This window comes from Sceloporus occidentalis, unplaced genomic scaffold (genome assembly GCF_023333645.1).
Source record: "Sceloporus occidentalis isolate IW3139 unplaced genomic scaffold, rSceOcc1.0.p SCAF_9, whole genome shotgun sequence".
Lineage (NCBI taxonomy): Eukaryota > Metazoa > Chordata > Lepidosauria > Squamata > Phrynosomatidae > Sceloporus > Sceloporus occidentalis.
The window spans coordinates 6534198-6606286 of NW_028316989.1; the positions used below are offsets into that span (position 1 = coordinate 6534198).

The following is a 72089-nucleotide window of genomic DNA, read 5'->3' on the forward strand; positions in this document are numbered from 1 at the left end:
ATAAACCTAGCAAGATCTTCAGGTTGATAGCTATGGGGGGAAAATAAGATGATAAAACAGAAAGTGAAAGATGGATTGTTTGACTTCAGAGAGATCTAATGAATCAATCAGTGCTTTCAGACCTTAGCCTATAAAAGGATTGATGGCAAGAAATGGATATATAGATAGATAGAGTGATACACATGGGATGAAAGACACCTGAAAATGTAATGTTAGATGACAGGGTATTAAAAAAAATAAAATGAATGAAACTGTGATAGTAGGTGACCTCCAGTTTCTCAAATCGTTACTAGAGCAACCTCTCTTCCATGGAGGCAAGCAAGATGGATGGTATATAGCTCACAAGTGCTTCTTGAAAGACATTGTAGTCTACCTGAGGTAGTTTGTCTAACTCTAGGCTCAAATGATCAGAGAGGATAAAAAGGTGGGTGAGAAGTGAATTGGATATGGCCAAGAAAGTTATCTTGGGTATGATAAAGTGGGCATCACAACCTGCTATGCTAAATCACCATCAATAGGGAGAGCCTACAGTGAAGCTGAGATGGGCACGGGTCTATTACCACACTATTGCTCTGAAGAGCTATTTGTTTAAAAATGAAATTGACAGTGAGGGTAGCAAAGGCAGGAGAGTGCTTTAAGAGGCCTACAAAAGGACACAAGATGGAAAGCAGCTATATAACTCAAGAAGAGCAATAGAAAATAAATTTGAAACATGGCTTTGGCTGCATCTTCACTGCAGAACTAATACAGTTTGACACTGCTTTATCTCTAATGGTTCAGTGCTATGGAATACTCAAATTGGCAGTTTGTTGTGCACCAGAGCAATCTGACAAGGAAGGTTAAGTATTTCACAACGCTACACATCCTAGAATCCCATACCATTGAGCCATGGCAGTAAAAGCAGTGCCATACTGCATTATTTCTGCAGTGCAGATGTTGCCTATTTCACCCAGTGGGTTTTATGGCTGAGCTGGGAATCACATCCTGGTCCAGCTCTCAAACCATGTCACCACCATCTCTGTCAAATCAGGACAGTTTGAAGATATGATGTATTCATGTGACACCTATGTGTGTATAAAACACAGTACAGTCACCCCTCCTAACTCACGGATCTCAGATCCGCTACCTCGATTATGCACGGAGGGGTGACCTCCATTAATTCTAATGGTGCACACACCCAGCGCATGCTCCCAGAAGCGCACCCTATTCAAGCCTATGAGGCTTGAATACACATGAGACTCTGTTTTCACAAGGGATGCAGAACAGATCCCCAGCACAAATGGAGGGCCAACTGTAATATGATATTTTCTGAGCTCGCTCTCCTCATAAGGATACCAAACCCTGATAGTGTCACCTGCTGGAACTTACAACAGTCTGGGAATCATGCTACACTGTGTAGAGGTCCATTTGCATGAGAAATCTTCCATTTCCATTGTGCCCCATTATTGTAAATGAATATTGCAGCCTTCCCACACAGGGCTATAGACAGCAACTCTAACCACGTTTACTGCAGAGTCAGCTTTATGGAAGACAGTGGATGTGACTTCTGAGTAAACATGGAGAGAATTGCACTGTTAGTCGTGCGATTCTCTGCATTCAGTCAAAGCGTTCTGTTACCTGAGGTCAGACATATATTGAAGGGAGTCAATGTTGTGGAAGTAATCAAAATTAGCCATAGAAATTAATGATGCAGCTAATGAAAAAAGTCTGAACTCATCTGTTATCCTGGAGTGGTGTGTATGTGTGTGTGTGTTAATGTATGCATTATCCAAGTTGAACAGACACCAAATTAATACCCAGCTTGTCAGAGCTAAAATAATAACAAATTACTGTTTTCTGTATTGAGCCTTGCCTCTTCATGCAAACGTTGTCCTTTGCTCAGCTTTAATTGAAAAAATATATTGTTTTAAGCCTAATGAGACAGAACTCAAGGCATTTATACAGGCTAACGTATTGCCACAAGGAGAAATTTATTATACATTGGATCAGACAACTGCACTTTATAACTCAGAGGTGTCTTTCACTGACAATTAGGCAAAGGCGCCTAATTAAAAATTAAATCAGTATTCAGATATGCATAACAGCATTTAAAAAAAAACCCTATAAACCCTCTATACTAGTAAAACATAGGAACAGCTGGAATCCTGTTTGTTTTCTCTGCATTTAAAAACATGTATGAAGTGTTCAGTGAAATATGCTGGCTAGGATCCATTGCTATACCTTCACTGGTTCTGCCAGACTTTCTTCTTCCTTTTACAGCTTCCCTCTTTTTCTTTGTTTTGATGATTATGTAAAGCGCCGTGTAAGACATACACGACAATAATAATAATAATAATAATATTGTAGGGAGTGTCTATGCATGTTGTTTAGTTTACACTAGAAAAACACAATGCATCACTTATCTGATGCTGCTAGTTTAGTGATATCAGTTGGCCATTCTATCAAAGCATATGTTAAGCCAGTCTCTCCAAGCAGAAGGTTGGGCTAAAGTGGGAGAGAATAACTTTTCAAACACCACTCAATGAGTTTGTTTCTCAATCTGAAAAAATAAGGTTCAAAGAGTCTTCTTCAATTAATGTCTGCTTAATTAACCAAATGGCCCTCATTTTAGCCAGTAGGCCTTCATCTGCACCACAGAGAAACACTGCCAGAAGAAAATTTACCTGGCCATTACAGTCTTTAAAGATCTTTTTACAAGTTCAAATAAACATTTAGACTGAGTTTATTGAGGTTATCAAATCTTAATGTTCAAATGATTAAAGGACCACAATTTTTGAGCTTGAATATTTATGAGGCATTAGTCAAGTGGGATTATAATTAACTCAAAATTAAAGATGCAATAAAGGCGTAATTACAATCTTTGCCATTGATTAAAGCACCAACGTATATTTAGGCACTAAAACAAACACCCCGGCACCTGTGGCAGGTTAATAGGAAATCAATTAGCTGGAAGTAGGTTAATTATCATACCTGTCTTGTTTTATTTTAGCAAAATTCAATTTTGGGAAGATAACACTTTTTGAACAAACAATTTTCATGTATTGACAATAGTGTCAATAGACATTTGTTTCTTATGCAAATGCATAACCTGGTTGCAGGTACCATGAGTGCCAATCTGAAAATGAACTAATTACCACATTGAGTTGTTGCTCTTTCTTCAGTTGTTGGTGTTGCTGTTGCTGCTGTTCTTGTTGTGTGTTGTCCCAATATAGTTAAGTATGCTCAGTGACTGATCTGGATTCCCCAAAATGTGAGGACAAGCAGGCAGTGCTGAGGAAGAAATAAAAGATAAAAGGGGTTTTGTGTCTTGTTTGATCTGGCAGAACTCACCTTTTCATGTCAGTTTCCATAAGACACGTAGAATGGGGGATGTTTGGTGCTCTTTCTTGTAAGCACCCTCCTACCACACCTTTCTACATGGCTGCAGCTACATACCATTCACACTCCCTATGTCCAGAGCTATGTGTGCCATTGCATACTACGTCTACTCATGCTGGCACTTTAATGTTGTATCACTTTATCTGGATTGATATTTGTATCAGAGGATGTTAGGAGCATTACAGGAGAGGCATTTAGACTTCTCGGCCAGAGCAATTCAGTGTCTGACCAAACTACATCACACAAGATTCCATAGGTTGCAACAATGACAATTAAAGTGGAATAATAGCAGTACAACCAAGGATGCATCTGCACTGCAGAAATAATCCAATTTGATAACACTGCCACAGCTCAGTGTCTGGGAATTGTAGCTTTGTGAGACATTTAGTCTTCTCTGTCAGAGAGCTCTGGTACCACAACAAACTATAAATTCCAGAATCCCATAGCATTGAGCCATAACAGTTAAAGTGGTGCCAACCTGATTATTTTGGATGCAGCCTGAGTCGCATAAATGGGCTCCAGGAGTTGGCAACCTGTGGCCCAGTGGAAACTGGTGGCTCCATTATCAGTGACATAGTGAAGCCCTTCTAGGTTTAACTCCAAAGTTTGAAAGAATTATCAAAGGTGTTGAACTTATTTGGGAGATAGGTTTCAAATTTTTTTGAATAGCCCTTTGAAAATCCAGAGAGAAACCCAGAGCAGATTCACCATCCTATTGATATCAGGGCCACCAGCCTCTGCTGCTGTAGCCCACGGCCTAACTTCAGTGTGCATGTGATAAGTTTAGACCTCTGCAAAGAGATATTTATCCCCTCTCCTCTGACAGCTTGCTGGAAAGCAAAGACAAGAGACGCAATTAGGACAATAAAATAGGAAGGACAACCAGTAGGATACTGTGTCGCTCAGCAGGCATGCTATTAGGGAACAGCAAACAGAGGGATCATCAATTATCCATGTAGAGGAACTATTATAACTTTTATCAGATTTGGCAATGTCTGATAAAAATTCATTCTCACTGCTCAGCATGCATCTGCGGGAGATGTTTACAGTTATTCTTTCCATTTAAAATAAATAAATAAAACCAAATCATTTTTTTCCAGAGGATCAGGATGTTATGTAGAGTCAACAGCACGTGTATTTGTAAATACCAAAGCAAACATAGTGATTTTGGCCCATAGAGAGAAAAACCCAAAATCCACATTTAGACAACAAATGTATTAGAACCAACCAAAATATCACAAAAGTGTGCAATATGTCAAGTTTTCCAAATCTCTGATACAATCTGTGGTACAAAAATTGGAGTATGAGAAAAATATCAGAAAAGTCTAAAAATTTAGGACCAATGCAAGTTACATTCAGTCTCAAGATGGAAATCGCAGTTTGAATGAGTTATGGCTAGGTGCAAAGATATCCATTTATGCCTAGACTTGAATAGTGGAATGGAGAAACACTGGTGGATCGCCATTTCCGAATACAGAAAGCTGATTGCATTTCAGATATCTTTCTATTGCCTTGGACCAAATAAATAAATTCAAAATTCAGAAGACATTGACAGATTAGAGGGCTGGTCTAAAGATAACTAAATGAACAAGGAGGGCGACCAAAATGGTGAAAGGTCTGGAAGCCAAAATGATGAAAGGTCTGGAGCAGCTTAGGGAGCTAGGAAAGTTTAGTCTGATGAAAAGAAGGTTGGGCTGGGGGGATAGTCATGTTTAAATATTTGAAAGGATGTCATATTGAAGAGGGAAGAGGCTTGTTTTCCATGACTCCATAGACTAGGACAAGGTTGCAAGTTCAAGACCAGCAAAAGGGCCCAAGCTCAACTCAGGCTTGCATCCTTCCAAGGTCGCTAAAATGAGTACCCAGACTGTTGGGGGCAAATTAGCTTACTTGCTAATTAGCTTACTTGCTGTTCACCGCTATGATCTTTGGAATAGCGGTATATAAATAAAACATATTATTATTATTATTATTATTATTATTATTATTATTCAAACTACAGCGCGCCCACTCCTTACACAGGTGCGCCATACGAAGCTTCCGGTTTATGTGGAAGCTGCACTATAATACATTGAATGGTGTGCGTGGCCACCATGCACACACGCCATGTCACTATATGCATAAGCCCCATTCACTATAATGGGGCTTGAGCATAGGCGGAATTCGGTCCAGAATGGATCCCCCCGCTTAAGGCTAGGTTCCACTGTACAGGAAAAGAGATTCTGCCTAAATCTTGGGAGTAACCTCCTGGCAGTCAGAGCTGCTCAACAGTGGAATATGTTGCCTCGGAGTGTAGTGGAGTCTCATTCTTTGGGGGGTTTTAAGCAGAGTCTAGATGGCCATCTGTTGGGGAATGGATGTCCCCATGCCCTCCCCCAAGTCATTTCCAGTTCTGCGATCAGAAGCAGGACCTCTGTTGCAATTCCTCCTTATACTAGAGATCAGTCGTGGGTGGAGAGTGAGAATGTCAGTCTGCTGCATCCCAACTGACATGAGAATAGACCTCCTCATTTACAAAGGGTGCTGCCTGGTATGTCAAGATAGAGAGAATGTATCATGAATAGTTATGAATATGTAACACTAGATTACACATTTGTATCTGCAATTCTGAATTCCAGGCAAAAAAATTTCCACAAACAGGGAGAATTGCAAATCTGACTGACGGGATTTAGTATTTGATGCCAGAGGTCCATGGTGGTGTTGAGGATGATGGAAATGACAGCTTCCTAGGAGCATCTGTTTGGACTCTGTGGGATGCAATGCTAGGTTAGATGGACTGCTAGCAGCCCCATACTCTTCTTGTGACTGAAGCTGGTATGCCAAACAGAGGCTGGGTTATTCATATGCTTGAAAGCTGTCTTGCCATTTCTGTATTATTGTATTGTTCAGGTTTTTTATGGATACTGTTTGCAAAATTGTACATTTGTTGTACTTCTGTGTAACCCACTTTGATCAGCAAAGGAAAAGCAGGCTATACATAAACAGTTTATTATTAAATTGCTTTGCTAAGGACATGTTAAGAGTTCAGTTGGAAAAAGAATAATGGAGGAGTGCCCTTCGATTTCACAGCTGAATGGAACTTTACTGATGATCCAGATTAATTCTCCCCCTCAGCTTCTTGGTGATGAGACATTCAGGAACACAGATTGCATAGCTGGAAGTTTCCCTCCCCTAGTTTTTTCCCTCTTTAAGTCTGCCAGCAATTTAATCAATGGAGTGGCAAGAGCTGTCCTTGTCCCCCAAGTCTGACTGATGTGTAATCAAACAAATATTTGCACTTTAAAAATTGTTTGGCTGCTGCTCTCCCCAGAAAACTGCAGGAGAGTTCAGCCCTTAGAATCTTTGCCAGAACAATCTTACAGAGCTGCCAGCCCACTGAGCTCTGAATGTCAGACAAAACATAGGGGTCTTTGCCTTTGAGAATCACAGGATGTGGCCAAACTGCAGGAAATGTCTTTGTTTTCTCTAATATATTTTAGGATCCAAGACAGTTTGCAGAACTGTCAGATTCACAGTATCCTGTGCTACCACACAGATTATGTAATAGGCTTTATAAAAATAAAGATCAGGCTGCACGGTTCCCCTTAATCACCAAGATTTGGCCAAGTTCTGCTAATATCACTTGAAAGAACTTGGAAAATAGAGGCTATACATCTACATGCTGATTTGAAATAACTAAACACATACACTGCCGCAGGTCACTAGCTTTAGAGATTGGGTGCGTGCCTATGACACACATACATCCTGCTGTATTTAACCATTGTTGTTCCTGCATAGATGTGCAGGGAATTATACCAAATGGACACAACTGGTGGGTTTACAGCCAGCACAGGAGCTGCTCCAAAGTGATTTGTTCTTATACAATTTGTCCACTTAGAAATGATTCACAAGAATGCTTTCTGTGAGAAGTGTCATTGCTCTCAAAATGAGGATACAGAAATGTAACTCCTATGTGGTACAGGGCTTCTAATTTGCCTAACTTATACAAAGAAGATGTCCTTAAAAACAAACTACTGGCCGCTGGAAAGCAGTGGAGTTATTTGCTTTACTTCAGGTCACTGAGGTTTGCAATTCTTTGATTCACAACACAAAACATGACAACTCATAATGTGAATCTTCAACATGGAAGGTAAGCATTAAGGCATCCTGGATGGGTTTCAATCTGAGCCAAACAACTCTAGCTCCTTCTTGCACACCTTGCTATTGACACAGGAGAGAAGGAGGTGAAAGATCCTTTCCCTCTGGCTACCTGGAATACTGCTAAGGCAACTTTTATGCACATATAGATTAAAGCCATTAGTAAACTTTTGTTTTAAACGACAAGCTATGTGTTTGTTGTTTTTGAGTCAGTCTCAGTTCTCAGGGAAGCAAAGACCCAGAACAGACAGGCCTTTGAGGCGCCCTCATCACATGCGAAGGCTGCCTGGTGGGCAAAGTGCCCACACGCCCAGCAGCCCTCGCACATGACGAGGGCACCGCAGCTGTAGCACATCCACCGTACTGGTGACGTCGCAGCTGTGCCACCTCCAAACAGGGCGGCGCAGTTGCAACGTCATCGCGGCAGCACTGGTTCTTTAGGGCACAGAAGTGTGCCGCAAAAAAGGTGCGGCTCCTTTTTTTGCTCCGCAGTAGTGCCGTACAATTTGGTTGCTGCGGCGCTCCCGTGAAGCAAAGAGAGGCACTGGGGATGCACCCCTTTCTGGTGGTTTGTACCCCGCCATAGTTAGACAAAGGCACATTTCTGCTACTCTGCTGATTTAAAGCTGGACTCTAACAGTCTTGGCTTTGACGTTTTTGACATTTTAATATATTTGTTTCCTTACTAAAGACTGAAGCCTTAGGAAACTTAAATTACCCTACACAATATAGTAAGCCATGTATGAATTTCTGAAATGAAAAGTGATCTAGAAATGGCACTGATAAATATGCCACCATAAAATAGTGCCAGTATACCTGAGGAGTTCTGCTTGCATGAGGAAGCTTTGGTTGGGACCTATGGCCCCTCAGATGACATAACTCAAATACACAATTGTACCCTAAGGCTAGCACCTGCAGTGTACAGCATTTCCATAAAATGGATAGGCTTTGATAATACCGTAGAAGCAGGTTCAGCAGCTTGGCTAACACAGCTCCCTCAAGTATCCATTGTGCAATTTGCGTTTTAATTGCAGTGGGCAGAAGGGGCTGATAATCCAAATATTTAAGCATCGTTTTAGTTTGCAACATAAATTAAAATTAATTGGAGACTGTTTGCTATCAAGGCCCTGATGTTTGACTGGTATTTACCCAAACAGCTTCAGTAGTTAGACAAACTCTATCTAAAATACTGTTGCATCCAGTGGGGACACATAACACCTATGAAAAGAAAAGTCATGTTTCCTTTTTCCATTCTCGAGGGCCAAAGTAGGTGTTCGGCCTTGGTCCTATAGCAAATAAAATAAAATAAAGCCCAATCAAATCAAATAAGGAGCTTAAATTCCTAAGTCAAGAATTATAACAATGTGGTTTATTAATAATAAAGTGTATGAGACATTGCATAGATAGGTTGGACAACTGGCTCCCCTCCATGTGTTGTTGGACTACTACTTCTAGTATTCTTCACTTTTGGCTATACTTATTCGGCTGATGGAAGCTGCAATCCAGTAATATCTAGAGGATGACTACTCTGGTCATTGGTTGAGCCAGACTGGCACAAGTTACCAAAATCTTGATTCAAGATAATTTGTTGTAGTTCTTTATCTCAAGAGATCTTTTTAGTATCAATTCTAACCCCAGACTTTGTTTTCTGCAGTGCACAGCTGAAAATGGAGGATCATTCTTTGCATAATTGCTCATTGTAGATATGTATGTTTCAACACAAAGCAAATTAAACCCTGGCTTTTCTATTCTAGTGGAAGCATTTGGAACAAATTTGTCAGGAATCAAAAGATTTAGCCAGCAAAGAAAAAGGCAATTTTTTTGTTTATGAGACACCTGCCCAGGCTCGACATTCTTTTGTTCGATTCGTTTTGCAGTTGTTTTGCAGATCCCGGAGCAACACACGGCAGCAGTAAAGAATTATTTCCCTCCAGTTTAAACAGCAGGGATGCTGGCTTTGAACACTTTGCTTGCATAGGAAATGAACCCTTGATTTCTGTTGACATTTGCAGACGAGGTGTAGGTGGTGCTTGTAACATTTTTCAAAGCTCCCAGGTTGTGTTTGTTCAGACTCTTCACACAACTGTGAAATGCGATAATGCCAGGCAGTGGGTGCATGGACATCCCCCTGGGAAGCAGCATATTTGAGAGTTCTTTGTGTGTAAAGATGGTTTGTGTCATTATAAATCCCTACTTCCTCGCCAGAGATGCTCTTGTACACATGGTGCCTTAATTACCGAAGCGCTGAGCTGCGTGCCTGTGTATTTCCCTCCATATTTTAAACAAATCCACTAAATTGACTGCTGTGGGTTGTAATTGCTGGGAAAGTTCATAATATAATGTGAAGAACGCTCCCCCAGCTAACATAGCAGTGGGAGGCCTAGAAAAGTTTGTAAGCCGATTCTCACAATTCTAGCAGGCACTGCAGTAGGTAAAAGTGATTATCTTTTCTCAACATTAGAAAAGCCAGGAAGAAATGCTATCTAAAAAAGAACAGAGGATGGCTGAGGATGAGCCATGGCTGAAGACGATGCTTTCCTCTGATATAGTTTCATATGTTTCAAAATTTCATATTTTGTCATAGACTCACAGAGTTGGAAGGCATCTCATCAACCTTCTACCATGCAGGAAGCCACAGTGAAAGCATCCCTGAGAAACAGCCATCCAATCTCTTCCAAAAACTTCAAAAGAAGAAAATGCCACCACTTTCTGGGGTTATCCGTTCCACTATTGAACAGCTCTTACCATCAATCCACCAATGTTAGATGGAACTGGTTTATGGCCTGGTCTCTGGGGCAGCAGGATGCAAACTTGCTCCATTTTCCATTTGACATCCCATTTCAAGAAAGCCATCACATGTCCACATGTGTGTACACCAAGATGAAACTATCAGAACTTTCAAGGGTTCCAGTGCTCACCAATGATTCAGTTTCCTTGAAAGAAATCATAGGTGACTTGATGGAATTTTTGTAAGGTTTATTTACACAAATGCCATAAGATTAGGTGTTCTTAGCACTGATAATATATGACTTGGGTTCAGGCTACCTGAAAGACCATATTGTTTCATGACTGAGAGTTTATCGCTGCTCCATAGTTTGCTGCTTTGGAGTTATTTGATGTTTTAACTGTTCGTTTTAAATTTTATACTTCGTGATTTGGGAATGTAAGCCGTTGGCAGGACTTATTTTATTTTTACCTTCTTTTATGATTATGTAAAGTGCTGTATAAACCATACAGCACTATGGTGAAGATAATGATGATGATGGCCCTACCTGGGCTTTGAGATCCAAAGGGGAACCTCTTTTTTCATTCTGTCATCCTCAGAACATTTTCAATGAGGATCTGAGATAGAGCTTTCTCAGTGCCTACTCCCAGGCTGTAACGTTCCCTGTTGAGGGAGAATAGATTGGTCCCTTCCTTATTCTCCTTCTGCCAACAGGCAAAAAAAATTTTATGCAGGTAAGATCTTTGACAAAAGACAGGTTGTCAAGGAAGGGACTTTTAAGGGGTGGGTGGGTGACTTTGGGCAAGTTGCATGCTCTCACCCTCATAAGAAAGCAACAGCAAACCTCCTCTGACCAAATCTTGCGAAGAAAACCCCATGAGAGGTTCACTTTAGGATCTCCATGAGTCAGAAACAAATTGAAGGCACACAACACACACTCACACATACTGTACCTTAATTTCGTACTTTTAATTATTTTTAATTTAATTGTGATTTAATGTGATAGGTTGGAACCTCCAATCTCCACTTACTGGGAAGCAGCTTCTGTGAGAAACAGAGGTCTGTTCCCCTCTTCCCACTCCCACAAGCAATCTCAAAGCCATAGGCCCCATACAGACAGGCCAAAATAAAGCTGCTTCAGGTCACTTTGGAAGTATGCTGTTTAAATGATGCATGAGTCCAAAGAGTCTGGAAGCCACGCCAAAGCCATGATCAACTCCTAAGGATTGGAGCGCAGCTTTGGCACAGCTTCTGGACTCTTAGGACACATGCATCATTTAAACAGCATACTTCCAAAGTGACCTGGAGCAGCTTGATTTTGGCCTGTCTGTATGGAGCCATAGACAGAAACAGGGCCCCCATTGCAATTCTCCTTTGCATTAGAGACTGCTCACGTAAGGAGGAGTGGGAACATCAGTCAGATGCTTAATGATTGACATATGTTATAATTTTGAAGTATGAATAGACACCAAAAATTGATGGACATAATTGAAACCTCCATGTGTAAAAGAGGCACCTATTGCAAGTCCTGCAGTATGGATGGATTCAATATAAATTCTGGATCATAATCAGAGGATTATAGCTCCCTGCTGCCACATCAACCATTCCCAGATCACAAAGATTTCAGGTATAATGAAGCATCACTTCTTTACATACAACTGCAAATCCGCACCACGGTCTCACTCAGTTTCACTCAGAATAAAAGCCTTATTTGAAAATAGCATGAGTGTGGGGGAGAAGTTTGAAAAGAAGGGAACCCTGTGTTTTTTATTCAACTAGTTTTTGACTTTTAATATGCATTCAAAAACATATTTCTAGCACACTTTATTATTTGATTTCATTTAAAAAAAGAAACCATCCAAAACTTCATGTTACAGTTCCACTAATAAGCAGCCTAAAAAGACCCCAACAACTGCATGGGGTTGTAAAGGCACCATTCCTATTGCGTTCCTGCCCTCTGAAACAAAGGGGCAACCATTGCCTTTCCTGTTTGATAGCATTTTTAAAAAGTGTTTTGTCTTCTTCTTGAAATCCAAAGGAACACTGACATCTATGGGTCATCAGCTTCATTGCAGAAGGAGAGATTGTTGTTTCTTCTCTCGCTTCGCTGAACATGCTCAAAAATACACTTTCTACATTGCACTGATCTTCCAGATTTCAAATGTTGCAGATATGGATAGAGACAGAGCTTGGGAAGTCACTACTTAAAAGCAAGTAATTACATTTATAATGCCAGTCCCCCAATTATCATACATACAAAGGAGATACAGGACCTGTGTCTTAGACACCCACTGCCTCCTCTAACTTGTGTACATTTCTGCATAAATACCATTTGCCATGTTGTGCATAACTCCGATGTTTTTTGGCTACATGTGTCCTGGTTTCTTCTGTAACATGTTGAAGAGTGTGAAATTACCAGGGTGAACATATGTTTAGAGGTTCATTTGATGTACGGTTCTGCATCCAGCTTCTACTATGCCACAAGCGGTGACCTCAGGGCATCTGTGAAACATGAAGTAGATCCCCGAAGGCCTAAGGATTTCCACATTACTAGTTCACAAGTGTTTTGCTTCCAATTTGTTTCTTCAAGGAGTCGAATGTAGCTTCCAGCTGTTGTGCTCCATTATGCAGCTTCATTGATATTCACAGATAGCAGTGCAGTCCACTCAAGAAACTGTCATCTTCACAACTTTTGAACCTGAGCATTTGGGGGGGGGGGGGGGGGGAATAGTTTGTAAAAAGAGCTGGAGCCCTATGAGCTATACTGTTGCTCCCCAAACAGCCACTCTAATCCTATGTGTGTTTACTCAGGAGCAGTCCCTCAATGTAGTGGAGATTGTTGCCTAGAAAGTACATTTAGAATTGCAGCCTAAAGCTATTCCCATTGCACCCAAGGAGCCTTTGGACAACATGTCACTGGCATATTACAGTATTAGCAGCGTACAGTAATATTGCACAACAGCGAAAATGCAGACAGAGTTGGCAATGACTGGGACAACTGCTGAAACACCAGTGTAGCAGCCCCTAGGCATATACTTTAACATTCTTATTAATTCCTATTATTCTGCATTTTATTTAGAGAAAAAATCATGGCTTATGTTTTTCATCCAACAGATAACCATCATGATTAATCTCCAAGATATTGTTTAAAGTTTCCTAATGGCTCAAAAAATGGATGGTGGCTGAGTTGCATACTGATTTGACTTTTTGAACTGAGCTGTTCCAGCTGTATTTGTTCCAGTATATGTAACATTCAACAGAGGTACAAATGTTCTCAAATGTTGTGTGTGTGTGTGGACAATCACATATAACATTCAACATCTGAACAGCGTACAGTTCTTGACAGGTTTTTGTGAGTTTTGTTGTTGTATTGTGCTTGCAGTATTCATGTTTCTTGATTCAGGAATAATAACAATAAGGGCAAGAATTTAGTATTGGACATACTGCTTCATAGATGTGTAGAAAATAGAACTAAATAGTTTCTTAATGTCAATATTCATCTAGGAGTTGCCATGATTTTACAACATAAGGGCACCTGTGGCATGATGGTTTGATGATGATGTTTATTTTATTTATTTATAGACCCCTATTCCGCGATGATCATAGCGGTGTACAGTAAAAGTTGCAATACAAAATTAGCCCCTACCCACCCCCTCGCTCCCTCCAGGCTGGATGTTGACAGTTGGCCGTGGGGGGAGGGCTGTGTCTCTTCAGGGCAGGCCCGATGGTGTTGGACCCGCCCCCTCGCTCCCTCCAGGCTGGATGTTGACAGTTGGCCGTGGAGGGAGGGCTGTGTCTCTTCAGGGCAGGCCCGATGGTGTTGGACCCGCCCCCTCGCTCCCTCCAGGCTGGATGTTGACAGTTGGCCGTGGGGGGAGGGCTGTGTCTCTTCAGGGCAGGCCCGATGGTGTTGGACCCGCCCCCTCGCTCCCTCCAGGCTGGATGTTGACAGTTGGCCGTGGAGGGAGGGCTGTGTCTCTTCAGGGCAGGCCCGATGGTGTTGGACCCGCCCCCTCGCTCCCTCCAGGCTGGATGTTGACAGTTGGCCGTGGAGGGAGGGCTGTGTCTCTTCAGGGCAGGCCCGATGGTGTTGGACCCGCCCCCTCGCTCCCTCCAGGCTGGATGTTGACAGTTGGCCGTGGAGGGAGGGCTGTGTCTCTTCAGGGCAGGCCCGATGGTGTTGGACCCGCCCCCTCGCTCCCTCCAGGCTGGATGTTGACAGTTGGCCGTGGAGGGAGGGCTGTGTCTCTTCAGGGCAGGCCCGATGGTGTTGGACCCGCCCCCTCGCTCCCTCCAGGCTGGATGTTGACAGTTGGCCGTGGAGGGAGGGCTGTGTCTCTTCAGGGCAGGCCCGATGGTGTTGGACCCGCCCCCTCGCTCCCTCCAGGCTGGATGTTGACAGTTGGCCGTGGAGGGAGGGCTGTGTCTCTTCAGGGCAGGCCCGATGGTGTTGGACCCGCCCCCTCGCTCCCTCCAGGCTGGTTTGAAGTGGAGTGACTGGTGCACCATGGTCCAGATGTGCAGTAGACAGCAATGTGCATAGGGGTACTCCAGGGTGCATCAGAACACCAGCTAGGAACATAACAGGTGTGCCCAATGCACATCAGAAGTCCCCAATTCACATGAGAAGTACCCAATAAAAATCAGAAATAACCAATGTACAATGTGCCTGATGCTTATCAGAAGCATTCAGTGTGCATCAGAACACTTTTGCCAGTGCTTGTGTGAACATCTTCACAATTCACCAATAGGGTTTTGTTGCATTTCTGCAACATGGGCTGCATCTGCACTGCAAAAATAATGCAGTTTGACACCGCTTTAGCTGCTGTGGCTCCATCCTATGGGATACTGGAGTTTGTAGTTTGTTGTGGCACCAGAGCTGAATATCTCATAAAACTGCAAGTTCCATATTTCCATAGCATTGAGCTATGGCAGTTAAAGTGATGCCATTAATTCTGCAATGTAGATGCAGCCAGATTATTAATAAAGTGGCCTTTAATTTACCAATACTTTTATGTCTCTGTCTCTTTCTTCCAAATGGGTGGGCAACATATTTGGTGCTTAAAATAATTCTGTTGCTCAAAATACCAATTTCCCCTCACTTAATACCCATGCTTGTCTACAGATGTCAGTATTGGAAAACAAATACAGGCTTTGCAACTGTACTTAGAAAGGTATATATAAAACAAGAAACAAGCAATTCTCATATCAAAGAAAAATAAAATCACCCTCACTGGGATCAAAGGACAGGATCAGGATTCAAAATGATTTTAATAGAATGGTGTCCTGGGGTTAAGTTAACAAAATGAATTTTAATAGGGATAAATGTAAGGCATTGCATTTGGGCAAGAAAAATGAGACACAAATATAGGCTGGTATCTGACTTGAGAACAGTACATGGGGAAAGGGTCTAGGATTTTTTTGTAGACCACAAGCTGAACATGAGTCAACAGTGTGATATGAAGCTAAATAGTCAGTGCAATTCTAGGCTGAATCAACATAAGTGTAGTATCCAGCCTGAGGAAAGTAATAGTGGTACTCTGTTACTCTGTCACCTGGAATCATGTGTCCAGTTCTGGGCACCACAGTGCAAGACAAACACTGAAAAGCTGCAAAGCGTCCAGGAAAAAAGCAACAAAAATGCTAAAATGTCTGAAAAACAAACCCTATGAAGAACAACTTAAAGAGCTGGGCTGAGTATGTTTAGCTTGGGGTAAAGAAAATTGAGAGGTCACACGTTAGCTATGTTTAAATACCTGAAGGGATGCCATGCAGAAGATGGAGCAAGCATGTTTTCTCCTGCTCCAGAAGCCAGAGCACACACCAATGGGTTCAAATTACAAGAAAAGGGATTCCACCAAAACATTAGACCCACCATCTCAACTGTAAGAGCTATTCAGTAGTGGAATAGCCTGCTATGAAGAGTGATAGGTTCTCTCTTTTTTTTGGAAGTTTTTAACCAAGGGTTGTATGGCCATCTCTCAAGAGCGTTTCCTTGTTATATTTCTCCATGGCAAGGAATTGGACTAGAATTGTCTTGGGGGTTCCTCCAATTCCATCATTCTATGATTCTGTATATGTGGCCTTCTCATTCCCATCAGGATACCTGCAAGCTTAAAACTGGAGAAATCAATCAAAACTGCTGTATATTCATATATGTAGACATGTGTGTGTCTGTAAGTAAAAATAGGACAAAACGTTCAATCTGTATATACCTTCATATTTAAGACAACTCAAGTACCCCATTCTGAGGAAAATTTATTCCGTATGGGACATTAATGTAGGGCCTATCATCAGATCCCAGATACAAAAGAAACCTGCCCTAAGTTGAAAGACATGGGAAATGCTATTTTCTTTGTGCAGTTTAAGAGCCCAGTGTGACATATCTACAGGTCTCAAAGTAAGACCTGCAGAAGCAAGTAGTTGGACTTTGAAGGAGATTCAGGAAGAGAGGAGAATGAGCCATTCATAACATGTGCAGATTAGGCAAGGAGAAGCTATTAGGCCCAACAACTGCTCTGAAGGACTTTTATGAAAGTATACTATGTATGCTGAAGTGAAAGTTGTGCGTCAACTATACAAACAGTGTTGCATGAAATACCAAGGCCAAATTAGATGATCCATTAAAATGCATGCTTTTATTTTATATATCTCTATTTTACTTTGTGTTGTTTTGTATTTAAGGACCTTAGGAAAGGTTACCGCAATATGCAAGCACTGACCTTGGATCAATGTTAAAGACATCATGTACTCAAAAAACAGGAATCCAAAACACAAAAGGGAAACAATACTGCTCAACTGGTACCACTACCAGCCATACCAAAGGATAATTGCTAAAGTAGACTTCATTGGAAACCTAACATGCACTCTCAGCAAAAACCTGACCCACTGACCTTCCGGCAGAAGAAAACACAGCCTAAGAAAAGCCTTCACCAATGGACTGATTCTGGATTTGCCGGGACTGAGCAGAGCAGTGGAGGATAGGGAATCTTGGAAGTGTCTCCTCCAGAGGGTTGCTATGAGTCAGGGCCAACATGAGAGCAGCTAACAACAACGAAGGCTTCCTGATTAGATGAGATGAGATGAGACAAGGATAGTCCTTTGGCTTGCCTTAAGGACAATGATGAGCAAAGCAGAATCAAATGAAGCTTTGTGGTAATGAATCCCAAAGAGACTTACAAGCTGGTTACATAAATGCACACAGGGGAGTAATAGGCTTCTTCTTCAGATGAAATTAAGAGACTGTTTAACAAACAAGAGCTTAGAAGAACTAAGTAGAAATAGAGGCAGGCAGGCATCTACTTCAGGGATGGGCATCATACAGCCTGCCAGATGTTGCTGGATTATAAATACCAGCAGCCCTAGCCAGCAGAGACAATGGTAAAGAATGGTGCAAGTTGATGTCCAAAAATATCTGGAGGTGTCCAAAAACATCTGGATTCCCAGTCCTGATCTACTTCATATTTGTGAAGTTAGCAGCAACTGGGATATTCCCAGAAAATGGGAGGTCTTTCCAACTACAAACTAGTGGCAATGTAGATGTACAAATTCCTTATGTGTTTGGACACTTTAGATTTATCTTCTATTATGTCATCCGCTGGGCAATGTTTTAAGATTATTGTTTCCTCATGAGCAGATTTGGTTTGTAAATAATAGACAACATGATATGCAACACAATATGCATGTTTTCCTACTTATACACCATTTTGTATAAGTGCTTCCTAATGTTCTCTCTTTTTTATTTGCATCTCTTTTGTCATCCTCCATCACCATCATCACTGCCTCCTTTCTGTCCTATGTGCCAGCAGAACTGCTTTACATACTGTATTCTCATTCCTTTACTTTCCTTTATCCTGAAAAAAGTAGAAGGCATACACACACCAATTATCACAGTGGGTTACAGTTTGACTGTTTGTTGCCCTTGGCTTGCAATCTAAAAAGACATGAAACACAAGGAAAAAGGGGTGACAGTGAGGGAGAAAATAAGCCCAAAAAATGTTGGCTACTTCTCCATCCCTCACCAGCTACTGGGACCAAGGCATGATGGAACTGTGCCTGGTTGCCATTCTCTCTCTCAAGTCTACAGTGCATACATTAGGAAGGATAGATCTCCTCCCCAGCTGTTTCTTTTTTCCAGTCAACATTGGGGAGAAAATCATTTGGCAACAACTTTTAGCTTCATGACATACATTTGATGTAGCATGCAATTTAAACCCCAGGCAGCTGATTGTGAATGGCATTAAACAAGAAGTGCAATTATTCAGCATTCATCCAGATTTGAAACGGGTGCCATTTGCTATTCCACTTCAGGCAGCCAAACATCCTGGATTGGTTTTGAAAAACATTGTTAGCACTGGATCGAAAGCAGACGCATGTCATACCCATCCTCCTTTAGGGTACAGGCTAATCGTGTACAACGTGTGTGTACAAGCCTCAACCTGTACCTAACATCAGTCTGAAATTCATGTATCATGTTCTGTACACAACTTGTGTCAGTACAGTCCCAAATAACCTCTGAATTATAACCAACCGCTGCCGCCTCTTCTCCTTAATTGAGTTGCTAAGGAACGCTTCCTATGCACTGGAACAATGCAGCTGCTTTCTTTTCAGCAAAAACAGCTTGAATATTCTACCACTGTCTCCAAACGTTCTCAGTTTCACATCAAAACCTGGCTGAAAAGACATCTAGTTATTATCACCTTGCTTTTTCACACCGTGGAAATCATAGAATCATAGGCCTGTTACAGACTGCCAAAATAAAGCTGCTTCGGGTCTCTTTGGAGGTATGCTATTTAAATGATGCATGGGTCCTAAGAGTCCGGAGGTCGCGCCAAAGCCACACTCCATTCCTAAGCACCGGAGTGCAGCTTTTGGTGCAGCTTCCAGATTCTTAGGATGCATGCATCTGTTAGATAGCATACCTCCAAAGAGACCGGAAGCAGCTTTATTTTGGCAGTCTGTAACAGGCCATAGAATCATAGAGTTGGAAAAGACCGCAAAGGCCATCCAGTCCAACCCCATTCTGCCATGCAGGAACTCTGAGTCAAAGCATCCCGACAGATGGCCATCCAGCCTCTGCTTAAAGACCTCCAAGGAGGGAGACTCCATCACTATCCAAGGGAGTATGTTCCACTGTCGAGCAGCCCTTACTGTCAGGAAGTTCCTCCTAATGTTGAGGAGGAATCTCTTTTCCTGCAGCTTGCATCCATTGCTCCGGGTCCTAGTCTCTGGAGCCGCAGAAGACAAGTCAGCTCCCTCCTCAATATGACATCCCTTCAAGTATTTAAACAGGGCTATATGGGTGGATAATTTTTTTTTCTCCCAGTCTGTATTGTTTGTTTGTTTGTTTTTCACAAACTCATATATATTTGTAAGTCAGTCTCATCTATGCGGAAGAAAATCCCACTATTTTAGTTGGAATCTGTTACCAGCTAAATGGACACAGAACTGCAGGTTCTGTAGGTTTCCTTGCTCTGCCCCAGATTCGACTTTGCTTTTTGTTAAGCATTAGAGGAACAATTCTTCACCAACTGTCTTCTCAAAAAAAGTAAAGAAGAATTTTAGTTATTTTCTTCTTTCTTCCCACTGTTTGAAAACCATACAATTTTAAAAGCCTGTTTGCAACTTGGGCTTATTGAATGCACAATTTCCAGAGGTTCTTTTGCACAGAAAAATAATAATTTATTTACAAAAAAGGCTATTTCCTGGGCAGAGAAAAAAAAATGATGTTTTCTGTGCAATTCATCCATGTGTGAATTTTGGCAGAATAAGTCTCCAATTGCAGAATAGTCTGTACAGAAAACAGCCATGCCTTTGCGGAAAGTACTATTTCTGCCTAGAAATAGTATTTTCTGCAGAAAAATGTTATTTTTTGTGCAAAATAGCCCGGCCCTGACTTTTAAGAGTCACAGTGTAAGAGAAGAGATTATAAGGGACCTACTTGGAGACAACTTTAGTTCTTTCCTTAAGAAGCTTATGCTCATTCCCTCAAACAACACTCCAAGTAGAGACAGTATTGAAATACCTGCAAGAATGATCAGAGTGATCGATGCCGTAAGTATTGACTTCATGGATTAACAAGGAACAGGAGATATCCTGACTCTGTAAATCAAACACTGCTCTGAATTGAAAGCCATTTCTGACATCTGCAGAAAATGGATTAGATGACTGCAATGCATCCGTTACACGTGGTGTATACCTAAAATAACCTGGGAGTCTCTAGATGGAACACATCGTGATTAGATAAGCTATTCTTAAGCTTGTTAGCCTTGTGAGAAGTGCTTTCTTTTTCACTATACTCATGAAGTCCCCCATCCAGACCTAGGGTCACACAATATATATATACCCCACTCTCTTCCATGCCAGCCTTCTCTGAAGATGCCAGCCACAGATGCTGGCGAAACATCAGAAATAAACTCTTCTAGAACATGGCTACATAGCCTGAAAAACCCACAAAAAACAATTGGTTCCTTCCTTCCTTCCTTCCTTCCTTCCTTCCTTCCTTCCTGTGCCTTATTCTGAATGCAGATTTCTGCCTCCCAGAGTTTCCACAATCTTTGTTATTGTAAATATGATTGAGCCGCCCATCATGATCTTGGAGAGGTTTCTGCGGTTCACCACCCTTCGCAGATAATCAGTGGACCTCTCTTTTACAGTAAAGTAGTTGTGAATGCTTTTAAGATAACTTTCCACTCAGGCTAATGTATGCATGAATGCTCCTGAGACTGACAGAGTGCTCTCATTTCTCTACCAGTTGCTTTATTTCCTTCAGCTGAAATAAAGGGAATGTTTTGCTGCTGCATTTTGTGAAACCAAGTGATTGTTTCTCGACAACTCCCTCCGACAACCTTCCTTGATGCTGCCTGGGAATAATGAAATTTGTACTTCTCCAGGTCATCCTGCTAAGTTTGGGAAGGCTGGTTACAGATTTACCCAAATTCAAACATAGGCCTGAGACAGACGGGCCAAAAGGGAAAGAAAATGGTGCTGATGAATGTCTTGTTTTGAAAAGCAGCATGGCTCAGGAGCAAACATTTTAATATCCCACATTTCCTCTGATTTAGCACTGGTCCTAGCTTGGACACTTTTTGACATTTCCATCAATTAAGTTACCAGTACATGAGAGGACACGCTACTGAGGGACTACTCTCAAACTTGAAGAAATCCCACCAGGTTTATTGTGTGACCCACTAAACACAAACCAAGCAGGTAGCCTGGCATCATTTCTGGCTCTATCATCTCTCAAGGAGGCCAGAGGGGGAAAGGAGGAGTAGTAGTTGTTATTACAGAGCCCTTGGGAGGCTCCCAAACATGAATAAGGGACTGAGTTCAAGTTTGTTATATCACTGATTCCTTGAGCCTCGCCTGGAAACAATTAGTCTTCCTGAGTGACTGGTCTAGTTGACGAAAACATAGACCTGATGGAGTAAAGAGTAGGCGTGGGTGCATCCAGGAACCTGCACAGCCTACTGGAACTGCAGGCAATTGTCAGCTCTTTCATTATGGCCATTACTCTGAGTTGGGCAGAGTTCCAGAGCATGTCACTACACAGAGTTATGCATGTGGTGTTTTGGTGTGGCCTGCCAAAACATGGATGGGTAAAACACTGCAATTCTAGAAACTACCTGACAGATGTTAGAAATAATCAACTGGGCAAATGCAGCAATGTGAAATCATTCAGCTTCTTCCTCTTATTTGCAGTCACAAGCACACACATAGAGAAAGAGATGTGTTGTTGTGAGCCTTCGAGACATTCCCAACTTAGGGTGGCACTAAGGCATGAGGTTTTATAGGCACGTTTCATAAAATCATAGAATCATAGAGTTGGAGGAGACCACAAGGGTCATCATGTCCAACTCCCTGCCATGCAATAACACAGAATCAAAGCTCCCCTGACAGATGGCTATCCAGTCTCTCTTTACTCAAAGAGGATTTGCAGTTGCCTTTCTCTAAGGCTGAGAGAGTGTGATTTGCCCAAGGACAACCAATGGCTTCCCAAAGCTGACAGGGATTTGAATCATGGTTTTCCAGAGTCCTAGGCTGCATCTGCACTGCAGATATAATAATAATAATAATAATAATAATGATGATGATGATGTTTATTTATATACCGCTTTTCCAAATTAGATCAAAGCGGTGTACAACAGGAAGTACAACACAATATCTCAAGTCAAAATAAAACATAACAGGCCACTCTCCCCCTCAAGATGGTGATCAGAAGGAGGGCTCGTTGAGAAATAATGCAGTTTGACATCACTTAACTAATGTGGCTCCATCCTATGGAATCCTGGGATTTGTTGTTTGTTGTGGCACCAGAGCTCTTTGACAGGCAAGGCTAAATATCTCACAAAGATATAAATCCCAAAATAGAGGGCTCCTGTCCCTCTGATGGTTGCATAGAAGAGGGAATTCCAGGAGTTGTTGCTTGTTACCTATAATTCTACGATTGTATATTCCTGAATGGCAGGGGGGTGGACTGGGTGGCCTTTGGGGATATCTTCCTACTCTAGGATCCTATGATTGTATATTCCTGCATGGCAGGATGGGGTTGGACTGGATGGTCTTTGGGGGTCTCTTCCAAGTCTGGCATCCTATACTTCTACAATTGCATATCCCTGCAGGGCAGGATGGGGTTGGACAGGACAACCCTTGGGGCTCTTTTTCAACTCAAGGATTCTAAAATTAAAAAGAGACTTTTCACACCCAATATCTGACACACACACACACACACACACACACACACACACACACATATTTAAAATTTAATAAAAAAATTTAAAATGCAATTAATTTTAGAAAAACCCTCTCTCCTCGCACTCACACCATCCCTTGGGTGTTTTAAAGGCACGCAGGTGATGCTCAGGGGCCATTTCTGCCCAGAGGTGAGCAAATGTTTGGGCAGGAGTGGTGTCACTCCTTTCTTTAGGTGTCACCCTGGACCTCCCGCACCCCCCTAAAGCCACCCCGAGGCAGGCAGCGCCGACGTCAAGAAGATGAGATGCTTATGATGCCACCGCGCCTCATCTGCGGCCAGTAGCTGAGCAGAGAGCCACGATCCTCCTCCTCCTTCTGGCCTGATTCCTTCCCTCCTTCCCTGCCTCCCTCCCTTCGCCCTGGATTCCAATCCGAGCCTTTAGCGGAGCGGACCTTCTGCTCTCTTCGGCCTTGAAGGGTTTTGGCATCAGAAGGAACCCGAAGGTGAGTAGAGCAAGGAGGGAGCTGGACCACTGGGGTGGATGGGGAGGATTCGAACCTGGATCCCTAGGAGGGAGGAGTGGCTGGAGCATCAAACTAAGGAGACCAAGGTGCTTACGCTCTCTGAGGATGGTCAGGGCAAACCCCTGGGAGGGGGTCATCATGGTCTCCCAGAAGGGACCCAGGGCGGCTCAAAGCTTAATAATAGATGATGATGATGATGATGATGATGATGATGATGATGATGATGATGATGATGATGATGATGATGATGATGATGATGATGTAAATAACCATGGTCTGATCACCCTAAAAATCAGAAAGGCACACAACAACAGCAACAACAATAGGAGCAGGAGGAAGAGGGCAAGGAAAGATGCCCCCCAGGATGGGCATGGAGGGGCACCAAGCCAAAGATCCAGCCCCTTTGAGTCTGTGGACCCAGCTGGCAGTGGGATCTAAGAAAGGGGGCTCCAGATGGAAGGGATCTGGGTGGCAAGGGAGAAAGGGGGCGAGTCTGGGCAGAGAAAGCCGCCTCCCCCGGGCTTTGCGGCTGCTTTGCCTCCTTCTTCTGCCCCATAAGCATCTTATGGCTAAGATGCTTAAAAATAGCTTCCTGGACCAGGAGCCTTGGAAGCCAGGAGCCCGATCGCGGGACTCAAGGGAACCCAAGGAAGGAGCAGGCAAACGCCCTTCGCCTCTTTGTTGGGGAGGCTGAGAAAATGTCAGCGCCTTCTAGAAGACAGGAGAAGGGCACTTTCCAGCTGGGCCTTGTTTAATGTTATTCATGTTTAAATATTTAAAGAGTGGATCCCAGCCTGAGTTGGACTGGGAGAGACTGGACCCCAGCCCCAGTTGGTCTGGGAAGGGATCTCTGCTTGAATTGGTCTGGGAGGAGAGGGGATCCCAGCCTGAGTGGATCTGGGAGGAGAGGGGATCACAGCTTGAATTGGTCTGGGAAGAGAATGGAACCCAGCTTGAGCTGGTCTGGGAGGAGAATGGATCCCAGCCTGAGTGGGTCTGAGAAAGGAGTGGATCCCAGTCTGAGTTAGTCTGGAAGGAGAGTGGATCCCAGCCTGAGTTGGTCTGGGATGAGTAGATCAGGTACTTGGATGGCCCTGAAATGACTGACCATTCTTTCATGAAACACAAGGTCATTCCTTTGGGATATTTAAGGATCCAGGAAAGATCTAGTAAGAGCCAGCATGGCATAGTGGTTTGAGTGTTGGGCTCTGGCTCTGGAGACCAGGTTTTGATTCCCAGCTCAGCCATAAAACTCACTGGGTGACCTTGGGTAAGTCACACACTCTCAGCCTCAGGGGAAGCCAATGACAAATCTGAGCAAAGGAAACCCCATGGTAGGTTGGCCTTAGAGTCGCCACAGGTCAGAAGTGACTTGAAGTCGCACAGCAACAACAATCAGGTTGTATCTCTCGTCTTGGGAGAAAGGGAGGTGAATGCAGTCATAGTCCTGCCTAGGAAACCAGTCCATTGGGGCAGTGTCTAGTTCACCACAAGGACCCCCCCCCCCCCCAGGAACAGCAACTATGGCAAAAAGGACTGTTGCAAAGAGTTAAGGGCCATGAGCTCCCTTTCCTTTTACCTGTGGCTTTATTGCTGCATCTTACTTAATATCTTCACATGATCAGCAAACATTGTTTAGGTGGCCCTTGGACTCCATTTTGTTTTGCTAGACCTTGGAGCCTTCGTTGGTCTGGGATGAAGTGGGCCAGGGCCTTGGAGTCATTGCAGATGTCCATGAAATATCAGTTCTCCTTTAAGATTTTTTTCAAGTCTATCTGATGAGATCCTGTCCCTATTTTAGCAGCGTTTAATGATCTTCCCAGAAAGATCACATGTTCTCAGGTCCGGAAATAAATTTGGGCATGACAGGGAAGTGTGCTGACAGAAGCCAATTGAGAATGCTTTCCCTTCTTCTTGAAAATCAGCTTGTGGTAATAGATGACAAACAGCCCGCTCTCTTTGCTTTAAGATTTCCCTGCTTATGGCTGAGTTAGGGGTCCTCCAATCTGGAAACTGCATATACTGCCTTTGCTAGTATTATCTTTGGTGAGGGATGCTGGGACTTGCAATCCATGAACAACTTGGGAGGGCACCATTGCCCACCAAGTTTTAGATTGAACCTTGCATATACAAAGCATGTGCTCTGCTGCTGAGCAATGATCTTTTCCCCATAACAAACCATGACAATTTCCCTGCTTCATGGCCTGCATCCAGAACCCAGTGAAATAATTTGCAATGTTTCATGGATACACACACACACCAGAAAATGTTGCATATGGGTTGCAAAGCCTCCGCAGTGTTTCTGAGAATTAACAACCCTCAATACCATTTTGTTCTTGGAGTGTTGTTTTTTGATATCTTGCATTGCACCCAGAGGTGACTTAAGGGAGTAAAAGGATGTATTTATTATTGGTTGAGTGTTGCCTAGCAGAGATCACGCCACAGTTAGCTCTCTAAAGGATCCAACACATGTTTTTGTTGTGATTATCGATTTAGTGGGAACCTGGACTCATTGCATGCATGCAGTGACATGCGTATGTGAATTATCTGTCTTCCCTGTTGTTTTTCATTCCTCTCTCAGCATGAGAAGCCAGGTCTTCTTCCCAGGCAGCTGCTGCAGAGTTAATAAGACACACAGTCCAAATCCTAGTGCTTTATCTTTCATTCTGCACGTCCATCGTCCATAGGACTAACGTCCCTCCCTCCCTGCTTATTGCACAACCCTCCTGCAGAGAATAACCCTTCCAGTCCATTTGCTAAAACACTCCCTTGCAGTCACAGATGTGCTTCGTTGAAAAAACAGAGTTAAACACATTAATCAAATGGATCCATTAAGTAAGTAATGGATTTACATTACGGATTTTAAAACATGGACTTTCAAACCAAACAATCCAGATGGAAAGCTGTTCTGTATATCTCTTGACTTGAGCAATGCTTCCAAAACGTGGCTAATTGCTGCATTAATTTAGCAAAGCCAAATGAGGCTGGGGATGCCATACTCCCTTACCTTTTAACATGCATATGGGTTATGGGAGTTGTAGGCCAAAACAGGTCAAGGTCCAAACATTCCTCCATTTCCATTTTGGAAAAGGACTGCAAAAACTTAGGTTGAAGTCTCCATGGATTCATGGAATTCCCAGATTGATCATGGGCCCAGCCTTACCTCTGAGGCCGATCAGTTTGGTCATCTCAAGTTGATCAATGATGGAAATGAATCAATAGTTTTAATAATGTACTTAACTCCTCACCACCAGCACCATTAATCAATGGTTCCAGTAGCAAAGATGGCAGAGCAAAGAACTTTTAGAAGGCTATCATTATAGAAATTGAAGCAGAAATCAATGGGACTGTAGACCCTCAGAATAGGAAAAACAAGTTTCTTTACTGCAAAAGTAACGTTAGCAGACTCAACAGGAATTACCTTTCCAAAAAGCTCTGGCTGATGAAGATTTTTATACTGAAACATACAAAGACAGGAAATGAATTCTCCTCCTATTTTCTACCCTCCCTTCAGTTAATTTCTCAATCTACATTTTATCACAACCATGTTTATGTTCTGAGAAACAGTGTTTTGAAACATACACAGATTAATACAGTGCTAACGAAAGAGGAAACTGAGGGCCCAAACAGACAGGCCAAAATAAAGCTGCTTCGGGTCACTTTGGAGGTATGCTGTTTAAATGACACATGCATCTTAAGAGTCCAGAAGCTGTGTCAAAGTAGTGCTCTAGTCCTTTGGACTGAAGCGTGGCTTTGGCGTGGCCTTCGGACTCTTAGGATGCATGCATCATTTAAACAGCATACCTCCAAAGTAACCCGAAACAGCTTTATTTTGGCCTTTCTGTTCGGGTCCTGAGCCCCATGTAACTATTTAGTCTAACCTTCAAATTACAGTCATAGACAATCATAGTCAAGCAATTTCAAAGGCAATTTTTCAGTTATAAGCGATTGCCCTCTTCAAAATAACAGATGCATGCTGTTTCCTTTCTCTCAGCCAGACTTGACGGAAGTGAAACAAAAGTCAACAGTGGCTGTTCTTTTGAGCTTAGCTTGAATGCAGTGCTAGACCAGAGTTTGCATGCAGAATGAAAAGGCTGTATTTACATTTGTAATAAGAAGTACAAGCAAGGCTGAAACAGCTTCACCTGCTGTTGGTCTGTTTCCAGGTAGAATTCAATTGCAGGCTATGACCATTAAAGCCCTATGAGGTCCAGACTATCTGAAAGACCGTATACCCCTACATAAGACAGCCTTAGTTTTAAGATCTTTGGGGAAAGGGCTTTCTCTTGGTCTCACCACCATCATAGGCCTATCTGGTGAGGTCACAGGAGAGAGCCTTGTCAGTGGCTGCTCCCAAGCTCCCTTTCACAGGTTATATTCTTTCCGTCATGTTTAAATCTATGCATGTCCCCTTAGAAGTGTGTCTTGCAGGACTTCTCGATAAGTGTATATAGGTTGAAGCCTTGGTAGATGGATCTTATAAAATCTGGGCATTTAATTAAAGACCATTTAGCTGTCCAATAGATCTGATTAGTGGAAGTATAGCTCCATGTAATCCTTCTCTGCACATCCTGACCATTGACGCCATTGCCATATGGCTCTTGGCGCATCATTATTTCTCATTTTCTAATCTCAGATTTCTGAGTATCCTTCTTGTCTAATATAGGTGCCCGGCCTCCAAAAAAAAAAAGGATAACACAGGGGTCCTTGATTCTCCTCAGACCCTTGTATATTCTTAACCTTACATTGGAGTGAAGAGTGTGTTGCCCAGAACCATAGCCCATTTTTCAGCCCCATGAGACAATGCCCCAGCCAACTCTGTTGTTTCATGCTTGCGTTCAAATCATCATGATTTACGGTGACTCTATGGCTGCCTATCACAGGTGTTTCTTAGTAAGATTTGTTCAGAAGGTGGTTGTTATTGCTTTCTTCTGAGAGCATGTGACTTGCCCTGTATCATCCAACTGGTTTTCATGACTGAGTGAGGATCTAAAATCTTCTCTCTCTGAGTGCTATTCCAACACTGAAATCATTGCACACACTGGTTCAACCATGCCTTCCAACTAGCAAGGACAATCCCAATTAATCTATTGTTGTCCTACTTTTTCAGCAGCTTTTAAAATGTCCCAGTTTCTCTCTCCTCCTCCCACCTCCCCTTTTGTCCTCAGCTTATTCCATTTGCTGCAAACCGAGTTCAAAGTGCAAAAACAGTTGCACACAACTAATTCAGCAAGATGGAGAAGAAAAGCAGGGATATCATCTTGCCCTTCCCAGTCAGCTCAAGCAAAAGCAAACAACTGCAGTCTCTCCTACTTTATATCTTCTTCTTCATTAATAATTTGTGCCATCTTGACCAAATTCTAATGTTGCTTGGCCACACACACACCAATTTTCATCTGTGAAATGTTGGCGGGTATGCAATGGGGCCTGGCTTTACAGGGCCAAAGTACTGCATCTTTTTAATGCAGCGTGACTCCTCTCAGATCTCACTTTTTCTTCTCACTTCTGCTACAGTCCTCATAGAGAGAAAGGGAATTTTCATTGCCTCGATGTGTTGGTTTGTGTGTGATTGATGTTATATCCATTGGCTCACATGTGGAGAAAAATTATCTTTCCATTAATGAAGTATCAATCTTTAACAGTCAAAGGGGGTGAAAAAATCACTTCCATTTGCCATTTCTTAATGTCAAAGAAACGGATAAATAATTCAAAACAGCATCCACATCTTTGAATATCAAGTCACTTTCCAAAACCAAATTTACTTCTGTGATTACTTCTGTCTGGAACAATTCCAAAACATGTATTAAAGAAGCGTTGGCAATATTACAGTTCCAACAATTTGCTGATTTAGAAAGCCCTTTTTTGAATAGAAGTTGTGGTGACTAATATACCCGAAAGAACAATTTCTGCTATATAGGATACAATTGGGGATCTATAGCCATACCAGCTGTAGATGTTAAAACTGGTGGCCATTGATTAGTCATTATTCCACCCTTGCGGTGAACCTCACATCATATTCATTATATATATATATTGTTTATTTGGATACTTGGTTGGTGTCCAATTAATGTCTCTAATATTAAATGTATTTAATATTATGGGGAGATAATAATACAGTTGGCCCTCCACATCCATGAATTATTTATCCACTAATTCAAGCATCATCCACAGCTTGAAAATATTCAAAAAGATATAGAAATTCCAAGAAGTCAATCTTGATTTTGCCATTTTATATAACCCCAGCTGATACCAGCCCCCCCCCCCCCCGCAAGTTCCAGATCTGGCACATATTCAAGCTCCATAGGCTTGAATGCGGCACATGCATGTGGGGTGCGCGTCCACGGTTAATGGTGGCATCCGTCTCCATCTTTGCCAGATCAGGGTCACAGCAACCGTATGCCTTGGCCCTGAACAGGCCTTTCCATGACACACACACAAAAATTGCACCCTGGAAAGGGCGCCATAGCCATCATCATCACCACAGCTTTATGGTGCTCCTTTGGTGCTGCGTCATCTAAATGCAGCACCAGAGGAGCGCCGTTATGCCACACACCATATGGTGCAATGCGCAGTGTCACATTGCCATGGGGGGGAGTCGGGCATGCACCATGTGGATGCCACACCCTGACTCCGGCACCAGGCTGGCCTTAATGGACAGTCTACACGGCCCCTAACTCAAGACCTACTAGTTAGAGTGGGACTGTTATAAATGCAATTAAGCCTGGATCTGATCCAGTGTATAGTTTGGTCTTTACTTTAAAAAAACAAAACAAGAATGCATTTGAAGAAAGGCTTACTTCCTAAATGTAATTATGCATGCTGTGCATGAGTATATTTAGAGTGACTAACATAATAGAATATATATATATATATATATATATATATATATATATATATGGCTAGTTATTTTGATGTCTGACCTCTTTGGCTGCTCCAAATGAAAATTAAGCTGTACTCAAAGTGGCACTTGTAGAATTCAGAATATTTTAAGGTGTTAATGTTGAATTTGAAGCAGTGGTTGTCGTTGCTTATTTATTTATTTTATATCCCACCATTCTTCATTCAGGAGCCAAGGGTTGTAAATCGATAATCCCATAAAAGTAATAACATAATTGTTAACTGAATCCCCAAGATGGCTGGGGCATTCTGGGAGTTGTAGTCCAACAAAAGTAACATTTTCTACCACTGGCGTGTATGTATGCCTGTGCATTACATCCTCTGAGACCCACCTCCCAGAATACTATAGCCTTCAAGGGTTTTGTTTATTGTTTTATGGTGCCATTATAAACTATATGGTAATTTGGAGTAGAGAAATCTTGCTTTCTTTATTTGTCTCTTTCTCTCTCTGTAGTTGTGAAGAGGTACAGATAAAGAAAAGCTTTATTAGTAAAACAAACAAACAAACAAACAAATAAGACACACACCCCAAGGGCCTACTAGCATACATCTGGCATAGGAGCTATTTTTAATTATTCTGCCACTTTTAGTAGCGAGTAAGATGAGGAAATCTGACAGCCCTTCTTGGAAATGAAGGCTTCAGCCCAGCAAAGCTGTAAACAGTGCTTTAAACTACAGATACGTAGTTTAGCAGTACAGTATGTACTATGAATGCACTGGCAAAGCTAATTTCTCTGTAGGCATGCCAGCTCATTATGCAACAGTACACTGCCCTCCCTTAGAAAATGAGAATTGCCTTTGAAAGGTTAGTGCAGCAATCCGCTTAGGTGAGGCATAGGTTTCAGGCATATTTTTAAAAATATGTAATTTCACAGTGAGTTCTTAGGGTCTTTAAGCCATTAGTGGTTATGCAGATTTAATGTTTTTGTTTCCTGTTCTGTTTAACTGTATATTGAATAACTGGATTAAGGTTCTTTTTCTGCCATGGAGGGCCTATCATTATGCAGGGTTTTTGGACAACAGTTCTAAGGATCCCACTGCTCTGACCAAGGAGGTTTCACCCTTTTGGAAATGGTCTTTTGTACAATTTATCCCATGCTTCCTACTTATTCTCTGATCTCTTCCACATAACCCTATGCTTGTATATATAAAAGCTATTGGTGACTGCCCAGTCTGGTGGGATTTATTATGCTTTCTTTTGATTTATGATTGTAATGCCAATTTTAATACCTGTTCAATGCATTGTTTAATAGTTATATTGTTATTGCTAGTTCAGTGTTTGCTTAGTAAAGGATATAAAAAAACTCTTTCTAATTGCCTGCCTTTGAAAAAATTGTTTAACAAGAGTGTACCTTTGTTTTGGTTTACAGAACAGCCATGATGAGGAAGTACCTGATGACTTGCTGGCTTGCTGTTTTCCTTCTCCTGCTGCAGAGTGATCTGTCTCTTTCCAAAAAGAAGCCCAAACCCAGTGGTGGCGGCTGGAATACAGGGGGACAGCGTCAACCTGGATATCCCCAGCAACCTGGATATCCCCAGCAACCTGGATATCCCCGCAATCCTGGCTACCCACAAGGTGGCTATCCTCAACAACCTGGTTATCCCCCACGGGGTAATCCTGGCTACCCACAACAACCTGGGTATGGCGGCGGCTATGGTGGAGGCTATGGAGGAGGCTATGGAGGGGGTTATGGAGCCAAGCCATGGAAGCCAAAGCCACCCAAGCCCAAAATGAAGCACATGGCAGGGGCAGCTATCGGAGGAGCTGCAGTGGGAGCCCTTGGTGGCTACCTCTTAGGCAGATCCATGTCCAATATGCAGTTTGGCTTTCACAACCCGAATGAGGAACGTTGGTGGTACGAAAACCGCGACCGTTATTCAGACCAAGTATACCATCCACCCTACGACCCATCTGTTTCGAGGGAAGTCTTTGTAAGAGACTGCGTGAATGTCACAGTGACGGAATACATACAGCCCACTGGCAATCAAACCGTAGATGACATGGAAAAGAAAGTTGTGCCACTCGTGGTGCGTGAAATGTGTACAGAACAATACCGGTTGCTCTCAGGGGTTGCTCTCCTTCTTGCCAACCCTTCCCTGGTCTTCCTCATCACCTTAACCATGTGTTTCCTCATACACTGAGGTTCTCGGAGATTGTACTCCTTAAGCCTCCACCTTGCCAGAGTACCAATGGTGGGGAAGAAAGGGGATCTATATAAAGCAACGGTTTTGTGGGGGAATACAGTCTTCATTGTCCACCTCTTTGGTGGACTATCTTTAAGAGCTATCACACTTGCTATGTATTAATTCCACCACACACCGACATTTTACAGCCATCTTTGTTTCTGTTTTTAGTGTTACAACAATATTTGTAGGGAAAGAAGACAAGGAATTATTTTAATACAAAAGAGTTTAAAAAAAAAACCCCTATCCATCCATCTTCATAAATCACTGAGCTTAATTTAATGCAAAATATGTATGCGAACATTATTCCATGAGCTGAAGCATGGGTTTGGGTGGGTTTTTTCCATATTCTTGCTCCTATTACTTTGTTCTAAAGATAATAGTTTTATGATGGAGCAAGACATTTCTTGTGATACAGAAGACTGATTCTGAAAGTCAGAAAGACTTTCCAGTAGTTGTCTACCTTCACTGAGAGTGGTTTCCAGTGTGATAAGCATAGAGGGCAGAAAGCGCAAGTGGAAATTGTAGGGATTGTAGGAACTGTAATAAAAAACATCTGGAGGGCACCAGGTTGTCTATTCCTAAACTAGTGTCACATTCAGAAATTTTGCATCTCACCGTGGGGAGGAAGAAAATATGTGAATATTCCTCTTTATGTAATATTAAAAAGTGCAAAGAACTTCCTTTCATGTAATCTGCCTATAGGTGAGGCTCCCAAAAAATCAGAAAGATTAATTAATTAATTAATTAATTAATTAATTAATTAAAAGAAACTGATTCCCATGTTACATAACACATAAACCTTTTCTGCTATTTTCAGCCAGGTAGAATTCCAAAGTGACAAAAATGGCAGCTGGAATTCTGACACACAGAGGTAATTTTGCCAAAGAAAACATCTGTACTCTGGATAGAATACAGATGCTCTATAGATCCTTGTGCTATGGAGATCTAGGCAGTTGGACAGACTAGAACAGCCCACATAAATATACTTATTATTTATATATTGAGGCAGAATTGGTCTCACATTGAGGGAGGGAGCCATGCAAACAATCTCTTGGTCCAGTAAACTCATCCATCATGTGCTGTTGATGGCACCCCAAATATTTATTGTCTCTTTTTGGCGAAGGGAAACCTAAATATCCTTTTCATTAATGTATTGTTGCTAGGCTCATTTGAGGAAAGGAAACTCTCTTGAAAAGTTGTTGATTGTCCTAATAGCACTTTGGGACCAAATCCTAAGAGCTATTATATAAAAAGAAAATCAGTTCATTTAAGATGCTGCAGAAGAGTACTGAGGAAACTGTGAATAACCAAAAAGACAAACAAATGGGTCCTTGAACAGATCAAGCCGGCGTCTCCCTGAAAGCCAAGAAGATTAAATTGAGGCTGTCATATTATGACCACACCATGAGAAGCCATGACTCATTGGAAAAGACAGTAATGCTAGGAAAGGTGGAGGGATGTAGAAAGAGAGAAAGATCACATGCTTGATGGATGGACTCTGTTAAGGAGGTCATGGGTATGAATTTGCAGGACCTAAGCAGAGCAAGGGAGGATAGGGAGTCTTGGAGATTGCTCATGCACAGGGTCGCCATGAGTCGGGATCGACTCAAAGGCAGTTAACAACAAGCTCATGGCCCAGAAGGAGAGGCTTCCAGCAGTGATGGGGCCAGGACCATGGCAACTGCATGACCTGCTCCTGAAGTGGGCCATTGCCACAGTCCTAAGCCAGCTGCTGGCAAGAGTTGATTATATCCATTCCTTAAATGTCCGGCTTTTCCCACTTAGTGCAGCCTTGGAGAGGCACCCGGCTGCTTTGGGAGCATGCGTCATGTAAATGCCATGCCCTCAAAGTGTCCAGAAGCCACTTTATTTGGCCCATGTGTTTCAGGCCGACAACAAAAAAACTGGGATCATTTAAGGAAAAGCAACCTTCTTGGAAAGCTATCGGTACTCATAGTGGCACTTAGGATTTCATAGACCATGGAAATTACATTTCTGTTTACTAGCATGGAAAGGTGAAATATGTGCATGGCATGTTTTTGACTTTGGACAGGAGTGAACCTTTTTTCAAGAGGAATTCCATTTTAGCTTTTTAGTTTTACATATGTCACTGCCTGATGGCTTTAATAACTGCATATATTCACATGGGAATAGAATTCCAGCTACTGCTGTGTAATATCTGTAAATGGTAGCATCCAACTCATCTTCTCTTTGGTCTACGAAATTCATCTTCTTGGCCCTGCTAAAATTTGGGACCAAATTTATGGTACTGCAGTGGACTCTTATTAATCATTCCAAAAAGTTGTGTCTATTGAACATACAAGTAGGATTCACAAAGAGTTATTTGACATTTAGAAGAGCCTCTGGATCTTTGGGGGAGGTCACACAACACGAAGCATACTTTAAGTCTTCAACAAACCCCCAGGGCCAGCATAGTCTTTGCTTAGGATAATAATGTGAGCAATGTTAACTGGAACCCTTTAACATATTTACACAATTCTCGTGAATTCAAGAAACTTGCTTCCAAGTAAACATATGCAGATATATAGCCTCATCCCAAGCATGTGATGGCTTGTTGGCAGATGGCATCCATTTATGCAGAAAGGAGATCATTCTTCATATTTCCACACACATCCCACTCCTACATTGGGCTCCCACCTTTCTTTGCTCACATCTCACTTGTGTCAGCTGCTGTGATTAATTTTGTCTGTTTTTATTGATACAACAGGCCTTTGAAATGACTGTTGGGAACCCATCAACAGTCAGTGGGATGTATCTCTGTAATTTCAATGACTTGAAAATGGTATATTTAACCTTAAGGCAGACATTCTAACAGAAGACTATATATTGGACTGTACCTGTTCTGTCTGTCTTACTGCTTATGGCGTGTTGTCTTTATAAAGGGTAAAGATTATTCTGTATTAATAAATGGCTCGTCTGTATTTTCGTACTTGCTGATGACACTGCATTTGTATGGAATATAGATTTTTTCCCCAGTGGCGTTAAAATGTAAAGCGTATGCGACTACCTTTATGAGTACATATCTTAATATATGCTGTACATTTTGCTAGATGATGATTATACGCAGCCACCTTTAAATCAGATACAAGTGGAAGAAAATATACTGCGGGAGTTGTGCTGTGATGCAGATGTCCCGAAAATATTTGGTAACTTTGTAATTTTGCATGTGCTTAATTTTGAGTTTCAAATGCTTTTTTTAAAAAAATAAATAAAAATAAGTGTTTGATATCTAGTTAAAAATTAAATAAAATGTAACAAAAAGGCAATGGTTTGTGAGGACTTGTTTTGATCAAGGTAACTTTCAACAGTATTGGCAACATATTGTTGCTCCACAGCATTATGGAAAGCCCTTCATCAAAGGGTGACAGAAAATGAAGGCTCAACCATTTTGAGAGGGGCTGCAGAAGGAAATGGAAGTATTTGGAATGCAGCCCATACGTGGGGTCTGGAAGGGAAACTACTGATGATGAAGCAAAGTGGGAGAAACTGGGATAGTTGTATGGAAAGTAAAGATGCCACCTTTAAAAGACCTGACAGTTTGCAGTTTGCCTTCCTTTTCTGCCAGCATCAGGAAAGGATGCACCAAACGGCCTTGGTTTGTTTCATCTCGACAAAGAAGCAGGGAATTGAATGTTCAATGGAGCTGATAATGCCAAGCATAGTAGAAGCAGAGATATGGGAAACCAACCAAAGCCATCTGCCTGGCAACCCATAGCAACCACAAAAGGTCATAGAGTTGTTTTTAAAACTATAGTTTAAAACTAGAGAGAGAGATAGAGTTACCATGCCAGGGTTTGAATCCTCACTCCGCCGTGGGAAACCACTGGGTGAATCTGTTATGGTGTTTTCTTGGCAAGATTTGTTCAGAGATTATTTGCCGTTGCTTTCTTCTAAGGCTGAGAGAGTGTGACTAGCCCAGGGTCACCTAAAGGGTCTCCATGACTGAGCAGAGATTTGAACCAGATTCCTAGTCCAACAATCAAACGACTCTTTTTAATGGCTCTCCAATTAATCTATGCATTCTAGCAAACAACATTTTATATGTTCTTTGTATTGATTCTGCAATCTCAGTTTTAGAAAGCAGGTAGGTTGGCTGGCTATAGGTGCATCTGGTTGGATATTTTTAACTTCTTTTCATGGTCCTTGGTGTGGTTTTGCTGAAGAGTTTTAGAAAGCCACCAAGGTCATTATAGTTATTTTTCAAGTAATTTGTCAAAGCTTTGCCCAAGGTACAAAGAAAGCGGCTCCTCGGTTGCACCTTCTTCACCCCGCTGCAAACCACAACAAAGTTTTCATTGATGACCTAGAACAAAACTGAGGTTACCTGAAGAAACACTGTATTGCCAGGGACCCCAGAATTGTTTTTTAAGATGGCGGGGATCAACATTGGCAGGTAAGTTGTCATTAATTTTGCCAACTTGCAAGTACTTGCAAGGGAAAGTCAAATGACTTTCACCATCCGTTATCATTCAAAATATGATGTCTCTTACAATGTGTACACAGAAGTTCACCTCCATGGGTTCAGTACAACTTACTCCCAAGTAAGGGTGCATGAGAAAGATTTCAGGCACATACATGAGGGTGACGCCATGAGATATTGCCCTGGGTGACACCCACCTTAGTGACATATGGGAAAAGACATGGAATGCACAATGATTGATATAGTTATTTAATTATATTTGCTTTCAATTTCATTTTACAGTCAAGAAAACAAGCTTTCCATAATGTAGATAAGTTTTTTCCATATTTTTTTTAATCTCTCTCTCTTCTGCTGACCACTTGAAATTATAAACAAAAGTCATTTTCAACCCAGGAAAGACACAGATACATTTCTAGATGCTCAAGTGCAGCAAAGGCAATTAGTTAGTGGTGTCAGTCTCTGCGGTTTTAAAAGAAGATTGAAAAAATTGTGGATGATGTGTAACTGTCAAGGGTTCTCTCTCTCCCTCCCTTGCTCCCTTCATCTCTCTTTTTCTGGGTATACAGTGGGCCCTCTATATTCACTGGGGTTAGGGATGAAGGGCCCCCTGAAAGTGGAAAAACTACACATTTAAAAAACACTTTTTAAAAACAAAATCTGAGAGAACACCTCTTTAGGAATGCCTAGGTCTTCCGGTCCATTAGAAGCTGACCATAGAATTGTGCTGGAGGGCTTCCAAATGCCTAGAGAAATGCTCTAGGAATCTCTATGTCCTCCAGTGCAACATCTGGCCAACATCGGCCATAGAATCATGCTGAAAGGCCTAGAGATTCCTAGAGAGAACATATTAATCAAATCCACAAATAATCAAATCTGCAAAAGTCAAAGCTGCAGATGTGGAGGGTCACGTGTATATGCACATATATGCCATCCAGTACCAGAAGCAACAGACTTTTGATGCTGAAAGAAATTATTTACTGAGCAGCATACATGGGAAGATACTGTTACTCTCACATCGTGCTGGTGCAATTTCTGCAGGCAATTGGTGGTTCATGATGGTGGTTCAGAATACTAGACAAGATAAGCCTATGAGCTGAAACTGGCTCTCCTTACGCTTTTCTGTCTTTTGTGAGGCTAACCAAATCCAGTTCTTTTTACAAAACACTGGCACCAAGCGCACAGGAACTTAGATTTGGATGGCCTATCTGAGATCAGGGAGTGACGCCACTAAGTTAATTAAGTAAGGAGAATTTCCATCCTGATCCACTTGCTCAGCACAAAACGGACTGACTCAACAAGCTAGAAAGTGCTGTGTGATCTTATAGAACAAACATCAGCTTGCACAAGCAATACAGTTTTTCACAGGCAACTGGTTTATAATACATAAGCAAAAGTGTAGGTGACAATGAATTGTATCACTCAAGAGGCACATTGACATAAATATTCTTAGGGCTTTTCGTGGACTATTTTAAGGTACCACATTATCATAAGCCCTGAGGCAAGTACACAAAACACAGAATGTATTTCATTTCTCCAAACAGCAGCAACATGTGCAAAGGCACCACTATCTTTTCTGCACAGATATCTCCTGCTTCCCCACCATCCCAAAATTTGAACAACATTTTGCCTTCTTCCAGACTAGGCTAACATGGTTCTCTGCCTGAACTTTTCTACAAACAAAGAACATCTGAGAGATGTCACATGTTATTGTTAAGAGGGAACTTTCATTTCCTCTTCTTGGTTCATTTAATGTCCTGCTCTCATTCTTGTTCCCTTCATGAATGAATCAGACTCTCAAAGCAGTTTAGAGCACAAAACATGTTCTTGGCATCTTTCAGTAACACCCAAAATGAAGCACTTGCACCCTTTTTTCTCCCATTGTGTTGAAACTCATATGACTCACTGAAGAGATGGATATGGAAATGTCACACTGAGTTGCATTTTAGACATGAGGAAGCGTGAGACACCTGTGCTTCCTACTTCCACTTACATTATGTAACAACAGAAGTCAGTCTCATATACTTGCCAACATTTTACAAATAGAAACTGAGATACATGTGGCCAAGCAACATCAAAGTGTGGTCAAGATAGCAAAAGTTACTAATGGGGAAGAACACACAAGCCAGAAGAGGCTGCAGCAGTTTGCATTTGACTGATCCTACTGGGAAAGGCAAGATTCTGCCCTTCCTCTCATTTTCCCCTGCTGATGCCATTTCACTTTTTTACTTTGAACTCAGTTTGTAGCAATTGAAACAGAGAAGGACAAAAAGGGAAAGTGGGAAAAGACAGAAATTACGACATTTTAAAAGCAACCAAAAAAGTAGGATAACAGAGGAACAATTAGAAGTGTCCCTGCCAAATTTGGACAGTTGGAGAGTATGCTCTCAGCAAAGCTGGTTAAGACTGGGAATTTCTCTTTTCTCTCCAAAGCAGCTTTTTATTTGATGTGAAATGATGTATTACATAATAAAATGTGTTCTTAAAATCCAGTTATCTGAAGTCCCCATTGCAACAGGAATACACTGGCAAATGAGATGTTTTGTAGTATTTCTGGTATGTTTTACATTCACATGCAGTCACTTTAGGCTTGGCTAGCTATGAAAGAAGATTGTTATTGATGGGGAGTGGAACCATTCACTACAAACGAATCTGCTGACTTCTTTCTTTACAAACTGTTTTGAAACGGCAGACAATGCCAAAGATTGTTGTAACGGTGTAAGTGCAACAGCAGCTTGAGGCCATTTCTGCTTAACATATGTAACAGGCTCTTTCAGACACTCCACTATAGAAGATGCAAGAATGTATTTGCTGCAAAATTCGCTGCTTTATATAGATCTCTTTTTTCTTCGGGACATTTGCTACATCAACAACAAAGTATAGACTTATGGAAAAGGTTCACCTCAGGGGATCAGGAAACATGTGGTCAACATAATGACCCAAAGGATAGAAGGGCTGGTGAGAAGAAGACCATCCTTAAAATGAAAAATCATATTAGACACAGCACCGCCTGTAGTGTAGCTTCCACTGCCTTTTGCTGCAGTGTTTCCGGGAGGTGCTACTGCCATATCCTTTATCGCAAGTTTAACTGGCATGATAGACTCTTCTGGCTTATTGTCGCTCTTGCCAAATCCATCTCTTTCTATCTGTCTAGAGTAGTTGTGGTACAGCTCTGTGCACATCTCAGGTACTAGTCTTCTCAGAACCCTGGTTTCTGTTTCATTGGCTGTTTCATTTCCACTTGGCTTAAGGTACTTTCCCATTGTGACATTCACACAGTCACTCACAAAAACGTCCAGCTGAACAGGATGGTTGTAGTTGGGGCGGAAAACATGGTCCATAAAACGATGGCGGTTTTCATTCCACCACCGTTCCTCCTCACTCTCGTTAAACTGAAAACTCATATTTGCCACTGGGGTGCCTAAGATGACACCACTGCTTTCCACTACAGTGCCAGCCACAGCTTCTCCTTGAACGTGATTCATCACAGGTTGAGCTGGATTAGGCTTCTGAGGATCACTTTGAGAATGGGTGACACTGCCTCCTCCTGCATGCCCAGAAAAGGTACGATACTGCTCAATGCACATTTCATGTACCACTCGTGTCACAACTCTGGCTTCCATTTCATCTGCCGTTTCATTCCCACTGGGCTCAACGAACTCTCTCACCGTCATATTCCAACAGTCTCTCACAAAGATATCCTCTGGAACAGGCTGCTCATACTTTGGATAGTAGACCTGAGCAGGATAACGATCACGATTTGCATACCACCACCGTTCCTCCTCGGGGTTTGGAAAACGAAAATGCATTTGGGACATGGCATGACCTAAGAGGAAGCCACCAAAAGCTCCTGCAACAGCAGCTCCTGCCATATACTTCAGGTTGGTCTTGGGTGGCTTCGGCTTCCATGGCTTCACATCATTTTGGCCCCAGCTTGGTTTGTGGGGGTAATTAGGGTTATGGGGATAGCCAGGATTTTGTGGGTAATTAGGATTGTGAGGGTAGCCAGGATTGTGTTGAGGATAGCCAGGATTCTGTGGTGGATAGGCAGGATTGTGCTGGGGGTAACCAGGATTTTGGGGTGGATAGGCTGGGTTGTGTTGAGGGTAGCCAGGATTCTGTGGAGGGTAGGCAGGGTTTTGTGCAGGATTGGCAGGATTATGTGGAGGATAAGCAGGGTTGGCAGGATTATGTGGCGGGTAAACTGGGTTGGCAGGATTGTGTGGAGGATAAGCAGGGTTGGCAGGATTATGTGGAGGATAAGCAGGGTTGGCAGGATTGTGTGGAGGATAAGCGGGGTTTTGTGCAGGGTTAGCAGGATTATGTGGAGGGTAAGCGGGATTTTGTGCAGGGTTGGCAGGATTGTGTGGAGGGTAAGCAGGGTTGGCAGGATTGTGTGGAGGGTAAGCAGGGTTGGCAGGATTGTGTGGAGGGTAAACTGGGTTGGCAGGATTGTGTGGAGGATAAGCAGGGTTTTGTGCAGGGTTGGCAGGATTGTGTGGTGGGTAAGCAGGATTTTGTGCGGGGTTGGCAGGATTGTGTGGCGGGTAAGCGGGGTTTTGCGCAGGGTTGGCAGGATTGTGTGGTGGGTAGGCAGGGTTTTGTGGGGGTTTGACAGGATTATTTTGTGGCAAGGAAGGATTTTGTGCAGGCTGGACAGGTTGGCGTGCAGACTGGACAGGTACTTCTTGTACAGGTTTGACGGGGTTTTCTGCAGGCTTGACAGGTTTATGTACAGGCCTACTAGGCTGATGTACAGGCTTGATGGGTTGATGCACAGGCCTACTAGGTTTACTAGGTTGATGTACAGGCCTGCTAGGTTTGCTAGGTTGATGTACAGGCCTGCTAGGTTTGCTAGGTTGATGTACCGGCCTACTAGGCTTATGATGACTCCCTCTTTTATTACCACCACTGGATCTGCTGCTTCCTGACCTGGAAAGGGACACGATGTCAATGTGAAACAGAATAACAAGAATCACTATTGAGCAGGTCACCAGGTACTTCCCCATGATGATTATTCTGAAAAACAAAAGAGTGGGAAAATCTCATTAAAAGTGAAGAACAGGACAAAAAGAAAAAAGAAATTCTCTGCAAAAGGGCAATGGTTCTTCTGTACTTTATATATTAAGTAAATGATAGAGATGATAAAGGTGCTGTATGTGACATACAATGTCAATCAAGGAGAGTATCAACCCATTCCACAGCAGAGGGACCATAGTACCAATTGGCAGAATAAGGTTATTGATTCAGACTACTGATGCAAGGGGGCAGCATGACAACCCACATGTCTTCCTCCATTGACAGAGAGAGTTGGATATACCACATGAACTATCCTAAATGAACGAAATGGGTCTGCTGTCTCAGGTAGATTGGAGGATGCTAGCATCCCATTGCCAGCGCTGAAGTCAGATCCAACAGCAAGTCCACTTAGCTTTTGCAATATGTTGCCCTTCGCATCAAATATCTCAACCCATGCCTGTCACCAAATAACTAGTTTCAAAATGATCAGCTAGAAAGTGATTTAAAAATTTATGCCAGTAATCTGCTCACTTTAAAAAAAATCATTTCCAAAAGTACACAGCTATAGTTGCACACAGCTACAGTGGCAAAATAGATGTCGTAGTATTCTCTGGTTTCTTCTAGGGATACACTGAAAATACTGCAGGCCATTTTAACATTTAGCATCTCTTTCCCACACTGCTTCTCAAAGGCCAATGGTCCCACTTGTAAATCTTAATTTCCCCCAGTAATATCCCATGCACTTTATCACACAGCTGGTCTGGGGCTGGATGGCAGAAAGCTCACATTTTAAAACCTCAATTTTGGACAATAGCATTTGCTCCAAGTGCTACCGTTTGGCTGGGCAACCACAAGGGATTCTTTGTTTAAAAGGTCTGATCCCACCCCCCAACCACCGTGCTGCTTGCTTTTGTTGTTATTGTCATTCATTGCAAACTGCCATCAAAGATCATAGCTCCCCTCCCTCCTCCTTTTCCTTAGTGGCAGCCATACTTCTGCACTCTCTAACATGGAAAGGAGAGAGGAGGACATGGAGTGTGTCAGAGTCAGAGACTCTAGCACTCATTTCCAGCACTACTGTATTTCAGTTCACCAACCTTCTTATCTCCCCACAGTTTTGCTTTCCTGCTGCTTATACATTGCGCAGCAAAAGCAAGAGAAAGAAGCTGGGCATGGGGAGAGAGCAGGCTTGGAAAGCAAAGCAGAAATGATGGTGAGAACTATGTATGGCAGCCAGAGAGCTGCTTAATGTTCCTTTCCCTTTTGCAGATGCCGCTTCTGCTGCTTCCTAACCAAATTAAGAAGCAAGGTTCTGGGATGTCTGGATTTTCAGCATTTGGAAAGGGAACTGAGTAACTGAGGAAATTATCTGTGGCACAAAAGAGGCAGTTTACCCCTTTCCCTTCTCACAGAGCTCCCTCTGAGGACTTATTTGGGAAGCTGCTGACTGGTTGCTGCAATGGTGAGTCTCTCTTCAGCTTTGGAGGTGGCAGCATCAAGACTGAGAGGAGTGGATGAGAAATGTGAAATGCTGGAAGGGATGTAGAGATATGGCGGATGCCATCATCTCATCGCCTGCCTAGTTCACTTCCATACATGATGTGGATGCAGGGGTTGTCATCCTGTCTTATCACCAGGCAACAACTTATCTCAGCCCAGCCCAGAAATGGTGGGACACACAGAAACCTCTTATGGAAGCAGGGTTGCCAGGTTCAGTACAAGATGAGGCTCCTGTAGCTTTATTCCTGAGGATATGATGGATCAAGATGAGGTACCATAACACATCTATCATGTACCTGTCCTTTTTACATGGCTGTTGTCTCAGGAGACAACATGGAGAGCAGGATGGAGGGTGCATAGAAGAACACCCAGCCTTGTTTTTGTCACCAACCCCTACATGCCCCCTGCCTAACAAGGCAATAGCTATGTTGGGAGGGCATGGCTGGGACTGAAGGTTAGTTCTTAGAGGTTAAGAGAAAGCAAGTACCTTCATCTTGCTTGACAGAGTTTTACAGTACCTTGTCTTGCTCCACGATCTATTTAGGATTAAAGTTACAGGAGCCCTATCTCACATCCAACCTGGCAAACGTATGTGAAGGATCTGATCTGAGGCAGTTGGCTTGCTGCTGGATTGTAATGCTGTTGATCCCCACCTATACTCTGCTTATAACATTTGTAAATAAACCCAAATATTATTCACAAGTAATCTCTTCATCCCAAAAAACCCAGACTCAAGCACATCTGCAACCTAAAACATTTCACATTGGCAACCTCAAACAAAACAAACAACTTGGTTTTTAAAACAGGAAGATAAGTAGGACAAAAAACTGCACATTAAGGGAGTATAAAATAATATTCTGCATCAAATAATATATGTAAAAATGGGTGGAACTCCTCTAATGATAATCCATCATGTCAGACAGATAGTGGTGATGGAGACAGGAATGAATTGGAAGTCCATCCCTATTTTCTTCTGTGCAATTTTAGGATCTATAGGAGTGGATTGCATAATGTTAGGAATACTTTGGCAGAGGCCCAACAACTCTTGAAAAGGATTCCCACGGTAAGGTTGAGCATAAGGAAAAACTGCTTGCATTGCAAGCATGTGCTTTGATTCAGATTTGCTGAGTTCTTAGGAATGTGTCTATAGATAGGGAAATCTGCCAGTTTCATATTCTCAAGCAACTGAAACTTTTTAAAACCTCATGTTCTTTCCATCCTGAGTGTGGGAAGAAATAGTACGCTTTGATAAATTCTTCAGAAACAAACCAATTAAAACTACCTCCCACCTTTTGTCCCAGCCAAATTCAATGGGCACAGCTCTTCCTAGAACCGACATATTGTACTTGCCTATCAACTCCAGACTTTTAAGCATTCAAAGCCCCAGTCTGGGTGCCTGAATCCATCAGTTTAAGGATGCCCTACATTCCAGTTTTTTACATATCAATTTTTTTCTAAGCCCAAATATGGGGGAATATGCCATTTTTTGGTAAATTCTTATAGAAAACAAACTGAAACATAGCTCATATCCACACTTCACAATTAATAGATTCTATATTAACTGCCTTGGCTCCATCCTATGGGATCTTGGGATTTGTAGTTTAGTGAGGCACATAGAATTTCCTCCTGTGTTCCCTGAGCTGTAGCTCTAACAAAACAACCTAAGTCTCTTCCAAATCACAAGCCCCAGAATTCCAATAGTGCTATTGTTATTGTTGTTGTGTGCCTTCTAGTCATTTCTGACTTATTCCGATCCTAAGGCAAACCTATCATGGGGTTTTCTTGGCATGTTTCTTCAGAGCCAGTTCAGCTAGAGCAAAATCCTATTATTCTGAGCTGAAGCTTTATTGCATTATTTACTTCAGACACTATATGGCAACTCAGAACAGTTTGTTAAATCCTCCTTCACCATCCTCCTAATGCTGATGCTGCTAAAAAAAATCCAGCTAGATAGAAAATGGGGAGAAAGAGGGGTTGGACAAGTGTAAAAGACATTGTAAAAGGGAGCTCCAGGGTCAGAGGCTTTGTTAACTCTAGTAGATATGAATATAAATGAACATTTTGAAACAGGAATGCAATACATCTCACCATAGTGGAGAAGGTTTTGACCAAATGGTCTGCTCAGCTTGCTGCCCATGGGCAACTTCAAGGCTTTTGATCTCCTTTCAGATGGATATTTTATCTTTAAGCAGGATTTGGATTGTCATTCAAATAGAGGACTGTCCTTCAAGTGGCTTTGGTCATGTAGGGGAGGTAATTACAAGATTGCAATTTTCTATTTCCTGATTATTGATGTTCCATTCTTTTATCTGGTGATTTTATCTCGTGTAAATACTGACTTTTTAAATGTATGCCTCTCTTGGCAATAATAATCAAGCCATGAACAAAAGATTTAATGCTCCAGAGCATGCAAATCAGAAATACCAATTAGGATTTTCTGGATTTTGTACTTAATTCACGCACTCTGCAAACCCAGCCCTTGTTTACTGCTCTGAGCTCTTGGAGGCTGAAAGCATAACAAGTGGCTGAGTGCCAAAGCTAAGCATCAGAGTCTAGGAGTACTGCGTTTCGCTCTCACATAAGCCTCAACACCAACAAATGACACATATAGTAAAGAAAATGCCAAAGTCTGCTCCCTTTTTATTTGAAAAGCAAAGATAAATTTCAACAAAGATGCATCTTACTCATTGGTCAGACAACAAATGCTCTTAAATACTATTTTGAATCTTAATGGAGAAAACCCCACCCAGCCTTCCCTACCCAAATTATAGGTATGCCTGAGCAAAACAGAGTTTTGTTTAACCATTTATGTTTCAGGATAGAGAGTTTCATTTTTCAAGGACTCTAGTTTGAATATATCTTCCCAATACTATATTGCTTCAAAGAATAAGGCTGGAATCCTGTATGGAAGGTATGTCTTCATAAATGGACTTATGTAGGTGGGAATTAGAATTGGGCAGTTTTGTAATGTCTATATCCAGTGGACAGAGCTTGCAACAGAGCTTGCAAAATGACCATTGTGCAATGGAACTGATGCACAAAGGAACTGAGGTGCATAAGGCACCGAGGCACATTGGGCACCTTTGCCATCATACGCCTCTTCACAGTTCACAAATAAAGTTTCTTAGCACCTCTACTACTTAGCTAAGTATATGTAAAGGTACGCTAAATAAAAGGCAATATAGGATTCCAGCAATATTTACCTTTCTACATCTTGTTGTTTAGTTAAAGGGTTTTTTTCCTTTCTCTTTTCCGAAACTGAAGATTTTTAATTTATTACAGGACCATAATCAATCCTGGGCAGTTAGGTTTGGAAATGAAAAAAGCATAATGGTTTCTACATAGTGGGGGGGGACTCCAAAAGTATACAAAATTTATTAGTATGTAAATTCAATCCCAGAGGTGCAAGGTGGATCTAGGAAAGGAAGAGGCACTAGGAATCACATTGCAAACATATGGACCTAAGCAGAGCAGTGGCAAGAGGGGGTCTTGGAGATGTCTCATCCACAGGGTCACCATGAGTCTAGGGAGATTATCACACTGTATTTTCCACCTGATCTGGGCACAGGCTGAGAATGGGCTTGAACAGGTAAAAACGGGTGTTATTGCACAGCAAAATGCCACTGATGCTACCAGGAGACTACAAGACATCTTCCAGCCTCACTCAGCCCACCAATTTGGAAGTATGGACATTTTCCATCCCTGCAAAATTGGTGAGCTAAGTGTGGCTGGGAGACGGCTTGTAGTCTACCGGCGGCATCGGTGGTGTTTTGCTGTGCCATAACACCTGTTTTCACTCGTTCAAGCCTGTTCCCAGCCCATGCTCGGATCAGGCGGAAAATGAAGTGTGATAATCTCCTAGGCAGAACAACAATAACAACGCAGAGCATCTTGGGGGGGGGGGTGCAAACAACTCCATGTTGGAAAACATACATCGAAACCTCCCCTGTCAGCTCCAGTCTGGAGTCCTTTAATATTTCATGATACAGCAGGGGAAGGTATTCAAAGAAGGGTGAGATGGGTGTGTCTTTCTTCGTCTTAAAAAATTTCCTCTATGAGTTCCACAAACTAACAAGCTTCTGTTTAAGAAACACCAGAACCCTGAAGAGAAAATTCTTCTTAAGGGCTGTATCAAGTAGTGGACATTAAAGTGTTCTTGAACAAAACCATCCTACAAAAGCCTGGTTAGGATCAACCTATAATCTTCCCTGTCAGGGGTCCATAAATGCCAAGGATCTCCATATAACTTTCATTCTGACAGGTTGACCACTATCCAGCTATAGGCAGCTACCAGCTCAATCCTAAAATGCAGATAGTTTATATGAGATCAAGGAGACTCTTCCAGAGAATTAGGGTTGCCCATTTCATGTCAGATGGGAACAACTGGGTATGATTAATTTAATCCAGTATGAATGTCTCAAAGTGTCATTCATATACAAGGATTCTGTCACACTAGTGTCCTGTACAATACATAAAATACATTTTGGCAAAAATACGGTCATAGGTCCATGCAAGATGGTGCTGATGTCAACTTTCTCTCACATTGACAAATGTACCATTAATGGGCAGAATAGTCCTTGGCATAGGGCTGGGGGGCAGGGAGGAAGAGATCCATGGTGGGTCTGTTCCAAAGTCTTTGCCTCTCAAAATAAGTAGCACTGTGTGAGTCATGTTCAGGGCTCAGTATGGCCACTTGCCACATTATAATACCAAATCATTTGAAAAGAGCCACTGTTTCCCCCTTTTTATACCAATATAATTCCCCTTCTCATTATCAAAGATATAAATTCAAGAAAAAAGACCGGGGGGGGGGGTCTTTTCCCCATAGTTTGGAAGCAGCAAAGTTGGCAGCATTTGAAATTTGAAATGAAAGGAATCTTAAGAGCAGATGCATTACTCAGAATTATTTATATCCTTTGGCTCCTGTTCTTTCCTGTCTTTCAGTCGCAGTTGCTGGGAATGGAGTTTCTGTTTTTCGGGAAGCCTGTGCAGTCATGCCTTGTTTCACAAATGCCTTGCCTCCCACTCCCATTGATCTAACCAAACAACCTCTACTCCATGTGCATTAGAATGTCAGTTTATATTTTGAACAGCCTGGAAATATGACACTGATTTCAGTGTGCTGTCAAAGCCATTGAAAAAGCTTGCCACTACCAATAGGTGGAAATCTGCTTATTTTTCTGTTGCGTTGCATAATGGACTAGAGCATCCTCAAAAGCAAAATCCAAGGAAATTTCAGCTGCCACTATCACCAGCATGGATGGGAATCCTTTGCAAAAGATGAATTAGTTTTGTCCCCTAATAAAATTGGATAGTCTTGTAAGATGCCATAACAGTCTAACATGGCTACTGTCTGAAAACACAGTCTTTTGGGATGATTGTGCATCTGGCATCCTAACTAAGCCAGAATGCTGTGGCCGGAGGATGCCTTCTTTACATAAGACTTCCTGAGAAATAATGTGTCCATTCAATGCAAGTTGAAAAGAAATGGAAAGCAGCAAGCATGGCTATGATTTATGGAGCATAGCAGCCATAAACATTCAGCTTAATTTAATGAGATTTAATAAACACAGCATTCACTTACCCTTATTTAGGCGATTTTCTGCTCGGTTTCTCTAAGGCTCTCTTCTTTTGGAGAGCAAACTCTCTTTCTGTTCTGAAGTCTGTCTCTCTCCAAATATGAAGCAGTAGGTGGGGCATGTTCAGTACCTAACATGACCAGTTGTTTATCTTGGCAGATACAGCCATTTGAGAGCGGTCTGTGAGCCAGCCCACCATCTTATTAAATGGATTAGAAAATTAGATTTCCAAGGGGGGCTTTGTGAAGGAGAGAGCAGAAATCGCATCAGCCAGCCACAAGCTTCAGGCAAGAGCTGTGCTCTCAATAGTTTGGTAAATTTGGCTGATGTAATTAAACAGTGTATCCAGGGATGGCAGTCATTCTTTTAAAAAGTACCATAGTTTTAGTGTGATATGCGACCACTGCTTCTACAAACTGAAATACTTCCTTGAAGTTTATGGGTTTTGGCAGAATCTTGCCTATAACAGACTGATCCAGGTCTGGTACCCACTTTTAAGCAGAAGCACTGTTTTGAATTTAATACATTTTAGCTGCATCTCCACTGCAGAAATAATTCAGTTTGATGCCACTTTAACTGTCATGGCTTAATGTTATGGAAGTGTAATTTTTTGTGGCACCAGAGGTCTCTGATAGAAAAAGCTAAACGTCTCAAAAATCCACCAATCCCAGAATTTCATAGCATTGAGCCAAGGCAGTTAAAGTAGTGTCAAACTGAATTATTTCCACAGTGTAGATACAGCCCTAGGAAGAACCACTGCTACTGGTTCACTATGAAATCAAACCTCTGATGGTCCTCAGCTGGCATTATTCCAAAGCCATATTTGCTGAAGTTTGCCACAAAGCCTTCTACTTCTTCTCCTCCATAGTGGCCTTTCTCATTAGGCTCAGGCAAAAGCAAACTGTTGCAGCTTCTCCTGATTTACACTCTTTCGTTGTCAGTCATTTTGTTTTGTTTTTATAGCCCATTAACTAATGTACGTTCTGCTAATTGGAAACAACAACAGCTAATGTTCCCGGAATGTGTTTGTGTGAAACCTGTAACGTCGGTAATTACAGAGAAAAATGTACTTTCCCTTTTTATTTAATAAAAAACAGCACTTAACAGTCATTTGCAGAATTACTAAACATTTTAGTTCTCTCAGTGCTTGTTTCTTTAAAGTCTGGGTGCATGTGTGTATTTTGCAGAAAAGAGCAGTAGCTAACCAAAGGCCAGCTGTTCTGTCGGCACATGGGGACATGCCATATATCACTGCTAAACAGCATTGTTTAGTTTTTCCAAATGAGATATTTATTTGCACAAGTACAGAAATGTGGCGCAGAAACATTCACTCTGCTTCTTTTTCTAAATGAGATATTTATTTGTACAAGGACCGAAATGTGGCACAGAAACATTCGCTTTGCTTCTTTGTAAAGAACAGAATGTAGCTAAAGGGCTAGAAGTTAGCCACAAAAGTTTGGCAATTCAGTCAGATGTTCTTGTTAAGGGTTTGAAATGAAGCCATGAACACAAAGAAGTAGCTTGAAGAGACAAGAAAGTGACTTGGGGGAGGTGTTGCAGTGTATAGTGTTCCTATTCACTGCTACAGTGAGTCAGCTGTGCCTTCCTCCAGAATATTCCATGCTATTTTGATTCCTATTTTCCAAGGCACACACACCAACCATTTGGCATTCCACATCCATGTTCCTTTCCCACTGGTCTGTTTGCTCTCGCCATCCCAGAATCCTTCCCTTTTTGGTGTTCTACTTTTATTTTATTCTTATTTTTACAAAACGTCTGCAAGTCTCATTGCTCCCTTGCATCTCTCCAGTCTTGTTGCGCATGGATATTCTGCTTTAACTGCATGAGCCATTCTGCTTATCCCTGAGCACTGGAAATATTGCATATGTGGAAAACCACAGGTCTGTGTGCCAAATCCACCCCACTTGACTTTCCCAAAAGGCTTCCGCATGACACCGTTGAGTCATTTTCTATAGAACATTCCCTGGGGAAATACATAGATCCCTGGTGAAATAAGGCAGAGGACTGCTGTTCCTTTCATGGTTGTGCAGAAGAATTAGGGATGGAAAGAAGTTATGGAAAAGGTTGGGAAATGATTGAAAACCATGTTTTTCACATGCTGAGAAACCTGACAAGAAAAATCCTGGACTGACAAAACTTTTCAGCACTTATTCTGCACAAAATTCACTTTGGTTAAAACAGTCTTTTCTGTGCAAAAACAGAAAAGACCATTTCTTCACAGAAATATTCTTTTCTGCACAGAAGAGGCTGTTTCTTGTTTAGAAAATGCTATAATGAGGACTTATTCTTGTAGCTTTATGAGGCACAACCTACAATTCCCAAGATTTCCCAAAAATTACACCCCAAGACGTTTAAGAAAAATGTAGGACACTACAAAATAAAAGCAAAAAATACTAATAGAAATATAAAGTCATGCCATCTCAGTCATGCTCAAAATGCAGGACATTTTAGAATTCCTCCTGGAAAGAAGGTAGAAATATAGGACATGTTCTGAAAAAGAGGATGTCTGGTCACACTTTGTACACATGTGACTTTATAATTCACAGATCTATCTCAAGCTAAACATATTTGTTTCTCCTTTGCAATGAGTCACTGTTTCCCTAGAAATAAGTCCTAAACATGCAGTTACAAGATTTCTATCTGAAGCAACAAAGCTGCCCCAAAGCCAGGGTGGGGAAGCAGCCATGCCAAGCAGCTGATTTGTCATGAAACTGCTATTTCCTCTGTTTTTTCTTGAATGTTTGCTGCTGGGAATACAGAGAGGTTTCAGAGAAAGATGCCAGCCACAGATGCTGGCGAAATGTCAGGAATAAACTCTTCTAGAACATGGCCACATAACCCAAAAAACCCACATAAGCCTATATCCCCCTGAGCTCAACCCAGTTAAGCACAGAATACACACGTTTCTGAGTAAATATGTTTAGCACTGTATCATTTAGATCATTTTTAATTTCTGAGTTTGCTCATATATTGGATTTAGATCCTGCTTTTGGCACAAAATGGGATCCAAAGCCTGCTTCTGAGTAAACGTGTTTAGCACTGTACCATTTAGATCATTTTTAATTGATGAGTTTGTTCATATATTTGACTTATAGCCTGCTTTTTGCACAAAATGGGATCCAAAGTGGTTTACACTGTAGGTAGCCAAAACAGTCTGTAGTACAAAAAATTTGAAAGTATTAAAACCCCACATGCTTAAAATGTTAATTTAAAGCAAGAAAAACACATTTAAAAACATATTACAAATCAAAAACAGCACACCTGTTGCCCACCCAGTAGAAAGCTGGAAGCTGTTACTGATGGACATGCAAGACAGAACATCATGCGTTTCTCAGCCAAGTCCAGACCAGATGTGATGCAGTTGTGCAATGTGTAGTAACTGCTTCAGGCCACAGATGGTGGGTGGCAACAGGAGGACGCCAGTGAAAAGAAGTGTGTGCTGCGTGGTCTGATCTGCACCACCAAAAGTATTCTGCTACCTACAAGTATAAAGGGGGATCCAATTGTATTGCCAGTGTTGAAGCAATAGTCAACTGGCAGACCAATTGGTTTTCATACACATATAATAACATTTCATGAAACGTCAGGAATAAACTCTTCTAGAATATGGCCACATAGCCTGAAAAACCCACAAAAAACTATTTCATGAAACAGTTGAGGGCCTCTTGCAGCAAAATGTCCTGGGCTGGCCACATTCAGTCTATACTTATAGAGACATACTCCTTTCAGTGGAATTCTCATCACTTTTGCCTTTTTATTCAGTTTTATTACAGGAGGCCTATGATATATCTTACAACCATAGAGTTGAAAGAGACCACAAGGGCCATCCAGTCCAACCTCCTGCCATGCAGGAATACATAACTAAAGCACTCTTGACAGATGGCTACCCAGCCTCTGTTTACAAACCTCCAATGAAAAAGACTCAACTACTCTCTGAGGAAGCGGATTCCACTGCCAAACAGCACTTGCTGTCAAAAAGTTCTTCCTAATGTCGAGGTGGAATTTCTTTTCATGTAGTTTGCATCCATTGTTCCATGTCCTTGTCTCTGCAGCAGCAGAAAAACAAGCTTGTTCCATCCTCAATATGATATCCCTTCAAACATGCTTCATGCATTATATCATTATGTAAAAAGGAATGAGTTGCTTCCTCTCAGTTACTGAATCATTTAATAACCTGCATTTCTTTCTTTGGTTTTGCATGACCCAGATTCTCAAAGCCATTTACAACCCGAACAGTGTCCTCTGTATTGCTTACCTCCATCCAAAATGGAGCCCTTACATTTCTCCTCTTCTTTCAACAAGGTGGACTCCTACACCTTCTAAATTTTCAGAGATGAAAACCAGGACACATATGGCCAAGCAACATCCGTTTGTATAGTATAGTTACAGTTATGTAACACAACATAACAAGTCATATAGGATTCTGACGCCTTTCTTTCTCTCATAACCTCTACGTGATCTTTTTGCCAAGCTAAATGAGGTTTCCTCAAAGAAAATGTGTGATGAGAATTGGCTATCAAGCGATATGTTTTTCCAGTCTTTCAATTATATTTTCATGGTTATGTTCTGTTAAATGAGGCTTGATGAGCTGTAAAGAAGAAATGCTTTGATTCATAGTGGTTCGGTTTGTCCAGGACAAAACAGCCTTTGAGCTGCTTTCCCTGCAAGCTAGTTACAGGAGACGATGCCAAAGACGGGTCAGAAAGAGTAAGTGGGAGCCTGAGTTCATAGAAACTCCACCAAAAACCAGAAGCAAGTATTTGTTGTGTAATTAAAAATGAATTGTTTTTCAACATTTGCTAGATCAGTCATGTTAAACAGGGGTTCCCGACTCTTTGTTTTTTATATATATATATATATATTCACCAGTTTGTGTACATCATTAATATTTGCTTTATCAAAGGCAGAAGCAGGCTAATCATGTCCATCATCTTTTATCTGATGATGATGATGATGATGATGATGATGATGATGATGATGATACACTCGTCCCTCCACATTCACTGGGGTTAGGGGCACAGGACCTCAGTGAATGTGGGAAAACCACAAATAACAAAAATATTATGTTTTTAGCTGAGAAAACACCTCTCTAGGAATCTCTACGTCCTCCAGTCCAACTCTGTGGCCAAATCTGCCAGACATTGACCATAGGATTGCATTAGAGGGGCTCCAAATGCCTACTGGAGTGTTCTCTCTAGGAATCCCTAGGTCCTTCAGTGCGACTTTTGGTTAATGTTGACCATAGAGTTGTTCTGGAGGACCTAGATATTCCTAGAGAGAATGTATTCCTAAAATCTGTGAATAATCAAATCTACAAAAGTCAAAGCCGCAAATATGGAGGGATGAATGTATTCTTACCTATCTCTTCCCATGGTAAGAATAATACTAGGTAATAGCAGATTATTATACAACAACAACATCAGTTACAAACACATATCACCTTAAAAGAACAAATAAAACAAATACATATTAAAACGACCAATACATATTTCAAATTCACAATTAAAAAATCGTCTGCATATGCTACTAGAAGAGATGGGTCTTTAATACTGTTTTAAATTCTGTCAAATTTCTTCTAGCAGGTCATTTCACAATCTAGGGGTTGCTGAATAAAGTCATCTCAGTGACAGTTGCCAACCCAGTCCTGGCTGATTGGAATAAATGTCCCGCCAGAGGACCTAAGTGTCTAAGAGATCTTTATCCCAAGGTCCCTCCCACAAAAAGCTTTCATCTATTCCTCTCTCCTTCTGTCTCCTGCCCAAACCCCACCCTCATATTCTGGCCTCCTTGAATGTTTACTTCAAAATATAGCAACTATTTTAAGCAGTATCACAAGATCAACAACAAAGCAGAGACTTATGGAAGTGTACAACCTCAGGGTAGCATGCAACACATGATCAGCAGGATGATCAACAACAATGAAGGCTTGTTGGCTTGGAGGGCATCATCTAAAAGGAGACATGTAGAGTCACATCCGTGCCTTCCGTTGGGTCTCCCTTCAATAATAATGAAGGCTTATCAGATAGAAAGGCATCATCAAAAAGGAGACATGTAGAGCCACAGCCATGCCATAACCATTGTTGGGTCCCCCTTCAAAACCAGTGATACCTGCTCCAGCTGTTTTTCTCGTCACTGATTTCTTCCCGAAGTTGCCTCCTCCTGCCTGTCTCAAGAAGCTGTCACGATACTCCTTGGTGCACATTTGATGTACCACTTGTGTCACAACCCTGATTTCTATATCGTTGGTTGTTTGTTTCCCACTGGGGTTAATGAATTCTCTCACCGTGACATTCACACAGTCTCTTAGAAAGATTTCCTCTGGGACCGGCTGCTCGTTGTAATTTGGAAAATAAACCCGATCGGGATACAAATTGCGGTTTTCATGCCACCACCGTTCCTCCTCAGGGTATCTAAAATGAAAATTCATCCTGGACATTTCGTGACCTATAAGGAAGCCACCAACACCTCCTGCTGCAACACCTGCGGCAGCAGCTCCAGCCAAATACTTTAATTTGGTTTGGGGTGGCTTTGACTTCCATGGCCTTTCATTGGGTTGGTCCCAGCTGCTTCCTCCACCATTTTTAGGATGTAATGAAGAATATCCAGGAACATAAGGGACATCAGCAGGATGGTGTTTTGAGGGGAAGGCATTCTGTGTAGGACGGGCAGGTTTATAAACAGATCTGCTAGAGCTCCCTGCAGAGTTCATATATGTCCTATGGTTCCCTTTTTGGGTACTGCTAGAACGAGACCTAAAAATACCAGAACGAGATTTAGAACCTCTGGATCTGCCTCTTGATCCTCTGGAGTCAATGACATCAGCCAAAAGCAGAAGCATGATAGCTGCTATTGAGCAGCTGACCAGATACTTCCCCTTCATGGTTATTTCCTGCAAAACAGAAGAGTGAAAATGGTTTCATTAAAAAGAAAGAAAATATGAGACAATTTAAGGGGGGGGGGGGGGAATGCAAGTAGACAGCTTTCCAAATTTCCAAAATGGCTCATCTAAAATAAATGTTGTGAGTCCATGTTGTGTCTGACAGTAATGTTGTATGCCGCAACAAGGATCAAGCAAAGGGAAGGACTTAAGTCCCAGGAACAGAAGGAGGAATTTGTTAGATTATTTTAGAGGAAGGTAACACATTTAAAACAAAATCATTTTATTTGCAAAGAAGTTTATAAAATGGATGTGTTAGGAAGAACATCAAATGCATGACTCGTGTGGATAGTTGGGTTTTTTGTACATTTTTTATAAGAACTGACAAAAATGTGGATTTTTTGCAGAAATAGGATGGCATGTACTTTCAGTTAAAAAGTGTGGGAGAAAGTGAAATTGACAGATGAATCCATCCATAGTGGTAGAACACATGCTTTCAAGGAGAAAGTCAAATTTCTTCAATGGGGCTTGGCTATTGCCATCCTCTGAGGCTGAGAGAATGTGACATGCCCAGACTCACCCAGTGGGTTAACATAGCAGAGCCAGGATTCAGACTCTGGTCTCCAGAGTCATAGCCCAACACTCAAACAACAACAAAGGCAATGGCTTCAAGAAACATCAAGAGGGAAATTTCAAACACTTGGAGGGCAAGCATTACTGTCTTGTTTTCCTCCCAAGCTATAGGGGCTGCAGAAAGCATTGGTGTTTGGAAAGTTTGCTTGGAAAGGGGCAGGCATGCCTCCAATCTTGCTCCTTTGCAAGCATATTCATTACCAGAACCTTTGTTTTCCTAATTTCATTTTATGGCCCTCTTTATGGCTAGCTCTTAGCAACTATAGCCATGGCAATGGCTTCTGGATTGTTTTTATTTGTTCTCTTAAATGGTTCTTTCATCCTGAGGCAAGCCTTTGGGGGGGGGGGTGTTCCCACTGAAGGGCTGGGTGGCTGGCTGTGTCTGCCAAGAGATGGATGTCCATTACAACTGCTGTCGCTGCTACAGAGGGGAGTCCCATTGAGAATGCATTGGCCTAGTGGCTGAGTCAGGGAAGCCTTGGGAAGGGCAATGCCTCTGCCTGAGCTTTCTGGCATGGATGCATATCCCTTTACTGCCTCCTGCTGGTGCTTCAGCCAACTGTTTTCTTCCTTTTCCCTCTCTTCTACCTCTTACTCTCTGCAGTAAGTGTTGGTGTCACCCAGTGCAGTAACTCATATACTTTGTATATTAAGACCTTAATGTACATAAGAGTTATAAAACATTGTTATCATGGGGTCGTTTTGTTCAAAGGTAAAATGACCGAACACAGCTTTTTTGAATGAATAAATGCTAGTCAGTGGCCAAAAATTAGAACACTGGACAGTGAACCTGGAAACTGAATTAAGGGGATTATCACACGAGGCACTTACCACTGCCCAAACGTTGCAGAAGCGCAGAGGTGTGTTCGTCCGTCGCGCTTCTGAAACATCACTGAAGTGTTCCTGCTCTTCTCCCGTGGATGAATCGTTTTCAGGGAAGCCATTTTTGTAATAACGGGATATCCCATTTTTCAAAATATGGCTTCTCTTGGCTTCCCCACAAACGATTCATCTGTGGGAGATGAGCGGGACACCTCAGTGACGTTTCAGAAGCATGACAGACGATCACACCTCCACACTTCTGCAATGTTTGCGCAACGTTTGGGCAGCGGTAAGTGCCTCGTGTGATAGAGTCCTAAGATTTATCTCTAGTAGCTTTGCCCAAATGTGATTTACCAAGATTAGAGTTAGGATCAAAGAGAATAAAATGAGCAAATGCAATGCCATCTTTGAGACCGCTCTCACCCTTGCCCTTGCCCTCTTTCTCCTTAGCAATTTCTCAGCCAATAAAAGTGTGTTAAGTAGACCGCAGCAATGGGAAGGAATCCAATGTAACCTAACATTGCAAACGCCTTCTACCTGGTTGCTTTCCCAGTTACCAGTTCTATAGATCCTCATTGTTTTCAAGATGCAACATTTCTAGCTTGTTCCTCTGTACCTTCCTGCTGACTAGACTGTTGTCTGTATCCATATTAATTGTCAATGAGCTCATGCTCATGCGTGGTTGATTCCCATGAGCTCATACTGACATGAAGTTATAAAACCTGTGCTGTAACCAATAAAGTGTTCTGTCTCGCTGAAGACAAGCTTCTTGGTGGTCAGTGCTTCTCTTAGGGAGGGCCCCCTTTGATCAAAGGTAAGCCTTTGCTGTAAGTTAATCCCTTCCTTTGATGGTTCAGAGACCACCCGCAATACCAGATTCCTAAGGGGAACCCGGTACTGTTCTGGGTGTTCCAGAACTCACCCAAAAAGCTTGCAACAGTGCAGCTAAGTTATTTGGACTGAGGAAACTAGAGTTGCTCAACCATAACACGGGAGGAAGGGAGAAGCTGCTTCCGTTAAATCCTTTCCATCTGCATCACAACCTCTGCCTAGAAGGAATCAAGGCCTGAAGGGAGTCAGACAGTATTTCATGGGTGCCTGTAGCCATGGACCTGACACAGTATTGCCTGAGAAGATGGAGGACTCTCCAGTTGTACAGGGTCTGCAAAAGTCGGCAGTCCCACAAGAAGGATCCAAGGCAACAGAGCCAACAGCAGCAGCAGTTCTTTATCCGTCAGGCCTTATTTTACCCGACAAAGCAAGAGAGACGCATGTCCCACCTGGCACTCCAGAGCCTGGCATTGACTACCAGAACAACAGCTGAGGGAATTCACACTGATGCCTCAGGAGCAGAAGAGGACTCTGGGGGAAATCCAGGAGCAGATGTTTCAACCCAGGTGGACTTCCAGTCTGCTGCACAGCCTGCACCTGAGGCCCAGTCTGCAATGCTCAACTCAACTGACTCAGTGCTGCTCAGGGGGATCAGAGAGTCTGTGGTGGGCACTGAGCAGAGTCAGGTGCCAGACAACACTGCAGAACTGCAACACAACAGAGGATACACCAGCAATGATGATTCCAGTATCACCCAGTGAAGCAATAGCAACCCAAAACCCAGTGGAGACTCCAGTGACAGCGTCTGGGAAGACATTTGCTGATGTGCCAAGGGGAAAGGAAGATCAACTTTGAGCACCTGTAGTTATTGCTTTAGCATCTGAGCAAATATTGCCTTCTGCCACAAGTTAATAGGAAATGGAAAGAAGTCTTCCACTCCAAGAACAGAAGTCGGTTTCATTGAAGCAACAGCGATACAGCTGAGGGGATAATCTCCCTTCCAGGTAACCAATGTGTTAGAATCATAGGATCATAGGAGTTGGAAGATACCACAAGGCCCATCCAGTCCAACCTTCTGCCATGCAGGCACACACAATCAAAACAATTATTATGATGTGATAGTGTTAAATTGAATTTATTGGGATCACCCTCATGAAGGAGTCACAGGTCATGAGAGACAAATTAGAGACTTCTCTTTCACATCCTTCCATGTGCCTTGTTCTGTGTGTGTGTTGTGTGTGTGTGTTTGCCTGCACAGTCAGGTGGGAATCACAAGGCAAGTGTCCCTTCAACAATTTCCCACTGAATTATTAGGAAAAGTGGGGTTTAAATCAATGTGTCGAAGCAGCATAAATGACCTCTGGAGTCCCACTCCTGCTCAGCAGAAGTAGGAAAAGGATAGATGAGATGACAAGCAGTTCAATATCACCTTAAGCCTAAGATGTAGGTTCACCTAAGAAACAGAGTACAATGGGTTTTGTTGTTGTTGTTGAGGGTGTTAAGAAATTGCTGTCATTGTTGTTGTAACTATCACAGAAAAGTACACAATGGCACGTCACATTAATTTACCAGACAATATGTGAGGCACTAGCAGGTTGTTGTTTTTTTTTTTGGGGGGGGGGAATCCGCATTCACTTCTGTTTATTTCCAATTACTGGTGTCAACCTTTTCTGATGTCCAAAGGTAGGGAAGGACAGGAACTTTGCATTTCCACTCCTCAAAAAGTCTTTTTCGCTTGCTCTTGAAAAGGTGATTTTACTTGCATGGTCTTTCATCCTTTTTAAATTCATGATGCCCTTTCCCACAAATTAATATTTGACTGGGTACAATAAATGATGTCTGCATTTGCACTGCAAACAGGCAAATGTAAGTAGAGGGGGAAAGTAAGAAAAGCAAAAGAAAAACAACATTAGAAGGACTAGAGGCAGAAAACACTCAGAAGGATTTACTCCATCATCATTATTCATTTGTAAACATAGGTCTGTATATTTTGCTTGTGCTTCTTTCCCCCCAAAATCTATAGTCTCATTCATAATATCAAGTTATATTGTAAATGTTTCCTCCCCCCCCCCCTTTCCATTTCTTTGTTTCCTTCTACCTTGTGTTATTTTAGAAAGGTTCACTTCCATCCCTGAGGTGATAGCATTAGAATTGTTCCTTCTGATACCAATAATACTAGATACACCTCAAAAATTATAGAGCTCGTTGTATGGGAAACCCTCCAAACATGCAAATGTATATATTACTGTGTAAATTCAAAGGAAATAAATCATAAGATCCTCTGACCCGACAAGGCCTGCAACCTGTAGAACATCGACAACGCTAAAACTTAAATATAGCTATAGGAGAGCAAAATGAGGGCATAGAAATTGGGGGGGGGGGGGGGGGGAGAGCATAAAATTTTCCTTCTGCCCCAAAATTTGCAGCATTGCAGAGACAAAAACCTTGAAAAGCATTTACCTCTATGCCATTTCTACTTGTTGTGTTTGCATTTCCCTTGGTCCCTTTGACGGCCCCTTTACTTTGGGTACCCAGACTGTTTAGAAATGCTCGGCTGGAGCTTTTAAGTTACTTTTAGGCCAGAAATTTAGGAAAGGGGGGAAAAAAACATGGGGGAGGGCAGAATTCTTATTGGGAGCAATGCTCTCCTTTTTCCCCTCCCCAATAGTTGCACCCCAAAGTAGTGCCACAAAAGCAAGTAGGGGATTGGATGCATTGGCAGCTTAACAAAGAGTTTGGAGGCTAGGTTTAAGCACTGTATAAAAATACTGAGTAAAGACAGGTGTAACTTACTGTTGTCAGGACAGGCGTACAGGGAGTCTTCTTCGAAGCTCTTTTCTGTGTCTTCTGAAATGTCAGTCACAGAGCGATGAGAGGTGGTGCATGTTCAGACAACGCCTAATGTGGCCAGTTGTTTATCTCAGAGTGTACACTGTTCAAGAGCATCCTGGAAACCAGCCTACCATTCTGCTAAATGGATTAGGAAATGAGATCTTCCAAAGAGTGATGCCCAGGCATTGGAGAAAAGGCAGAAATCTCAGCAGCCAGGCAACATCTCTGCTTTCTGTGTTAGCTTACAGATTGAAAGATGTTGTTCAACAAGGTGCATTTTTAATTTAAGTAAAAAAAACTTTTACTATTTTTAAGGCAACATATGATCATTGGCTCTAGACAGTGAAAAAAACTGGGCTACAAGATGGTATAATCAATTCAACTGAATGTCAGTAAAGATACTAAAAGAAGACCTAGTGGCAGCACTAGGGTTGGCATCACCTGGTGCAGTAACTCATGGGGTCCCCCCCTCCTTTTTATGTCTTCCCATACCAAACTATACAAAATCCTTAGCGACATTTTTCTCTGAAGATGGCAGCCACAGATGCTGGAGAAACGTCAGGAAGAAACTCTTCTAGAACATGGCCACATAGCAGCCTTTGAGCCTCTTTCCCTGCAAACTAGTTACAGGAGACAATGCTAAAGATGGCTCAACAAGAGTAGGTGAGAGCCTGAGTTCATAGGTACACTCCACTAGAAAAGCAGAAGCAAGAATATCTGTTGTGCTATGAAGAATGAATTGTTTCTCAACATTTGCTAAATCAATCGTGTTAAACAGAGGTTCCAGAGTCTTTGTGATGCTCGAAATTTTATTTATTTATATACCAGTTTGTATACATCATTAATAGTTGCTTTATCAAAGTCAGAAGCAGGCAAGATGTTATTGGTGCTGTGGAAGAAGTACAATATGGTTGTGTGGGCCACAGTTTTCTCATCCTTCATCTAATGATGATGATGATGATGATGATGATTTGTTACCCTCCTCCCCGCATGGATTGAAGGGAACACCAACAGATTAATATACAATAAGCAACATCAATTAAAAGCACACATCATCAATTTAAAAGAACAACTAATATATATATTAAAACAATAAATCCATATCTAAAATTCATAATTTCAAATTCACAGTTCAAAAATCATCTGGATAGGCAGGTCATTCCACAGTCTAGGGGCAGCTGGTGAAAAACAATCCTCTGGTTGATAGTTGGCAGCCTAGTCCTGGCTGACTGGACTAAAATTTCCCCAGACAGGATGACCAGATGTCCTCCTTTTCCAGGACATTCCCTACAGTTCATCCTTTTTTCCCAGAAGGGATTCCCAAATGTCCAACATGTTGAGCATGACTAAGAAGCATGAATTTATATTTATATTAGTGTTTCTTAGCTTTTATTTTGTAATGTCCTACATTTTATTCAATGTCCTACATTTTGGTGCCTTGTCCTCTTTTGCACTTATGACATCTGGTTACCCTGCCTCCAGAGGACCTGAGTGTATAAGAGATCTTTATGCTAAGATCCCCCTCACAAGACGTTTTCATCTATTCCTCTCTCTTTCTATCTCTTGCCCAATCCCCACCCTCATATTCTGGCCTCCTAGAATGTTTACTTCCACAATATAGCAATTATTTTAAGCGGTATCACAAGATCAACAACAAAGCAGAGGCTTATGGAAGCGTAGATCCTCAAGGTAGTGTGCAATACGTGATCAGCAGGATGATCAATAATAATGAAGGCTTATCAGAAAGAAGGGTATCATCAAAAAGGAGACATGTAGAGCCACAGCCATGCCATAACTACTGCTGGGTCTCCCTTCAAAAATGGGGATAATTGCTCCTCCTGTTTTTGTCATCTCTAATTTCTTCCCAAAATTGCCTCCTCCTGCCTGTCTCAAGAAGCTGTCACGATACTCCTCGGTGCACATTTGATGCACCACTTGTGTCATAACCTTGATTTCCGTGCCATTGGTTGTTTGGTTCCCATTGGGCTCAGTGAACTCTCTGACCGTGACATTCACACAGTCTCTCACAAAGACTTCCACTGGAACCGGTTGCTTGTTGTAATTTGGAAAATAAACCCGATCAGGATACGAATTGCGGTTTTCAAGCCACCACCGTTCCTCCTCAGGGTACCTAAAATGTAAATTCATCCTGGACATTTCTCGACCTACAAGGAAGCCACCGACAGCTCCTACTGCAACACCTGCGGCACCAGCTCCAGCCACATACTTTAATTTGGTTTGGGGCGACTTCGGCTTCCATGGCCTGGCATTGGGTCGGTCCCAGCTGCTGCTTCCACCATTTTTTGGATGTAATGAAGAATATCCAGGATTTTGAGAGACAACAGGAGGATGGTGCTTTGAGGGGAAAGCCTTTTGTACAGGATGGGTAGATTTCTGAACAGATCTGCCAGAGCTCCTTTCAGATTTGCTAGATGTTGAATGGCTTCTTTCTCCAGTACTGCTAGAATGAGAGCCAGAAATGCGAGAACGAGTTCTGGAACTGCTAGAATGGGACCTAGAACTGCCAGAACGAGATTTAGAACGGCTGGAACTGGATCTGCTACTCGATCCTTTGGAGTCACTGACATCAGCCAGCAGCAGAATCATGATAACTGCTATTGAGCAGCTGACCAAGTACTTTCCCTTCATGGTTATATTCTGCAAATCAAAAGAGTGAAGTGATTTCATTAGAAAGCAAAGAAATATGAGACAAATGGGTAAAAATTGCAAATAGACAACTTTCCAACTTTCCAAAATGGCTCATCTGAAACAAATATTGTGAGTCAATGTTGTGTCTGACAGTCATGTCATATGCCACAACAAGGATCAAGCAAAGGGAAGGACTTAAGTCCCAGGAAGAGAAGGATGAGAGTTTGTTATATTATTTTAGAGGATGATAAAGAGTGTGTGTATATATATATATATATATATATATATATATATATAGACTCCCACTCTTGCTCAGCAGCAGAAGCTGGAAGAGAACTGATGAGATGACAAGCACTTGAATATCACATCAAGCCTGAGAGGTAAGTTTGCTTTAGAAACTGAGCATAGAGGGATTTTTTTTTAATGCATCTGTTGAGGGTGTTGTTAAGAAATTATTGTCACTGTTGTAACTATCACAGGAATGTACACAATGCAACTCTCAGGGGAAAGAGCAGAACTTGGTTTTCTCCCATCCAGATTCAAGAAGCTAAATATGTCACATTGATTTACCAGACAAAAGGTGCGGCATCAACAGTTTTGAAAAAATCCACATTCACATCTGTTTATTTCCCATTGCTAGTGTCAACCTTTTCTAATGTCCAAGGGAGTAAAGGACAAGAGCTTTGCATTTCCACTCTTCAAAAAAATCTCTTTCTCTTGAAAAGGAGATATTGCCCTCATGATCTTTCATCCTTTTTAAATTCATGATCATCTTTCCCACAAAATTTTTTGACTCATCGTGTCCAATAAATTATGTTGGCATTTGTATGGCAAACAGGCAAATGAAAGTAGAGAAGCAAGGCAAAGAAAAGAAAAAACAGCAGAGACAGACACACCCAAAAGGAGCATCTGTTACTCTGTTAGCTATACTCATTTGTAAATGTAAATCTGTATACTTTGCTTGTGTTTCGTTCCCTGAAAAATCTATGGTCTCCTCCACTATCTAGACCAGTGGTTCCCAACCTTTTTAATGCCGCGACCCTTTAATACAGTTCCTCATGTTGTGGCCTGCTTCTAATACCAACTGGTTGTCAAATATATAGCCAAATCACACAGATACATGCCACAAAATTGTTTTGGAAACTCTGCCCTCATGAAATTCTCCTTCAGTCCCAAAATTTCTCGCAACGTAGACACTGAAAATCATTCACCACTTTTTTCCTTTTCTTTTCTTTTTTTGTATGTCTTTTATTTTCTGTTTTTTGCTTTTGTGTTTAATAGGCTTTGGGGGCCTGTTCTGTTTTACTTTGGTTAATTTTAGCATTTATTATAATAAAAGTAAAAATTAAAAAATCATTCACCACTATGCCTTTTCTACTTGTGTTCGCATTCCCTTAGTCCCTTTGCTGGCCTCTTGACTTTGGATACCCCAACTCTTTCTAAATGCTCGACTGGAACTTTTAAGTTACTTTTGTGCTCGAAATTTTGTGGAATGAAGAAAAATTCATGGAGGGGGGCAGAATTCTTGCTGGGGACAACGCTCTCCTTTTGCCCATGCACCCCCAAAGGTACATCCCAAGCCAGAGTCAAAATGGTACAAACGGACTGAACTGTTTGCAGCATTAGCAACTTAGCAAAGTTAAGAGGATAGATTTTAAGCACTCCTGTTGCATGCAAAAATACTGAATAAACACAGGTGTAACTTACTGTTATCAGGATAGGCTTAAGGCAAGTCTTATCAGATGCTGTCTTCTGTATCTTCTGAAAAGTCCATGGCAGTGTGATGAGAGGTGGGGCATGTTCAGAGAATGCCTAATATGGCCAGTTGTTTACCAGCATAAACTGTTCAAGAGCAGCGTGCAAACCAGCCCACCATTCTGCTAAATGGATTTCGGAAGTGAGATGATCCAAAGAGTGATGTCCAGACGTCGGAGAAAAAGCAGAAACCTCAGCAGCCAGGCAGCATCTCGGTGTTCTGTGTTAGCTTAAATGATGAAAGATGTAGTTCAACGAGGTGCATTTTTAATTCATTTTTGTAAAACCTTGGACTATTTTGGAAGGCAATGTGTGAACACTGGCCCTAGAAAATGAAAACCTCTGGGCTACAAGACTGTATGACTGGTTCCCCTGAACTTCACGAAAGATACTGAGAAGACCCCAGGACTGTCTTGTATTTAAAGTGGATTGATTAATGTTAGCTCATGAAAATGTGTCTGTGACATGTAGTACCATGTTTATTCAATAGATGCCAGACTTCCCTAACCAACAAAGTGGGTATTCATTTTGCCAGAAAGCCTCTGCACAGCTCCAGTGATGTTTCCTTTTGCAAGACCCGCTGAACATATCGAATTTAGTTGGTAAAACAACAGCAGGGAGAGAAAAGGCCCAGGTACCTGGGAAGGGTGGGAAGAGCATTTGAATAGAGAAAAACCTGTCCAGTACCCTGTGAACTAGCCTTCTGTATTGAGATCTAGTAGAAAGTTCTAGCCCATTACCAATGTTGAAGTAAGATTCAACCACTAGCCCATCCAGTCTCTTTTGGAAGATGCCCAGAGGAGACCCCTTGGTTTAGGTACCACTTCTCAGTGGGAAGGTAACAGCGTTCTTCCTTAGGGATAATACTTTGGTTAAATGACTGTTAACTTCCTGTTCCGTCATTTGGAGTACAAAAGAGTCTTTGTTTTGGACAATGAGACAAAAATAATATTAAATTATACTGAAATTAAATAAAACTGTGTTATGCACACAGTTAGGAGTCTTTGTATAGGCAAAGATCAGGGAGAAATGAGGAGCCTTCAAAATTCAAAATGTTATGAATGTTAATTGTAAAGGCGTTACTCTAGCCAGCTGATTATTTTAGTGCACCAGAATCCTCTATGGCAGTGATTCCCAGCCTTTGGTCCTTCGGGAGTTTTGGACTTCAATTCCCAGGAGCCCCAGTCAGCTTGGCCAGCAGTCGGGAATTCTGGGAGCTGAAGGTCAAAACATCTGGAGGAGCAAAATTTGGAAAGCACTATGGCAATTGTGTATGCATAAGCACTTGTGACTGTAACATAGTCACAATCCTTATGTAGCCTCTAGTTTAGAGGCTACATAAGAAATGTTAAAGCGCTCCAATTCCCACTTATCAGGCATCAGCCACTATGATCAATGGGGGTCTGTTCTCCACGTTGATAAGGAAGCTCACCCCCCTCATTGGTGTGGGGAGAATTGTGACAAGGGCCTTGCTTCTACCTGTTGCACTGGAGATAACTGACAGGAGAGGCTGCGAAAACCAGCTAGCTGCTTCCCATTGACCACAGCAGATGCTTCCTGTTTGGTGGGGATTCAGACATTTGGACTAAGATTCACTGCCTGTCACCATAACTATGATGCTTATGTCGCAAGAGTTAGATTTGTTGCCCAGCAGAGGATCTGAATTAGCAGAAGCAAAGGTCCAAAGTGAGACAACTGGATGGTTCTGAAAGTCCAGCTTTTATACCCTTGTACAACTTGGAAGCATTACCAACTTAGATCAAAGCACATCCTCTCTAACATTCACCAGCATATTTTGGCTGCCCCAGTGATTACTATGTTTGTTCTAATTTATCAAAATACAGTTGGCCCTTGTTATCCACTGGGGTTTGGTTCCAGGACCCCCCTGTGGATACCAAAATCCATGGACGCTCAAATCCCATTAAATATAATGAGATAGTAACATGGTGTTACATTACATGAAATGGCAAAATCAAGGTTTGTTAGTTAGAATTATACTTTTTAAAAATATTTTCAAGCCACGGATGCTTGAATCCGTGGATTTAGAAATCCATGGATACGGAGGGAATAATAATAATAATAATAATAATAATAATAATAATAATAATAATTTATATTTCACTTAATCACTTGGAATCCAAGCAGATAATACTGTAAATAGTATGTGAAATTCAGTTAACACGAACTTTGGATGTTAACAATAAAGAGTCTGTTGCTTAAAGAATTTCTTGGTTAGCACCAAGCAGGAAGTCCCCTTCTTATCTATACGTTAAACTGAACGAAAGGGACAGGGGTGTGAGGGACAAAAGAACATCAATTGCCTGTGTGAGTCTTCTTCTTCCAAATGACGGAGATTTCAGGGATCATGAGTCCAGCTTGGGAATAGGGAATTTATATTTTAAAAAATCATCACAATCACACATCTCCCATACAGCATTCCAGCCCACATCTTTTTTTGCATCTTTCCCAGCTCCAACCATTATGGACTCATCCCAAATTATCTAGAATTCTACCAGAGGCCCACACAGATTTCACAAAAAGGATTTGCAGCCTTTGATGATGATGATGATGATGATCACCCATTGCTCCTGGCATCAATTGTGGTTTCTAGAACTAATTAGCAAAGGTATGTCTTATTCTGCTTCTTTCAGACAGAGAAGCTAAAGTGGAATACATGGCTTTTAACAGGAGCCTGTGGTCTCTGTTGATGAAGCCTCTGTTTGGGGTTTTTGGTTCTGTTTTTTGGTTTTTTCCACAGTGTGGGAAGGACCCCTGGGAAAACATCTTCTGCCTAACACTTTTAGAATACCACAAGAGTTTAGTGATGGAAAACGCTCCAAGGTAAATTATTGGCCTTACGGACCACTATATATTTGGAGAAGAGTGGATTTCAGAGAGCAGGTAGAAAGCTTCCCTTCAGAGGAAGATCGCTTGTCAGGCGCTTTCCAGAAACCATCCACAGAAAGGGTAAGTTACTTACCTCTTTCTCAGATTTTTGTAGTACCTCTGCATTTTCATAGTCTCACTCTATTACAAATTATGATATTCTATACTACATTATATTTATTCATACCTGTTGATTTACTAAAAGAATGTTAAGTTGCATGATAGTCCCTCCCTGCCTTACAGACAGTGGAAATGTATAGCAAGTGTAGATATATTAGCTAGTGCAAACATTTAGGATTGACAGATCTCAGCAACTGGTCCTGAGCTTCCAGTTTTTAAGGGTAACTTCTAAGCAGGAGACAAGGGTGCAAATTCTCCAGTTTTCAAGGGCTCGGCTCTGGGCAAGAGAGAAGGGCTGGATACAGATCTCGAAGTCAGCTAGTAAAGCAGCAGCTTGCAACAATCTGCAAGGCTTAATTGATTTGTTGCTGCAAATTGAATGAATTTTCCAGGGGATCTTTATACAATATTTACTTAGCTTCTTCCTTCCTTTCCAAATATTGTAGCACATAGAATTAAGCTCTGCTCTGTTCTGCATCCGCCTTTTCACTAGAAGCAAGTTTGTTGTTGTTGTGTGCCTTCAAGTCATTTCCAATTTATGGTCATCCTATCATGGGTTTTCTTGGCAAGATTTGTTAGCGGAGGTTTGCCTTTGTCTTTCCCTGAGGCTGACTTGCCCAAGGTCCCCAGTGGGTTTCATGGCTGAGCTGGGAATTGAACCCTGGTCTCCAGAGTTGTAATCCAACACTCAAACCACAATGCCATACTAGCTTTAGGTTTGGTTGAATGCTATAAGGCAGTGAACCCATGAGCATTTAGTAGCTCTCCAGGGGCTGCTTCTCATTCACCCAAGTAGTGTTGTTGTGTGCCTTCAAATCATTTATGTTGACTCTATGATGAATTAATCAAGCATTTTCTTAGCAAGATTTGTTCAGAAGGGGTTTGTCTTTGCCTTCCTCTGAGGCTGCAAGTACTGTATGTAACTTACCCAAGGTCACCCAGTGGGTCTCCATGGTCTCTGGCGTAATCATCCAAAGCTCAAAACACTGCACCATGCTGGCCCTCTTAACTTAGCATATTTCAGCTATAATTTTGCTAAATGCTGGGAAACAACCCTGTGACAAATGCTGTTTGAAAGTGGAACAGACAGCATCTGGAGATGGTGAGTGTCCCTTCACTGAATCTGCCCAGCTATTATATGGTATCCATATACAGATCAGTTTGACTACTTTTGCACTACAATGTCCAGACTTATTCTTTACACCAGATCCTAGCTCTAGGGCTGGCCTTCCTCTTCTCTGTTTTTCTTGCTGAGGGAACCTCCTTCTCTTTGGACAGAGCCATGAGGCACTCTCATATGAGAGGGTGGAGACCCAAGGTAACCTCAAGGAACCATCTTCCCCAAGTAACGTCAACAGATTCCTTTTTCACCTAGAGCAAATGCTGCTCTTTTGGTTAGCCTCTTCCCTTCAGAAGGGGGTGGATTCTCCTTCCTAGTAAGTTGGGTAACTTCCCCCAAATCTGAGTGGAAAGCAAAATGATGATGATGATGATGATGATGATGATGATGATGATGATGATGATGATATAAAATTAGAAAGAACAGGAAGAAATATTTTCCAATCATTGTGGATGTGCTCTAAAAGAACACCATGGAGAGTTAACCAAACACACCAAATCCCATCACATCTTAGAAGATGATAGGCCTAGTTAGTATTTGGAAGTGAGATGCCCAAGGAATACCAGGTGCTGTAGGGTAAATTTCAGAGGAAGGCATACCTGAGTGTTTCTCATCTAAGAAAATGCTATGAAATCCATGGGGTTGCCATAAGTTAACAGGTGACTTGAACCTACAGAGAGAGATATTATAAGGTAGAGGCAGCTCTTCCCATCCCTTTGGTCAGCCTAACATTTTAGATCATAGTACACCTCTCCTTTACTGCTGCTTTTAAAAGGTTTTTTTAACAGCTTTTTAGGTTGGTTTCAACATATGGTGTCTCTTGCTATAGGTTTATTGTTTGCATTGCAAATGTTTTAATACATTGAACTTCATTCATAGAATACTTATGTTCAAACAGGCTAAAAGTGTAATAAATCAATGAAATGAAATGAAAAGATTGATTTTTACATACCAAAAACATGCATGTTGTTTCATGCAAATAGTATGCCAAAAGACTGGTGTTTACATACCAAAACATGCATGTTGGTTCATGCAAAAAGCATGGCCTCATCTTTGGCCTTTAGAATACGTCTGCTTTTTGTTGATGTGAACTGATGGATTTTTCTCTCTCTCATTTTAAAGACTTCACTATGCAGAGAAATCTGATAGGCGCTGTCCTCTTAGTAGCCCTGTGGAGCGAGGTCTGCCTTTGCCGGAGGGTGAGTGGATCCACAAATAAGCGAAACAAGAAGACTTCCACCACCACTAGCGCTCCCAAACTCCGAAGCCCAACCGTGGCAATGACTGTCCAAGGAAATCTATGTCATGGTGGTCAAATGATTGACAGTATGGAACTCAATCCAAATGACCAAGGCTACTACAAGGCTAACCTGAAGGTTTTTCCAGATGGACTTTATTATGCCAACTGTTCCTTGCCTCTGCAGCTTAACACAACCAAAGAAGATCTCATTGGTGAATGTGTTAATTTCACAATTGCTTCAAACAAGCTGAACCTACCAAATGGCAAGGATTCAAGTGACCCAAAGGAGAGGGTGATGTGGGTCTTGATTAACTACTTGTGTGCAAATGAATCATGCAGTGAGCCATGTCCCTTGCTCCCAAATATTGGAAATCTCCATTATTTTGACCAAGTACTGGTTGTTGCCCTAATTAGCTGCTCTATTCTTTCTGCAAAATAAGATGACAAGACCAGATACAAATAATCAGGGAATGGGCAAGGCTCCGAATAGGCCTGTTCATGCTATGCTTGAATTTCTGCTAGCGACGAAATTGATATGCAGCAATAGGTATGCAATGCATGTCTAGCCTTTCCTCACTCACTGGCTTTGCCATTCTGCTCCACCCGTTTGGAGCGTAGCAGCAACACAGCATTGAACCAATGGCTTCTTTGTGGCTTGAAAAGACTGAAGCTATCCCTAGTTAGCCCTTTTAAAAGTTATGTCAGGCTTGGCATTGAAGGTTGATTTTCAGAGCCTAACTTGTTGAAGCTGCTACACAGCCATCGTTCCATTTAGTGCACATGTTTATTTTGCCAGGGTTCTGGTCAATAGTTGCAAGGAACATTCAACACTGTGTAATACTATAGTATACACAGTGGTGGAGTGGAACCAGGGATCACAGGGCCAGTGAGCCAAAATCATAGCTTTTTGAGGAGCAGAGATGAGATAGGCACCCCACAGGCTTCCATCCTCCCACTGAGCATAGCCCAGTTCGATAACTGTGGGAAGCATGGGATGTTGCAGGTGACAATGTGGAACATTCAATGTGGAATAAAAGGAAAATGGCCATGCACTCAGCAGCCTCATCCACTTCTTTTTGTGGTGGCTGCTCCATCCTGCCTCCATGCCATGGAATGATGTTAATTATGGTGCATTGTGGAAGTTGTAAAATGGTGAACAAACCCTTAATCCAGTTTCTGCTGTTCCCATTTCAGTTACTGCAAAATAACAATAATAATAAGAATC

At 41.9% G+C, this 72089-nt stretch overlaps 5 protein-coding genes across 5 annotated transcripts; 2 read left to right on the forward strand and 3 right to left on the reverse strand.

The window, feature by feature from the left end:
• The first annotated feature begins 23279 nt into the window (after nucleotides 1-23279).
• On the forward strand, nucleotides 23280-33302 carry LOC149306796 (major prion protein homolog). The gene is made up of 2 exons (XM_089537443.1): nucleotides 23280-23437; nucleotides 31726-33302. Exon 2 carries the CDS (start codon nucleotides 31733-31735, stop codon nucleotides 32495-32497), a length of 765 nt encoding a protein of 254 aa, XP_089393569.1. The 5' UTR covers nucleotides 23280-23437; nucleotides 31726-31732; the 3' UTR covers nucleotides 32498-33302.
• A 3934-nt stretch (nucleotides 33303-37236) lies between these two features.
• On the reverse strand, nucleotides 37237-49216 carry LOC149306797 (uncharacterized). The gene is made up of 2 exons (XM_089537361.1): nucleotides 49084-49216; nucleotides 37237-41999 (listed from the first exon to the last, which is right to left on the reverse strand). The coding sequence occupies exon 2, from the start codon at nucleotides 41987-41989 to the stop codon at nucleotides 39884-39886; it is 2106 nt and encodes a 701-aa protein (XP_089393487.1). The 5' UTR covers nucleotides 41990-41999; nucleotides 49084-49216; the 3' UTR covers nucleotides 37237-39883.
• A 5881-nt stretch (nucleotides 49217-55097) lies between these two features.
• LOC149306798 (uncharacterized) lies at nucleotides 55098-55979 on the reverse strand. Its single transcript, XM_089538202.1, has one exon. It carries the CDS (start codon nucleotides 55977-55979, stop codon nucleotides 55098-55100), a length of 882 nt encoding a protein of 293 aa, XP_089394328.1.
• Nucleotides 55980-61902: 5923 nt separating this feature from the next.
• LOC149306799 (uncharacterized) lies at nucleotides 61903-63743 on the reverse strand. Its single transcript, XM_089538840.1, has one exon. It carries the CDS (start codon nucleotides 63741-63743, stop codon nucleotides 62814-62816), a length of 930 nt encoding a protein of 309 aa, XP_089394966.1. The 3' UTR covers nucleotides 61903-62813.
• A 7011-nt stretch (nucleotides 63744-70754) lies between these two features.
• Nucleotides 70755-71303, forward strand: PRND (prion like protein doppel). Its single transcript, XM_089538203.1, has one exon. It carries the CDS (start codon nucleotides 70755-70757, stop codon nucleotides 71301-71303), a length of 549 nt encoding a protein of 182 aa, XP_089394329.1.
• The last annotated feature ends 786 nt before the right edge of the window (nucleotides 71304-72089 follow it).

Excerpts from the sequence above, each read along its gene's own strand:
- LOC149306796 (XM_089537443.1), top strand. The coding sequence starts at position 31,733 with ATGATGAGGAAGTACCTGATGACTTGCTGGCTTGCTGTTTTCCTTCTC.
- LOC149306799 (XM_089538840.1), bottom strand. The coding sequence starts at position 63,743 with ATGAAGGGAAAGTACTTGGTCAGCTGCTCAATAGCAGTTATCATGATT.
- PRND (XM_089538203.1), top strand. The coding sequence starts at position 70,755 with ATGCAGAGAAATCTGATAGGCGCTGTCCTCTTAGTAGCCCTGTGGAGC.
- LOC149306797 (XM_089537361.1), bottom strand. The coding sequence starts at position 41,989 with ATGGGGAAGTACCTGGTGACCTGCTCAATAGTGATTCTTGTTATTCTG.
- LOC149306798 (XM_089538202.1), bottom strand. The coding sequence starts at position 55,979 with ATGAAGGGGAAGTATCTGGTCAGCTGCTCAATAGCAGCTATCATGCTT.